General features: G+C 37.8%; 1 long non-coding RNA gene and 1 gene segment (V, D, J or C); both read left to right on the top strand.

Moving 5' to 3' along the window:
• Nucleotides 1–41,066: 41,066 nt before the first annotated feature.
• LOC102555397 (Ig kappa chain V-V region L7-like) lies at nt 41,067–41,687 on the top strand. The segment is given in 2 exon segments: nt 41,067–41,176; nt 41,383–41,687. Coding segments are annotated over 2 exon segments (354 nt in total).
• A 17,912-nt stretch (nt 41,688–59,599) lies between these two features.
• Igkcl1 (immunoglobulin kappa constant like 1) lies at nt 59,600–60,184 on the top strand. Its single transcript, XR_005503633.2, has 2 exons — nt 59,600–59,736; nt 59,862–60,184. It is a non-coding gene; the product is annotated as an immunoglobulin kappa constant like 1 (long non-coding RNA).
• Nucleotides 60,185–72,089: the final 11,905 nt, after the last annotated feature.

Genomic DNA, 72,089 nt, shown 5'->3' with positions numbered 1-72,089 from the left:
GAAGCTAATGAATCTTTGTGTAAGATCTTTTAATCTTTCCAGGATGTTACTCTGCTCATTTGGAAATGTGTTTTGAACACATGAAAGGCTTTGAAGTACCCATTCCTAAATGGGATGTCTTTAACAAATCCTGTGGTAGAGATACAAGGTATTTAGAACATGATCTAGGGACAGAGTGGTTTTAACTATAAGAGATTTCTCTTGAAAGTGCTATAAAAAGGTGGGGCCAGTCTGCTTTATTCTCATCTTTATAACCTAGGCAAATTAATGCTAATGTTTTGTCCATTTTCTTACATTCTTGTCTTTTTTTGTACTAGAAACTGGCTTATATTAAACTGTTGTTTAATAAATTAAAACTCCTAAGATTATGTATAAAGTAGGTCATTTGAATATTTTGTTATTTATTAGTTTCTTGGAGTTATTTTTCTCCTTGTCAAAGCTTGGCAGATGGGGAGAAGAAAGGATGGTTGTTATTAATTACTCCTTTTAAACAAACTTCCTTTGGCAGGGTGGTTTAAGACAATACACTCAATCTACTTACTACACTGGCATCAGTATTCATAAATGCAATCAATAAGGATAAGTTTTGAGGCCTATTGTCTATAAGCTTCTAAGTTACATAGAACCTTAGCCAACTTGGTTGTACGAAACTAGACATAATTGACCTCACATAGGATTTGAAGATTCTTCATACATATCACATTCTATAAAGCAAATTTATTGTCGGACCATCCTCTTTTCACATTTGCAACTCGAAGAAGATGACATTGAAACAGATGTCTTTTCCCATTAGTAAGAAAATAAACAGCCCTTTAATATATTCTTGTCTTAATATGTAAATCAATGTTAATAAACTCACAAACTAAACAATCAAGTTTAAGGTAGTCACTCAAACACATCCAATCTCGGCTTGTCAACAACGACGCTGAGGATACCTGGAACAAAATGGGGGACAAGAGACACAAAGAAGGACAAGACAAGAGTCTGATCAAGGCGACAATTTTACTTTTTCCAAGGCTTAATTTATACCATAACAGGGTAACAGAGGGAGGGGGGATGTGTGAAACATTTACACAGGCCAAGGACACAATACTCGTGTGGCCAGCTGATGTCAACAAAATGTTGGTTTTTCAGAGAGATTATAGGTATCACATTGGGTATCTTGATGTCAGGTGTATTTCTCAGCAAAGTCACAACTTTACATATCACCACCAGATTTTTATTAGTCTTCTGCAGCTGGCTGGGGATTTTCCATGAACCTAATCATAATTCTAACCATAATAATAACATCAATAATGGAGGGCTTCAAGGACATTGTTCCATATATCGGTTCATCTCACAGATCTACAGTTGTCATAGGCATTATGCAGCTGTGGTACTCTGTCTAGAATTCTATACTTTGAATATCAGTTGTATTTTTATAGACTTACAAAAATAAAAAAATCTTAACATAACAGAATTGAACCATGAAGAATAGCTTCACTATATTTTTTGTATGTACGTTGTGTCCTTCATAGTCACCTATAATTACCTTTGCTTGGTCTCCATTTTAGATGCTATTGTACATGAATACTTGTAGATGTCTACCACAAGTTTTAGTCTTATTTGCTGTTTTCCTATAATTTGCATTATTAAAGTCACAAAGTCATGTGATCAACAGTATAGACAACAAGACTAACAAAAGTCAATACTAGTAGGTATATCAAATCAATAGGAAAAATTTCACAAAGCTCCAGCACTTGTTGAAGAGCTACTGGTAATTTTTCTGAGAGTGAGAGAATCAACCTTTTCTAAGGATAAGTCTGTATGTTGGCTATTAAATTCCAAGTAGTGAGCCTTAAACATATATACATAAGACCAACACTAAATGGACTCATTAGTGTGTGTTACTGTATGTGTGTGTGTGCACGTGCGTGTGTGTGTGTGTCTGTGTGTGTGTAAAACAATAATAATTATGTAATTCAAAGTAAGTCACTTGAAAAAGAGTGGGGAACATGAATATGTTGGAAGTGGGGAATGCTCATAATGGTGTAAACACAGTTCTAAATTATGAAGTTCTTTTAAAAAATGAAAATGTTATTTAAAGCAGCTAGTGTATAAAAATATTGATTGAAAAATTAGAAATTTATTTAATTAGTATTTATGCAGGTTCCCCTTGAAATTATAGTCTGAATACCTAATTTAGAAATATATCTGAATTTCAAAATATGTGGAAGATAAATGCAAGATATCGATGGATGGTTGTGATTTGTTTTAGATGTTCAATAGTCAGGGCAACTATGAACCATATTGCAAGCCTTCTGCTATTGTCCATTGAGTCCTATTTATACTCACTCCCAAGTTTCCTATCTTACCATGTGAGTCTGTATTAGCAAAACTCCATGTGAGTCTTTGTGCCAGTTGACATCCCTCTGGCAATCCCTTCATGTCTGAGGAAGCAGCAAGAAGCCACACAAAGCTGCAGGAACCTCACAAGAAGTTCTTTCAAGTTTCTTTATATGGCATCGCTGCAAATGGAGCTCAGCAACACAATGTAAGATGAAACAATATATGTATGTCTTTAGTGAAAAATTCTTTATTATGTATCCTTTCACGTGTTTGTTTTTGCGAAACATCCTTTCACCTGTTTCTGATTCAATGAAATATTTCCTCATGTATCTACATTAGTGAAACATCCTTTTACCTGTGTCCACTTTAGGAAAACACTCCTTGACATGTCTGGCACAGCACACAACATCTGACACAAGTGACTTTCCAAAGAACATATGTTTCCACTTCAAACATTGGCTGAAAGTTTCCACCAATAGAATACCTCTTTGATTCATCTACTGCCAAATCACCAGCCAAAATATCACACTTTTTTGAATTATTCCAGCTTTTCTCATTAAAAGCAGTCTACTTCAAGGTTCCACTTTAGACATTGTCAGGAAATCTAGAAAGAAAGAGGATAGAAGTATAACAACTGTGTGTGAGAAACCAAACCTACCCCGTCTTGAAACAAGCATTCATTTTAAGAGAAACTTGACTGATAACTGAACCCAGGCTACACTGAAGTAACAGGATGGGCCCAATGGTTTGTCCTTGGCACATACCCCAGAGTTACTCCATAGCTATTTCCTAACAAGAGTCAACCAAAGATTAGTCTGATTGTTTCAGATGTACTTTCAGAACATTTATGATTTTTCCTGGTTTTGTTTCAGAGCACTCACCTGTAGGCTTACAATAGTAATACAAGATGCTTGCCAGGATAAATTCGCTCACCTGCTTGTTATTTCCTATAAAGCCTTGCCCTGCTGAGAACTTGGGGACTCACCCTCCCATCTGCTGTGTTAGTGAGGATAGTGTGGCCTGGGTTCAAGCTTATAAATAAAAGACACTAGTGTGATTATATCAGAGTTGGTTCCTGGGTGTTTTCTGGTGTTTATGAACAATGAACCGGCACAACAGGTATGAATTTAATTGTTTTTGTATGTTGAAAGTTCTTAGTCTAACAGAGTTACTTGGAGTCTGCATTATTTGGAGTAACAGTTTTTGAACAGTTGAATGAAAAACAGAAAAATGTCTAGCGTGGAAAACAATGTTTTACCCATTAAGGAAGTGATGAGAAAATGAAAGAGACTATTGTGCCACAAGTGCAGAAAATTAGTATCTTTAGAACTCTTCATGAGGTAGCAGAGAATCCAGACAGATGGCAATTTAGATAGGACAATTTTGCACATAGCAGGTGTTAAGTCAAACCCTGGATGTTTTCAGGAATGAGCCACTACACATTGAAATGTCCTTTCAATGGACTCTCTGCTCTTTACTTCAACCCACTTTTGTGTTCTTACTTTTAATATTTGTTTTATTTCTACTAGGTAAAGGAAGAGGATAGATATAAAACCAGTGGATTTTAGTTAGCTCCATTTTTGATGTTCATCAACATTTTCTACACTATCAGGAATATTATTATCTTCATCAAAGTCTTCTGGCATTTGTGCTTTACTAGTCAATATTTGTCATGGGGACTTTCAGCTAAATTCATAAGTCTCTTTAAGATGAAAGCACCAAGTTGACTTAATATTCCAGAAGCATTTCTGTGACTGGTTTGGCTTCTGCATGACCAGTAATTGCAAAGGTCTTGTGAGAAGGGAATCATGGAACTTGGGACTGTTAAAATAACTGTTTCATCATCATCTTAAATCATGTTCAACTATCAGGTATATTGTTCATAGCCAATTTTTTAGGACATCTCATCTCTGAGGCTTCTGTTATCAGCAGTACCTGTTCTAAGTACTACCTTCTTACTTTCTTTTTAAATATTGATTAATTTTTTAATTGGTTATTTTATTTATTTGCATTTCAAATGTTGTCCCTCTTCCTGATTTCCCCTCTGCAAACCCCTTATCTCATTTCTCATTCCCTTGATTCTATGAGAGTGCTTCCCCACCCACCCACCCACACCTACTTCACTACTCTAGCATTCCCCTACACTGTGGCATCAAGCCCAGTATCAAGGGCCTATTTTCTCATTGATGCCACATAAGGCAATTCTCTGCTACATATGCAGTTGTAGCCATGGGTTCCTCCATGTATATTCTTGGGTTGGTGATCTAGTCCCTGGGAGTTCTGGGGTCTTGTCGGTTGATATTGTTATTCTACCAATGGACTTGTAAAACCCTTTAGCTTCTTCATTTCTTCCTCTAACTCTTGCCTTAGGGTCCCTGTGCTCAGTAAAATGACTGGCTGAGAACCTTCACATATGTATTTATCAGAAGTTGGTAGACCGTCTCAGGGGAAAACTGTTCCAGGCTCTTGTCAGCAAGTACTTCATGGCATCATAACGATGATAGTGTCTAAGTTTGGTGTTTGCAGATGGATGGATCCCTAAGTGGGGTAATCTCCTTCAGTCTCTGCCCTTCCTTTAGATAGTTGCAACTCTGTGTTAATATGTTTGGGACGGTTAGGTAGCCCTATGCCTCAACCAGTGCCTGTGCCTAACCTGTGGATATGGTCTCTACTGGTTATCTCTCCCCTTCAATTGGTATTTCAGTTCATCTCATCCCTGTTGGGTTCTGGGAACCTCTTGTTTCTCTGGCATCTAGGACGTTCTAGTGACTACATCCAATTACCCACTGCCCATCATTACATAGCTCAGTTAAATTTTCTGACCTTCTCTGTACTTCCCCCTACGCTATCTATTTACCCCTATTCCTGGTCTTGACCCTATTTCCCTCCCACTCCTCTCTCCCTCACAATTCTTCCCCTCCCCATACTTCCCCTTTATAAGTAGGACTAAGCAGCCACACTTTGATCTTTCTTGTTGAGCTTCATGATCTGTGCATTGTATCTTGTGTATTCCAAGCTTTTTGCCTAATATCTACTTATCACTGAGTAAATACCATCTGTTTTACCTCACTCAGGATAATATTTTCTGCTCCTTCAATTTGCCTGCAAATTTCATTTTAATAGCTGTGTAGTACTCCATTGTGCAAATGTATGGGCACATACCCAAAAGATGCGCCAACATATAGTAAGGCCACATGCTCCATTCTATTCATAGCAGTCTTATTTATAATACCCAGAAGCTGGAAATAACCCAGGTGTCTTCAACAGAGGAATGGATACAGGGAATATGGTACCTTCTTTCTTGACAGTTGTGCATTTCCCGCCTATCCAGATCATAGCATGATGTTTGTCTAAGATTAGATGACTGATGCTGCTGTGAAATCTGCATCCACTAGGGATCTCAAACACCAGCATAAAGCAAAAGCAAGATGGCTGCTGCTTAATCTGCTTTTCTAACATCCATTTGTAATCCTGCAAATCTAAAAGTGAAGCACTCACAGCCCCACATAGATGTGAGAGGTAGAAGACTCCAGATCCCAGTCTGTTAGGCCAGTTCTTTATTTCCTACTCCACATTAGAAAAAGTATTTTGAAATGTTTTAAATTGAAAAAGATTATGCTATTTTGCATATACCCCATCAGCCCAAACTTTGGCATGGCTGTTGGCAGGTCTCTGAGTATCTTTGCCTCCAAGGTTGCAGCCATGCCCACAGAATGTGTGCAGAGGAGGGGCACCCAGTGGCCTGTCTACAAACATGACACTTGGTATTAGGAAGAAAAAAAAGGTAGAGGTCTACCTGCTTTGTGCTCTCCACAGAGTGGGAGCTGCCAAGATGTGCATGTGTGTGGTAAACAGATGGGAGATAAAGAGGTACTGAACAGTTGGAGTAATTGTGAAAAGAGGCAGAAATGGAGAACTGAGGGTGTAGAAAATTGACCTGTTATGGGTGGCCTGCCTTGCTCCTGAGGCCATGGTGGAGTCCTAGCTTATGCTGCTACTGCTGTCCATGTTAGAGTGCTTGGCCTTGCAGCTTCAGGGGTCAGTGTCAGTGTCCCAGACCTATATTAGTACTGAAGACCATGGGGACAGCCTTGATTTGGGCTGTCTTCTGAGACTGTGCAGAGCTCCCCACCCCGACCACCTCAATGACTACAGCACTCAGAAAAGCAGACCCTGAACCTCACCTGGGCAACATAAAATAGCTAGTTCTGGCCTGGATACAGGCTGCAGGGCATGAGAATATGAGTGTTGGCCCTGCCCCTTGCCAGCTGCAGCCTTGGGTGAGCTATCCAGTGCAGTGCTGGAGATATTGCAGTGGTGAGAATGCAGGGGTATTGGCAATGTGATCAACTTACCTACTACCCAGGCCCAGATTCAGGGCTTTAAGTTGGCCCACCCCAATATCTACATCATTTATGAACTAATGGAGCATGTGAAATTCTGCAGATCCAAAGCTTCAGGATCTCCATGACTTTATATGGGTTGGATCTCCAGGTGGGGAGTCTCTGGATGGCCTTTCCTTCCATCTCTCCTTCACTTTTTGTCTCTATATTTTCTCCTGTGTGTATTTTGTATCCCCTTCTAGGAAGGACTGAAGCATCCACACTTTGGTTTTCCTTCTTCTTGAGCCTACTATGATCTGTAACTTGTATCTTAGGTATTCCCCACTTTTGGGCCAATGTCTACTTATCAGTGAGTGCATACCATTTGTGTTCTTTTGTGATTGAGTTACCTTACTCAGGATATTTTCTCGTTCCATCCATTTGCCTAAGAATTTCATGAGAAAAATAAAAGCTAGAATATCTAAAAGGAAATGAATGCATTTATTGATATATATGACCTACCAAAGTTTCAAGTCACATTGTTCCAGGATATTTGATAACACTGTGATCTGTTACTTACTGGAAAATCCACTTTTCAGTTTTGGTATGGCTCAGCCCTCATTACATCCAAGAGCTTTCTGTTTATTGTAAATAGAATTAAAAAATGTGAACCAAAGACCAAGAGGCAGAGCAGGAAACAGTTGATATGAAGTGAACATAGAAATAAAACATTGGAAGTCCCACACCGGCGGATCCCGGACCGCAGCAGCTCTCTGCTCCCAAACCCCGTGGGAGAGAGACCCCACCGCCTGATCAGGTGGGCACTCCTGAGGCTGCAGAGCAGAGGAGACCACCAACACTGCCCACCCCTGCCCACATCCCTGGCCCAAGAGGCAACTGTATAAGGCCTCTGGGTTCCCGTAGGGGAGGGCCCGGGAGCGGCAGGACCCCTGCGCCTGAGACACTGCCAGAACCTGAAGGAAACAGACCGGATAAACAGTTCTCTGCACCCAAATCCCGTGGGAGGGAGAGCTGAACCTTCAGAGAGGCGGACACGCCTGGGAAACCAGAAGAGACTGCACTCTGTGCACAAACAGGTGCCAGAGGAAAACACCAAACGTCATCTGAAACCCTGGTGCACGGAGGCTCCTGGAAAGAGCGGCGCAGATCTTCCCGGTTGCTGCCACAGCGGAGAGGACTTAGGCAGTACCCCACGAGCAAACTTGAGCCTTGGAACCACAGGTAGGACCAACTTTTCCCCTGCAAGAAACCTGCCTGGTGAACTCAAGATACAGGCCCACAGGAACAGCTGAAGACCTGTAGAGAGGAAAAACTACACGCCCGAAAGCAGAACACTCTGTCCCCATAACTGGCTGAAAGAAAACAGGAAAACAGGTCTACAGCACTCCTGACACACAGGTTATAGGACAGTCTAGCCACTGTCAGAAATAGCAGAACAAAGTAACACTAGAGATAATCTGATGGCGAGAGGCAAGCACAGGAACCCAAGCAACAGAAACCAAGACTACATGGCATCATCGGAGCCCAATTCTCCCACCAAAGCAAACACGGAATATCCAAACACACCAGAAAAGCAAGACCTAGTTTCAAAATCATATTTGATCATGATGCTGGAGGACTTCAAGAAAGACATAAAGAACTCCCTTAGAGAACAAGTAGAAGCCTACAGAGAGGAATCGCAAAAATCCCTGAAAGAATTCCAGGAAAACACAATCAAACAGTTGAAGGAATTAAAAATGGAAATAGAAGCAATCAAGAAAGAACACATGGAAACAACCCTGGACATAGAAAATCAAAAGAAAAGACAAGGAGCTGTAGATACAAGCTTCACCAACAGAATTCAAGAGATGGAAGAGAGAATCTCGGGAGCAGAAGATTCCATAGAAATCATTGACTCAACTGTCAAAGATAATGTAAAGCGGAAAAAGCTACTGGTCCAAAACATACAGGACTCAATGAGAAGATCAAACCTAAGGATAATAGGTATAGAAGAGAGTGAAGACTCCCAGCTCAAAGGACCAGTAAATATCTTCAACAAAATCATAGAAGAAAACTTCCCTAACCTAAAAAAAGAGATACCCATAGACATACAAGAAGCCTACAGAACTCCAAATAGATTGGACCAGAAAAGAAACACCTCCTGTCACATAATTGTCAAAACACCAAACGCACAAAATAAAGAAAGAATATTAAAAGCAGTAAGGGAAAAAGGTCAAGTAACATATAAAGGGAGATCTATCAGAATCACACCAGACTTCTCGCCAGAAACTATGAAGGCCAGAAGATCCTGGACAGATGTCATACAGACCCTAAGAGAACACAAATGCCAGCCCAGGTTACTGTATCCTGCAAAACTCTCAATTAACATAGATGGAGAAACCAAGATATTCCATGACAAAACCAAATTTACACAATATCTTTCTACAAGTCCAGCACTACAAAGGATAATAAAGGGTAAAGCCCAACATAAGGAGGCAAGCTATACCCTAGAAGCAAGAAACTAATCATCTTGGCAACAAAACAAAGAGAATGAAAGCACACAAACATAACCTCACTTCCAAATATGAATATAACGGGAAGCAATAATCACTATTCCTTAATATCTCTCAATATCAATGGCCTCAACTCCCCAATAAAAAGACATAGATTAACAAACTGGATACGCAACGAGGACCCTGCATTCTGCTGCCTACAGGAAACACACCTCAGAGACAAAGACAGACATTACCTCAGAGTGAAAGGCTGGAAAACAACTTTCCAAGCAAATGGTCAGAAGAAGCAAGCTGGAGTAGCCATTCTAATATCAAATAAAATCAATTTTCAACTAAAAGTCATCAAAAAAGATAAGGAAGGACACTTCATATTCATCAAAGGAAAAATCCACCAAGATGAACTCTCAATCCTAAATATCTATGCCCCAAATACAAGGGCACCTACATATGTAAAAGAAACCTTACTAAAGCTCAAAACACACATTGCACCTCACACAATAATAGTGGGAGATTTCAACACCCCACTCTCATCAATGGACAGATCATGGAAACAGAAATTAAACAGAGATGTAGACAGACTAAGAGAAGTCATGAGCCAAATGGACTTAACGGATATTTATAGAACATTCTATCCTAAAGCAAAAGGATATACCTTCTTCTCAGCTCCTCATGGTACTTTCTCCAAAATTGACCATATAATTGGTCAAAAATCGGGCCTCAACAGGTACAGAAAGATAGAAATAATCCCATGCATGCTATCGGACCACCACGGCCTAAAACTGGTCTTCAATAACAGTAAGGGAAGAATGCCCACATATACTTGGAAATTGAACAATGCTCTACTCAATGATAACCTGGTCAAGGAAGCAATAAAGAAAGAAATTAAAAACTTTTTAGAATTTAATGAAAATGAAGGTACAACATACCCAAATTTATGGGACACAATGAAAGCTGTGCTAAGAGGAAAACTCATAGCGCTGAGTGCCTGCAGAAAGAAACAGGAAAGAGCATATGTCAGCAGCTTGACAGCACACCTAAAAGCTCTAGAACAAAAAGAAGCAAATACACCCAGGAGGAGTAGAAGGCAGGAAATAATCAAAGTCAGAGCTGAAATCAACCAAGTAGAAACAAAAAGGACCATAGAAAGAATCAACAGAACCAAAAGTTGGTTCTTTGAGAAAATCAACAAGATAGATAAACCCTTAGCCAGACTAACGAGAGGACACAGAGAGTACGTCCAAATTAACAAAATCAAAAATGAAAAGGGAGACATAACTACAGATTCAGAGGAAATTCAAAAAATCATCAGATCTTACTATAAAAACCTATATTCAACAAAACTTGAAAATCTTCAGGAAATGGACAATTTCCTAGACAGATACCAGGTATCGAAGTTAAATCAGGAACAGATAAACCAGTTAAACAACCCCATAACTCCTAAGGAAATAGAAGCAGTCATTAAAGGTCTCCCAACCAAAAAGAGCCCAGGTCCAGACGGGTTTAGTGCAGAATTCTATCAAACCTTCATAGAAGACCTTATACCAATATTATCCAAACTATTCCACAAAATTGAAACAGATGGAGCCCTACCGAATTCCTTCTACGAAGCCACAATTACTCTTATACCTAAACCACACAAAGACCCAACAAAGAAAGAGAACTTCAGACCAATTTCCCTTATGAATATCGACGCAAAAATACTCAATAAAATTCTGGCAAACCGAATTCAAGAGCACATCAAAACAATCATCCACCATGATCAAGTAGGCTTCATCCCAGGCATGCAGGGATGGTTTAATATAAGGAAAACCATCAACGTGATCCATCATATAAACAAACTGAAAGAACAGAACCACATGATCATTTCATTAGATGCTGAGAAAGCATTTGACAAAATTCAACACCCCTTCATGATAAAAGTCCTGGAAAGAATAGGTATTCAAGGCCCATACCTAAACATAGTAAAAGCCATATACAGAAAACCAGTTGCTAACATTAAACTAAATGGAGAGAAACTTGAAGCAATCCCACTAAAATCAGGGACTAGACAAGGCTGCCCACTCTCTCCCTACTTATTCAATATAGTTCTTGAAGTTCTAGCCAGAGCAATCAGACAACAAAAGGAGATCAAGGGGATACAGATCGGAAAAGAAGAGGTCAAAATATCACTATTTGCAGACGACATGATAGTATATTTAGGTGATCCCAAAAGTTCCACCAGAGAACTACTAAAGCTGATAAACAACTTCAGCAAAGTGGCTGGGTATAAAATTAACTCAAATAAATCAGTAGCCTTCCTCTACACAAAAGAGAAACAAGCCGAGAAAGAAATTAGGGAAACGACACCCTTCATAATAGATCAAATAATATAAAGTACCTCGGTGTGACTTTAACCAAGCAAGTAAAAGATCTGTACAATAAGAACTTCAAGACACTGAGGAAAGAAATTGAAGAAGACCTCAGAAGATGGAAAGATCTCCCATGCTCATGGATTGGCAGGATTAATATAGTAAAAATGGCCATTTTACCAAAAGCAATCTACAGATTCAATGCAATCCCCATCAAAATACCAATCCAATTCTTCAAAGAGTTAGACAGAACAATTTGCAAATTCATCTGGAATAACAAAAAACCCAGGATAGCTAAAGCTATCCTCAACAATAAGAGGACTTCAGGGGGAATCACTATCCCTGAACTCAAGCAGTATTACAGAGCAATAGTGATAAAAACTGCATGGTATTGGTACAGAGACAGACAGATAGACCAATGGAATAGAATTGAAGACCCAGAAATGAACCCACACACCTATGGTCACTTGATTTTTGACAAAGGAGCCAAAACCATCCAATGGAAAAAAGATAGCATTTTCAGCAAATGGTGCTGGTTCAACTGGAGGGCAACATGTAGAAGAATGCAGATCGATCCATGCTTATCACCCTGTACAAAGCTTAAGTCCAAGTGGATCAAGGACCTCCACATCAAACCAGACACACTCAAACTAATAGAAGAAAAACTAGGGAAGCATCTGGAACACATGGGCACTGGAAAAAATTTCCTGAACAAAACACCAATGGCTTATGCTCTAAGATCAAGAATCGACAAATGGGATCTCATAAAACTGCAAAGCTTCTGTAAGGCAAAGGACACTGTGGTTAGGACAAAACGGCAACCAACAGATTGGGAAAAGATCTTTACCAATCCTATAACAGATAGAGGCCTTATATCCAAAATATACAAAGAACTCAAGAAGTTAGACCGCAGGGAAACAAATAACCCTATTAAAAAATGGGGTTCAGAGCTAAACAAAGAATTCACAGCTGAGGAATGCCGAATGGCTGAGAAACACCTAAAGAAATGTTCAACATCTTTAGTCATAAGGGAAATGCAAATCAAAACAACCCTGAGATTTCACCTCACACCAGTGAGAATGGCTAAGATCAAAAACTCAGGTGATAGCAGATGCTGGCGAGGATGTGGAGAAAGAGGAACACTCCTCCATTGTTGGTGGGATTGCAGACTGGTAAAACCATTCTGGAAATCAGTCTGGAGGTTCCTCAGAAAATTGGACATTGAACTGCCTGAGGATCCAGCCATACCTCTCTTGGGCATATACCCAAAAGATGCCTCAACATATAAAAGAGACACGTGCTCCACTTTGTTCATCGCAGCCTTATTTATAATAGCCAGAAACTGGAAAGAACCCAGATGCCCTTCAACAGAGGAATGGATACAGAAAATGTGGTACATCTACACAATGGAATATTACTCAGCTATCAAAAACAACGAGTTTATGAAATTCGTAGGCAAATGGTTGGAACTGGAAAATATCATCCTGAGTGAGCTAACCCACTCACAGAAAGACATACATGGTATGCACTCATTGATAAGTGGCTATTAGCCCAAATGCTTGAATTACCCTAGATCCCTAGAACAAAGGAAACTCAAGACGGATGATCAAAATGTGAATGCTTCACTCCTTCTTTAAATGAGGAAAAAGAATACCCTTGGCAGGGAAGGGAGAGGCAAAGATTAAAACAGAGACTGAAGGAACACCCATTCAGAGCCTGCCCCACAGGTGGCCCATACATATACAGCCACCCAATTAGACAAGATGGATGAAGCAAAGAAGTGCAGACCGACAGGAGCCGGATGTAGATCGCTCCTGAGAGACACAGCCAGAATACAGCAAATACAGAGGCGAATGCCAGCAGCAAACCACTGAACTGAGAATAGGTCCCCCGTTGAAGGAATCAGAGAAAGAACTGGAAGAGCTTGAAGGTGCTCGAGACCCCAAACGTACAACAATGTCAAGCAACCAGAGCTTCCAGGGACTAAGCCACTACCTAAAGACTATACATGGACTGACCCTGGACTCTGTCCCCATAGGTAGCAATGAATATCCTAGTAAGAGCACCAGTGGAAGGGGAAGCCCTGGGTCCTGCTAAGACTGAACCCCAAGTGAACTAGACTATGCGGGGAGGGTGGCAATGGGGGGAGGTTTGGGAGGGGAACACCCATAAGGAAGGGGAGGGGGGAGGGGGATGTTTGTCCGGAAACCGGGAAAGGGAATAACACTTGAAATGTATATAAGAAATACTCAAGTTAATAATAAAAAAAAAAATTAAAATCTTTACTCAGCAAAAAAAAAAAAAAAAAAAAAAGGAATAAAACATTGATTTAAGAGGAAGCCACAGGATGTGGTATCCCAAACTTGTTCCTTATACATGGGATATGTTCTTCTATCTGGGCTGCCTTTTCTAGTCTCAGTAGGAGAGGAAGCACCTGGCCTCCCAGAGACCAGTAATGCCAGAGTAGGGGGATACCAAGTGTTGGGGTGTCTCCACTTCCTCAGAGAAGAAGGGGAGTGTAAGATTGGGTATGATAATGGGAGGGGTAACTGGGAGGTGGCAGTGAGCAAACTGTAAAGTGAATATATAAAAAATAAATTTAACTAAATTAAAAATAGTAAGTCAGGAGGTGGATAGAGAGACACACAAGAAGTAGAAGGGAGGAACACTCAGTTTGAGGAGTTTTTAAGATGGTATGGAGAAGGAAATTTTTCCTTTTGGGCATTTTGACCTTTGAGAACAAAGGTCACCTGGGTACATTCTCTTGCTCTCTGAGATAGCAGGTGTTTACTCCAGCATCTGGCTCCTTCATTTTTACTGCTAAATGCGAATATTTGAGATATTGTTAAAACATCAGATAAGCAATTTAAACAGATGTGAAATAAAGTGAATTATAGGAGCAGTAATCAAGTCTCACAACTTAAAAGACAGACACACAGACAGACAGATTAGATATAGAGAGCGTAGAGCCCAGGGTCAGATAGATTCTTAATGCAACACTACCAGAAATTCAAAGAAGAGTTAGTGATAATATTGCTCGAATCAATTCTGAAATAGAAGCTGAAGGAATATTACATTCTCCTTTTTTAAGGCCATAATTATCCCGCATAGTCAACCAAACAACAATCCAAAAAAATATAATTTCAGGCCAATTTCCCTTATGAATATAGATTCAAAAATTCTCAATAAAATATTTGTTAACTAAATCCAAAAACACATCAAAAAGTTCATCCACGATGATCATGTAAGCTTCATGTATAATGTAAATGTTCAACAAATGTAAATCAATAAATATAATCTACACATAAACTGACTGGTAGAGAAAAACCATATGATCATCTCATTAGATGCAGAGAAAGCCTTTGAGAAACACCAACATCCCTTTATAATAAAAGTCTTAGGCAGACTATGGATACAAGATATGTACCTCAACACAAGAATAGGAGTATATAATAAGCAGTACAAAATAATGGCCCTGCACAACCAACATCGGTAGTGCTGGCACTGGTGGGCGACATGACATTTTTGGGGTATTTTCATCTCAGTCAACACAGCATCCCACCTGCTAAGCTCCCAATCTCCATCCCATGCTGCCACACACTAGTATTTGAGTCAAGCAGCACCTGCCTTCTTACAACTCTATCATCTAGTTCCCGAGACCTGTCGCTGCCATGCCAGATCCATTCAGAGTTCATCTCTTACTGGTGACTCTCCTCATATTCCCAGAACCTGAACCTTAATGGTTATAGTCAGAACTTTAAGTATAAGCCATTAAAATCAAAATTCATTAAGCTTGGAAATTAGCAATCAGAATTATATCAGTAGATGCAAACTCCACAAAACATGTACACAGTAAACTCACAACCAATTGATAATGATATAATCTGCTCACCTAAATAAGACAAATTGTCCTATAAAGAGTCATTCCTCACGAAATATTCATAACTACTTGTGGCCATTTAAGGCCACAAGGATCTGGGTTGTCTTCTCTGCCTCAATCTTGGTTCCTTTCCTCTTCCTCCTCTCCCCCACCTTGCAAAAACTCTGTCCCTGCCTTACCTTTTGACTGCCCAATCACAGGCCTTGCCTTATCTTGTGCCTTTGTTCCCCTGCAAAAAGACAACAATCTACAAACAGCAACTTGAATGGGCATCAACTGGAGGTATTTCCACTAAAATCAGAAACAAGTAAAGGGATACCCACCATCTTCATATTTATTAGATGTAATACTTGAAGTATTAGCTATAACAATAAGACAAAGGAGATCAAAAGGATCCAAATAAAAAAGGAAGAAGTCAAACTATTGGCGTACAGCATGATTTTATTTAAGAAAAAAAAAAAAACAACAACCTAAAAACTCAATCCAGGGAAATTCTGCAGCCAATAAACACTTTCAGCAAAGTAGCAGGGTGGAAAATTAATGCACAAAATTCAGTCAATTTCCTATATATGAAGAACAAACAAACTATGAAAGAAATCAAGGATAGTCCCTATTTTTTTTTTTGGCATCCATCCTGGAAGATAGTGTCTCATGGAGTTTTAGTGGCAGTTGGTCTGTGATGCATTTTACTCTCAGCAGCGGCAGCATCAAGTTTGAAGGCACTGGAACTTATTACTGCCAAGAGCATAGTGACTTCCCCTACCCATGTGATATAAGCCATGAAACACTCTCCACAGGGAAGTAGAAGTAAGAGGCTGGGATGCCACAACTGCTTTAGTCTATCATTGGACAATCATCTTCCATCTTTTATAGGTCAACTCAGAGCCTCTCAGATGCTGATGGAAACACCTATCTGAATTGTTTCCTACAGAGGCCAGGCCAGTCTCCACAGCTCCTAATTTATTGGGTGTCTAACCAGGAATCAGGAGTCCCTGAAAGTTCAGTGGCATTGCAACAGAAACAAATTTCACACTCAAGATCAGTGGAGTGGAGGCTGAGGATTTGGGAGTTTATTGCTGCATGCAATATACTCATATTGGCAACACCTCAAGTGCCACAAATATCTGGACTTCTAGGTGTAATAGGTATCATATTGCCTCTGGATCAGCAGAAATTTATCTCAGCATAATTTATTGTTGAAGGTTTTTAACCACATAATATTTTTCATTAATCTCTTGAGCTTCATTTTGTTGCTTAATTTAATGGTATGTGTGTGTTTATTAAATTTTCGTTTAACTTTTTAAATGCTTTTATATCTATCCATATTCTCTTTTGTGTGTATAACTAGCATTAAGACCTTATTTTGAATATCTTTTTTCCCCTGCATCTTTATTAAATTGGGTATTTCTTATTTATATTTCAATGGTTATTTCCTTTCCCGGTTTCTATGCCAACATCCCCTTAGCCCCTCCCCTTCCCCTTCTATATGGGTGTTCCCCTCCCCATCCTCCCCACATTACTGCCCTACCCACAACAATCGCGTTCACTGGGGGTTCAGTCTTGGCAGGACCAAGGGCTTCCCCTTCCACTGGTGCCCTTACTAGGCCACTCATTTCTACATATGCAGTTGGAGCCCAGGGTCAGTCCATGTATAGTCTATGGGCTTAGTCCCTGGAAGCTCTGGTTGGTTGTCATTGTTCCTCATATGGGGTCTCAATCTCCTTCAAGTTTTTTCAATCCTTTCCCTGAATCCTTCAATGGGGGTCCCGTTCTCAGTTCAGTGGTTTGCTGCTGGCATTCGCCTATGTATTTGCCTTATTCTGGCTGTGTCTCTGAGGAGAGATCTATATCCGGTTCCTGTCAGTCTGCACTTCTTTGCTTCATCCACCTTTTATTATTATTATTAACTTGAGTATTTCTTATTTACATTTCGAATGTTATTCCCTTTCCCGGTTTCCAGGCCAACATTCCGTAACCCTTCCCCCTCCCCTTCTATATGGGTGTTCCCCTCCCCATCCTTCCCCAATTGCCACCCTTCCCCCAACAATCACGTTCACTGGGGGTTCAGTCTTAGCAGGACCAAGGGCTTCCCCTTCCACTGGTGCTCTTACTAGGATATTCATTGCTACCTATGAGGTCAGAGTCCAGGGTCAGTCCATGTATAGTCTTTGTGTAGTGGCTTAGTCTCTGGAAGCTCTGGTTGGTTGGGATTGTTGTTCATATGGAGTCTCGAGCCCCTTCAAGCTCTTCCATTCTTTTCTCTGACTCCTTCAACAGGGGTCCCGTTCTCAGTTCAGTGGTTTGCTGCTGGCATTCGCCTATGTATTTGCTGTATTATGGCTGTGTCTCTCAGGAGAGATTTATATCCGGTTCCTGTCGGCCTGCAGTTCTTGGCTTCATCCATCTTGTCTAATTGGGTGGCTGTATATGTATGGGCCACATGTGGGGCAGGCTCTGAATGGGTGTTCCTTCTGCCTCTGTTTTAATCTTTGCCTCCCTATTCCCTGCCAAGGGTATTCTTGTTCCCCCTTTAAAGAAGGAATGAAGCATTAGCATCTTGATCATCCTTCTTGAGTTTCATGTGTTCTGTGCATTTATGGTAATTCGAACATTTGGGCTAATATCCACTTGAATATCTTTTAAAAGAATTGTATAGATTTCATTTTCACAGGGATATATAATCAGAAAGTAGTTATGTTCATTTGGAGATTTAGTTTTACTGTTTTTTTAATGGTTTTTAAGGTTTATTATTATTATTATTTTGGAATCAAGAAGAATGTCCAGCTCGTTAAGTTTTATTGATAAATTTTATGTTTATTTTGATATTTTATTATATATGAATTTATATTTATATATCTATAAATTTATATGGATGGAAAACATACCACCATAGTTTGGAATTGGCTCTGGATCTGTATATTTTTTTTGGTTTTTTTTTTTTCTCTCTTTTTTTTTTTTTTTTTTTTCGGAGTTGGGGACCGAACCCAGGGCCTTGCGCTTGCTAGGCAAGCGCTCTACCACTGAGCTAAATCCCCAACCCCTGGATCTGTATATTTTGCAGTCTGTATAATTCTTCACTAGTTGTTATTAATTTCAACAAAGTTTGTAAATGTCTCCATTGATCTAAGCTTCAAAATTTGGAGTCTTGCCTTCCTGCAGGAAGATGGATCAAAGCAGTCTAGTTACCTACAGTTCTGTGCAATGCAGATTAAGGCAGATCATTGAGGACACAGCTGAGTAAGTTGGTCCTTCACTGTTTCTTCTGGCTGGAGGATCCAGGTTGTTCAATGTCTTCAGTTGGGAGATTATATGTGTCTATAACTCTTTGTTGAATGAGAGCACAATATATACTAGGAGCTTTCTGTGAAGAAGTGCAATAGTGAGAATTTGCAGGAGCTCCCTATGTGCTTCTGAGGCAAGATTTACCAGCTACATAGGGGGTATGTGTAGGAACAGACAAAAGCATCACTTGTACATTACAGCTACAGAAGATTCATTTGCTTCTAAGCTGTTTTCATACAGAGGCTTGAAGTAATAGACACAAGGTACTTCATATCTTTCTTTCAAGGCTGCTTGACTTCTTTCTTTACCTTAGGGTCTTTATGATGTCTCATTTTATTTCATGGATTTTCTCATATTCTCATATTTCTCTAGTTAGACAATATTTATCCTTTGACTGAGTTGTTATTGTTTAAATCACAGAATAGAAGCACCTCTCATTAGTCACTGTACCAGAGACCCCAAAAGACTTTGTAGATATTCTCATATTCTCTCTCCTAACATATTGAACATAGATGAAAAGCATGGAAAAGTCTGGAGCATAAGTAATAAATTTTTCTGACACATTTCCTCCAACAAAGTCACACCTATTTTAAATATACACCTCCTAATTGGGTCACTCCGCATAGGCCAATCATTCAATCACATCAGTCTATGGGGTCCAAACCTATTGAAATCACTACACAGACAAAATATTGAAATGTCTGAGACTATATCATTAAATAATGCCAAAATCAAAATTATCTATTTACAGATAATTTTTACCCAAACACAAAATTATATACATTTCTCACCTTTTCATGATGGGTCATGGATGAATGACTACATATTTGTATACAGAAGTCTCAACAGAAATACAGAAATTGAAATAATACCTTTCAATCTTTCTGACAACTATGAATGAAAGCTGAATATCACACACAATAAAATAAGTGAATGTTTACTAACCAAAGTTGTCTAAAGTCAGTGTAGAATGCAAAATTGGTCAAGACATAAATGGAGAAATATACTATCATACCATCTACAAATAGCAATACTTTGACTTCTTCCTTTCCAATTTGTATCCCCCATCATGTCCTTTAGTTCTCTTATTGCCCTGGATAGAACCACAAGTACCATATTGAACAGATAGAGAAAGAATAGGTTGTTTTGTCTTGTCCCTGATCTTAGTACAGATGCTTTCAGTTTCTCTCCTATTTAGTTTGACATTGAGTATTGGCTTGTTGTACATTGCTTTGATTATGCTTAGGGTTGTGCCCTGTATCCCTGATTTCTCTAATATCTTTATCATGAAGTGCTATTGGGAATTATCAAAGTATTTACCAACATCTATTGAAATAATTATGTGATTTTTTTCTTTCAATTTGTTTATATGGTGGATTACTTTGATGGATTTTCATATATTGAAATACCCATGAATCTCAAGGATAAAGCCTACTTGATCTTGGTGGATGATGTCTTTGATGTGTTCCTGGATTTTGTTTGTGAGTGTTGTATTGGCTATTTTTGCATCAGTGCTCATAGGAGAAATTGGTCTTTAGTTCTCTTTCCTTGTTGAATCTTTGTGTGGTTTTGGTTTCAATGTGACATTGGCCTCACAGAATGAGTTTGGCAATTTTCCTTCTGGTTTTGGGTTTTTTTTTTTGTGAAATAGTTTGAGGAGTACTGTAATTAGCTTTTATTTGAAACTGTCATAAAATTGTGCACTAATCCCTCCTGGCCCTGGGATTTTTAAGTATTAAGTAAAAATGAAAATAAGAATATCACATACCCAAAACATGGGGCACAATGATGGTGGTTCTAAAATGCAAGTTTATAGAACTAACTGCCTTCATAAATAAATTGAAGATCTCATATTAGCAATTTACTGACATATCTGAAAGCTCTAGGAAAAAATGAGCACTTACTCCAACAGTAAAAGGCAAGAAATAATCAAAATCAGGGCTGAAATCCATAAAATACAAAGAAACAACCAAAATGTACACAATCAATGAAATAAAGTATTGCTTTTTGAAAAAATTAGCAAGACTGAGAAATTCTTAATTAAATAAAGTAAAAGATAAGTAGTATTAGGAGCCAGATTTCTGCCCTGTGGATTCAGATGCTGATTATTGTAATCAGATATCTGTTTATAGTCTACATGTTGACAACATCAAGTATTTACTGTTAAAATGTTGTATGATATTATTTTCCATTACTTCTGATTGGTTAATACAGAGATGATCAGCCAATATCTAATTAGCAGAGAAGGAAGCAGGACTTCTAATACAAGTAAGAGGATTCTGGGTGGAAAGAGGAGAGAAGAGAGATAGCTATGAGGGGCTTGCCGTGAATACATAAGTGAAGAAGGAGGCCAAGGCAAGACCAACATGGTAGGTAATGGAATATGTGACTGTAAAGTAGGCTGGAAAGTAGAACAGACTTAGTTGGGTTAAATTAAATCAGAATCTTTCAAGTTTAGGCCCAGAAGATTTTAATAAATATACTAGGTCTTTGTGTCATTATTTCAGAGAAAGTGAGGGGGTAGAGAATTTCCATACTTTTACAGAAAATAGAAGGTCAATATTAATATAGTTAGAAATGGATATGGGGACATGATAACAGATAACAAGTGATTCCAGAGAATGATAATAACACATTTATAAAACTGGAAGATCTATATGAAATGGATAAAATTTTTGAAACATATTGTGTGCTCAAGTGTCTTGATCAGATATTAAGTTTAAAAAAGATGCATAATAGCCTGTAATGTATTAGATAGATAGATAGATAGATAGATAGACAGACAGACAGACAGATAGACAAATAATCTCCAGGCCAGATGGATTTTCAATAGAATCCGACCAGATATTCAATACTAATATTTGTTCAAATCACTCTAAAATGTAGAAACTGAGGAACATTATCTATTTCTTTTTACAAGGTCATGATTCTCTTGGTGTCTAAACTACACAACCAATAAAGAAAGAATATTTTTGAGCAACTTGTCTATAATGATACATGCAAAAATTCTCAATAAAATATATGTAAGATAAATACAAGCACATCCTTGTTCTTGTTCTTATTCTTCTTGTTCTAGTTCTTTTTCTTTTTCTTCTTGTTTTCTTGTTCTTGTTCTTTTTCTTGTTCTTATTGTTCTTTTTCTTTTTCTTCTTGTTTTCTTGTTCTTGTTCTTTTTCTTGTTCTTATTGTTCTTTTTCTTTTTCTTCTTGTTTTCTTGTTCTTGTTCTTTTTCTTGTTCTTATTGTTCTTTTTCTTTTTCTTCTTGTTTTCTTGTTCTTGTTCTTTTTCTTGTTCTTATTGTTCTTGTTCTTTTTCTTCTTGTTCTTCTTGTTCTTGTTCTTGTTCTTCTTGTTCTTGTTCTTCTCTTCTTCTTCTTGTTCTTCTTGTTCTTCTTGTTGTTCTTCTTGTTCTTCTTCTCCTTTTTCTTCTCCTTCTTCTTCTTCTTCTTTCTCCTTCTTCTTCTTCTCCTTCTTCTTCTTCTTCTTCTTCTTCTTCTTCTTTTTCTTCTTCTTCTTCTTCTTCTTCTTCTTCTTCTTCTTCTTCTTCTTCTTCTTCTTCTTCTTCTTCTTCTTCTTCTTCTTCTTCTTCTACTTCCTCTTCTCTCTTTATAAGAACCAGCACCATAGACTGTCCAAAAGGAAATTATAATAAAAGGAACATTGGTTGGGACTTTGCCATTCTTTCAGCAGTCTGATAGTGTCTCATTAGTCAAAGTATTTTGTTTTAGCATATGCACGGCTGATTTAGAAGGCCTGTTTCGGTTATTTTTTTTTCATATACAAGAAGTCTGTACAACTGTCCTTATATACATTGCTAACCAGATCACATTGCTTCCTAGGAGTGTCTGGAGATACAAGCTCAGCTGTAGTCTTGCTTTTAGTGATAACTCACCTTAGTTCACCTCAAAATGATGAGTCTTGTCCAGCTCCTGCTTCTGGGTAAGTATCATAAGATACAGGAGGAGAATGGGGATGGAGGATGAGTTCTTACTGCTCATGTGTGCTATCCATGTATAGTAAGGCAGGTTCTAGTCCCCAAGACAGAAACTGAGGCAGAGTTACATGATAATAAGAAATTTCTGATGAGACAAGTACTGTGCCACATTGAAGACTCTAGTATAGATGGGAAGGATTGCTGTATAGAGCTTTAGGTACTTCCACTTAATTGTTTTGTAGAAAAGCATTTGACATATTTTTAAAAACCACAAACCATACCAGGATCTGAGCTGAAATGAATAACAGAGTACTTCACAAAAGTAGGTTGGGAAGTTTTCTCATAATGTTGCATTGTTATAATTTTAGGAACTAGTAGTGATGCTGTGGTGACACAGACTCCACTCTCTGTAGAAACAATATTTTGTGTATTATATAGATGTATCACCTGCCATTCAGAAAAGCTGTGAATAATGGCTTAGGCAAGATATGGGAGTGGGACATCAAGGAGGAGAAAGAATTCTGTGAGAGAGTTGCAAAAGGCATCAGTTTAGGAAAGATATGAGGAAAGCGATACCTAGAACCTGAGCACAGGTAACCAGCCAAGTGATAAAATGTAAATTAAAATAAATAGGTTACCTTAAGTTGTAATTTTAATACCAGACATGTCTAGCTATATATGTGCAATATATATATATATATATATATATATATATATATATATATATATATATATTGTGTCTGAGTCTTATTTCTGGGAGCACAAGGCTAGGAGGCAGACCCAGCCATAACTTTCAGAGTTACTATTGGGCAATCAGCCTCCATCTATTGCAAGTCAAGTCAGGGTCTCTGAGATAGTAATGGAAAGCTTATTTTAACTGGTCTTTATAGTGGCTTAGACAGTCCCTACAATGTCTATTCAATCAAGTATCCAAATTAGACCGTGGAAACTCTGACAGGTTCAGGGTTCTCTTTAGTTTTCCTAAGTAGCCTTATGCCATTCCAAACTCTCTTTTATCATCCTAAGTGACTCATGACATTAGTTTGCATATTTTCTTAAAGAATCATATCCTAGTAAGAGCACCAGTGGAAGGGGAAGCCCTGGGTCCTGCTAAGACTGAACCCCCAGTGAACTAGTCTATGGGGGGAGGGCGGCAATGGTGGGAGGGTTGGGAGGGGAACACCCATAAGGAAGGGGAGGGGGGAGGGGGATGTTTGCCCGGAAACCGGGAAAGGGAATAACATTCGAAATGTATATAAGAAATACTCAAGTTAATTAAAAAAAAAAAAAAGAACATTGAAAAAAAAAAGAAATACTCAAGTTAATAAAAAAAAAAACAAAAAAGACAGTCTACTTGGGATGTAATAAGTCTCAGTAAATAGTTGCTAAGTGAATGAACAACAATCAAGGTACTGCAGAATCCAGGAGGCAAGTCCATGCAGACCAGTGAGCTCTCCTCTTCCAACCTTACCTCTCTATTGGCTTCTACATAGGTCAAGCAGCCTCCTCTAGTCCTGGCCTGAAGTTGTATTCACAGGTTAGCTACTGATAACTATGTTTCCATTCATATCCACTCATCTTGAATTTAGCTCCAAAAGATATTGTTGGTTTTGGTTTTGGTTTCTTTTTTTAACTCAGTTATAGATTCATTCTTTGGTGATAACCAATAACAAAATAAAATGACTCTACATTTTCTAAATTGCTCAATTTTGTGAGCTTCACTGCTACCTACATTGTACCATCTGTCTCAAAGGGAAACCTTTTTCTTTTATGTAAGAACCTAACAGAGAGAAGAGTTCAAAGAAAATGATGGTCACATAAAGTGAATTAATAATGATTATTTTTTTAAATTAATGATTAATTTTATCTTTAAAATAAATAGCTTGATTTCTGAATTAGAAAGGAAAATCAAATTTCCTTAAATAAACTATGAGAATTCAAAAAAAAAAAAAGAATCATATCAATTTCATTTTCCAAAGGGCATTAACCCAGAAAATAAGTAGTCTTTAATTTTCCTTGTTTTAAATGTTTCTTAATCCTGTATATTGATATTTTCAAATATGGTAGAATAGTTGACTCTATACTTTTTATTGATAGATATTTTTTATAGTGACTACTGAATTAAATGGTTACTACTGAATTTGAACTTGTCTCTGACTGTGTATAATTTTGCAGTCTGTATACTTTATCTCTAGTTGTTATCAACAGCAACAAAGTCTTCAAGTGCCTCAAGTGGCCTAAACTTTGATATTTGGGGTTTTAATCTACCTACAGGTATGTGAGGATAATCAGTTTCATTACCTATAGTTTTGTGCAAGGTAGGCTAGTGGCAAAATAATAAAGTACACAGAATTGTGTGAGTAGGCCCCTTCACTGTTTCCTCAGACTGTGGAGAATCCAGGTTCTCAGTTGGGACATGAGATTACATGAGCCTATGACTTTGTTGAATGAGAGCATAATACATACTAGGTGCCTTCTATGAAGAAAGAAGAATTTCTGTGCAGTAGTGAGAATTTGCAGCAACTAGCTACAATGGCTGTGAGGGATGATTTACTAACAATATATAGTCATGAACCATGTGTAAAAACTGATATAGGCCTCACTTGTACATACTTAGAGCTACAGAAAATTCATTTTTTGAAAGTTGTTCTCATATAGCAACTCAAAATAGGAGATACAGCATACTTCATATCCTTCCTCCAAGGCTTTTTGAAGTTTTGTGTACCTCAGTGTTTTCAGACTACCTCATTTCAGGCCATAGACTTTTCTCACAAACTCTGATTGGACATTATTTGTTCTTTACTCTAGTTGATATTGTGTAAATGAAAGCATAGAGGAACCTGTCATCATCCATTTTACCAGAGTTCGAACAACATTTATAGATGGTCTCTCTGCTAGTGTTTTATCAAATCAATCTTTCTCTTTCTATCTGTCCATTGTTCTGTTTTTGATTTGTAAAATAGTTCTTTCTCTTTAGAGATTACGGTTGAAATGTGGGTTTCTGCTTTTTAGTGAGCGTTAATAAGTAAAACGTGCAGTTGCTAAATTAATGCTTTATTAAATGAATGAGAAAAAAAGTTCATTTAGAACCTAATGAACATAGATAAAAGCCATGAAAAAGAAAAGGAGTATAAGTCATGAATTTTCCTGAATTGCAATTATAACCAACACCAGGTCATCTGCATAACAGAAAGAATATTGATAGTAGATAGAGACAGGATTTTAGCTGCAGCTCTTCGATTTTTCTGTGGACTAGCAGAAAATAGAACCTGTATATTTTGTTTAGTATGTTACAGCAAAGCAGTCACTTTAGAAAGATTACATAAAAGGCACTCATCTAGTATTTATCTGCATATGTACACTCAAAGAGAATATTTCAGACTCTACAATGAGTCAATGATTTCCAGACTATAAAAGAGGGACAACCACTTTCATATACTGATCAACCAAAAAAAAATCAGAACAATTCAACATTAATGATCACAGAATATTAATGAATATTTGCAGAATATTTTATATGCTAGTAACAGAACCATATGTGTCTTAGTAGCATAAGGAACATTCTAAAATATTATTTCATACCACAATGTATTAATAAATTATAGATACAATTGTATTTATATTTTCTGTACAAACCAAAGTAGACATTCATTGAAGAAATTCATAAGGTATGAGAATGCTTCATCCTTGAATAAACAGTTGTGTAAGAGATAATTTTTAAAAAGATATTTAAATTTTTCTTTAAAAAATTCAAAAAAATATATAATAGCAGATTATTTTCACATAGTTCTTTTTCAGAATATCATGGATGTCATATTTACAAGTAGATTCCCTAATCTTCCCTTGATTGCAGTAGGTATGAAAGACTGGATCAGTGTTTGGATAATTGTGTAACAGGGTCACATGCCTGCTGTTCATAGTTATGAGTCAGCTGTGTGGACTTAGATTTGTTTGTTTTGTTCATTGTATTCTTGTTTTTTAATATTTACATTTATTTTTACATTAAAATATTTACCTAGAGTAGAAAAGCCACTTACTGATATATATCATCACACGTTTTTAATGGTGTTCATGACATCATCACTTTATTTACTACTGTGATTCAATTCCTCAGATCTGATACTTTTAGTCTATTCTATCAACTAATTTATTCTGCTGCCTTCTCATCATTTATTTCATAGAGATTCAAAATACCATTGCAAACATGCATTTGTGTATTTTTCTACTTTATAGAATCATGGCATTAGGTAGCTGAAATGGAGGAATTGTAACAACAATGATTATACAACGGAAAAACAGTACTCAAATGGGACTGGGGCTGGACTGACCCTCAGCAGTTAAAAGCACATGTTCTTGGCTAAGAACCTGTGCTAGGAATCATCACTTCCATGGACGATTACAACCATGATAAATTCCAGCTCCAGAAGATATAATGCCTACTGCTGGCCTCGCATGGTGTTAATAGTTATATGCCGACAAAACATAAACTTTCTTGCACATAAAAATTTAAAATTTCCAGTTATGTCTGTGTGAATGAGATCTGAAGTAGTTAACTCCTAAGGTGCTATTGTAAAAGTCAAAGTACTTTTTAATTTTTGATAATCATTCTGGCATTTATCATTTTTGATATCACATAGTTTCTTTCTTAATAATGAAATGTCATACATATTTTCCATCACAGTAATTTCAGGAAAGTAAATCCCAAGATTATTTTTGATCTCTCTGAAATACACAGTAAGTTATCACCTAAGCACTGGTCCTCTCCAGAACCATTTCATTCTCCATGTCCCTTTATTGGTAGACGCTTTTCATCCGAGTGACTTAGAAAAGTTTCTCTATTCATCTGCAGTTGTGTGTGCTTTTTACACATCATGATTATGTGATTTCCTTTCATTAAATCAAATATTCGGACTTGCTATTTATCTCAAGTATAGATGGCTCAAGGAACCTTATAGGCACTACTCCATTCTCAGGAAACAAATGATTATATGACCATTTTGAATATCCACTAACAATAATTTTCTTCATAGTCTACCATGATGGTTTCTATGTTATAGTATTATCGGCTTTTGCAGATACCAGAACACGATATAAGCCTAGACAGAAACAATAACTACAAATCTGCAAATGAATTTGCTGGAAAAGTGCATTTCCTTGGTACTCAGAATGTGTATTAATCAGTTATGACAGGATATAAAGATGTGGAATTAATTACACACTTTGCTATACATACGTATACATCTGCCCGTGCAAAATAAGAAACACTCTAAAGTCTAAAACTAACATTTCTATATATAAAGAATGACTATTGCTGAGAACAACCAAACTACAAAACTTGACAAGTCTAGCACCCCAAATTTTGGTAATTCAAACATTTTTTAAATAAAATTCCACAAGTAATCAAGACCTCATGGTCTAGGAACAAAGGTCAATCTGTATTTTATGATGATTATATAGTGTTGATCTATAATCTTAATGCTTGATACTGTAAGTCTTTAATAAGGATTTTCCCAGACCTATACTCAGTCATTATTAAACATACGCTATATTTTGGTTCTAGGACCATATTGAAATGCCTCTGGCTTTAGAACGTAAACTTGTGAAATGAACTCTCCTGATTCAAATCTCTCAGAATATTATTCTTTTAGATAATGTAATACATTAATTGCTGTTCTGCACTGCATATTGAGTGCCAGCCCAACAGTCTGAACTCTTCTGGGTTTTAGGAAATGATAGATGTAATGCCTCTTTTTCATTTGTAATGAGGTAAACTAACATTTTGATATTCAGACTTCTATGTGGTCAATGTTCAGACTAATGAACATTTAAAAGTTTATATTCAAAAATCTATGGAACAATATCTTATTAAGATCTCTAATCTTAGCATTTATTTTTCATTAATTCTAATTAGCATTATAGTGCTATATGATGTGAGGGTTTATAAAATATCCAGATGATAAAATGTCAATCAACTCATGCTGCAGAGTGAGAAATGCTGATGGAAACAATGCCAAGGCAACAATGAATGAAGACTTAGGATCTGAGCTACTGTTCTTTCCAGATGTCTCTAGTTATGCAAAAACCTGAATTATATTGTACTGTTACATCCTATCTGTGTAGGATCCTGCACAGATGTATGTCAACTACAAACACTGCATCAAGTGGCCAGGAGAGGGCGCAATAATATAGGCAGAGAATGGCAAAGTGCTCTGTTCCTGACAGTCTCAGTATTTAACAACAATATGAAGCCAGCATCCTTTGCACAGATATTTGTTTTGTCTGGTGTCCTTGCCTCTTGAAATGTTCTTCCTTGTTCTGTGGTGTGTTTAACATACACTCTGGGAAATAAAATAGGAAGATGCTCTCCTTACCAAAAACCACTGGATTAATCCTCTGAATTTTAGGTAAGGTTATTGGACAAAACATAGAAGCAGATGGTGGTATGTAAATACCCACTTTTCATTTAATATATGGCGATACTGACTAATAGGGAGCTTTTGGTATTTAGATCTGAAAATTGAAAAAGACAATGTGTTTTATGTCCTCTCTATTAATATTTTATGAGTGCTTTTGGTCTCAGTGGAAAATATTTTGATGACCCAGTCTCCAGCAGACAATGCCTATGCAGAGTCCCTCAGAGCATTGGCATATTGTGATTTTGTAACAATACAACAAAACAAACACAAACAGAAAGAGTCTCCAAGTTTCCACATCAGGAATACTTCCCTGATCAACTCTGGGTCCTCTCTAGTATTAGTGGCAGAGGATCAGAAACAGACCTTAGCCATCAGCAGCCTCCAGTTTTGAAGAGGCTTCAAGTTGCTTCTGTTATCAAGTAAACAGTTCATTTTCCTCATGGATACAGATCAGAGCATAAACCACCTAATGAAGTAGAAATGTGAGGTTGGGTTTCCTCAGGTGCTCCTTTTGGTGTCTGTTGAATTTGGAGTTTTTGTTGGACTGAAGGCATATTGTAAGCCTGTAGATTATAAAAACATTTGGGGCAAGAGAATGTGGAAAGTTCTTCTTGCAGCTGAACTCTCTTTAATCTACCCTAGCAGCAGAATTACAGACTTGACAGAATTACAGCTGTCCTGTTTCGTAAACAGTCATTCTTTTGTGTAAAACAACTCAGAATGAGAGGAAGCCAGATCATGTTAAGAAAATCCTAGTAAACCACTTGAAAGGTTCTTCATTTGAAAAGATAGTCTGTAAGGAAATTTGACACTGATGTCTAAATAGTGAATGCAAAAACAAGAATGCTCCAATCCATGGAAATAGTGTATACCCGGCAGAAGAAAAAAAAATCTTAAAACAAATTCATCCAGTCTAGGGTTTCAATCGAAAAACAAATGCCTCCTAATAAGAGAATCTGAATCAAATATTATACATAAAAGACAGTTAATGTTTTTAGTAATTGAAAAATGAATAGATTATTTGCATGTCTGCCTGTGTGTGTGTGTGTGTGTGTGTGTGTGTGTGTGTGTGTGTGTGTGTGCTTGCGGACGTGCATGTGAGTATTAAGTGAAGGTTGGAGATAAGTGTCTATCTGTAGGATGTTTATAAAGAGGGTTGAATAGGGGTAAGATAAAATGAATGAAATGATCAAAGAAATAATAAAATTTATAATTTAATCTGAGAAATCTTTCTGATAATAAAAGATCCAGAATTTTATGATCAATGTTTTAAAAAAAAATGCCTTGGTTCTGTATGTGTGTTTGACTATATGTATATACGCCTGACTATAGGGTCTTTCTATGAGAGCTAATATGATTTTTGTGTGATTTTGTTGTAACTTCATTTTATATTAGAGTTTCCACATCTATTGATTTTCCTGGAAATTCCATGATTTCATTTTTACTGTACACTGGAATAAATCCATGTGTTGTATATGTGCTATGTTTCCTTCATTTAATCATGTTTCTGGACATCTATTCAGTTCCACTTTTTAATTGTCATGAATAGGTGAACAATAAGCACATATATGCATATATTTCAGTGGTAAGGTATTGAAATCTTTTAGTACATGCAGAAGAATACTGTGACTGAGTCATACAGGACTTACACTTTTAGTGAACTGAGAAATGTTAAGTTTATTCCCAAATTGACTGTATTAGGTTGGGTTGCTCACCAATATTCTGTGAAGTAGAGTTCTTCTTTCCTAAATCTCTATCAACATGTGTGATAATTTTTGATGGTAGTCATTTTAATTTATATTTTCCTGAGGAAAACGAATGATGAACATTTAAAAATGCTTACTTGCTATTAGAAACATATAATATATATTTTAAAATTCCATCTTATTTATGTTCACAAATGTGTGTCTGTGTACCTTCATGCCATGTGTGCAAAGGTGTCCACGAAGGCCTGAAAACAGTTTTGCATCCCATTTCCTGAAGCCAGAGTTTCAGGTAATTATGAATCACTTACATGTGTGCTAAGAACTCAAGAGTTTCTGGAAGAGTATCAAGTACTTTTGACTACTAAGCCTCTTCTCTAGCCTTTGCTCACAAAAAAGTGTATGAAGTTACAGATGTATGTTACGAGACATGATATATTTATGATTGGTTTTATAATTTCTTGAACTGAACTTATAATTGTAACAGTATCCTGTAGTACCACTTAGGCTCAAAGGATTATATGAGAAATATTTAGATTTTTTTTATCATAAACTAAGGAATGTGAACATTAAAAAGGACGGAAATAGGTACCTTAAATGCAAATCTTCAAATTTCTCTCCTCTTCTCCAAATCCAATACACCAGAACTTATCCTCAGTGCTGTTGTAGACCACCAGCTGAGGCATTCCCTTCTTCCATTCCTCCTTCTCCAGAGATTCACACACATCTTTTCCTATAATGACCCTATCCCATTCAACCTGATTACCCAGCCCCCACACCAGCAGGCTTTTTATGGTAACCTTCCAGCAAAGCTTGCAAGGGAGGTCAATCACATAGGCTAACTGCAGTTCTTCACTCTTCCTCCACTCCAACAGATCAAATCCCTCAGTCTTATTTCCAGTTAGGTCTGTGATTAGCTGTTTTGGCCCTTCTGTAGTGCCATATTGGATTTGGGCCTGGCTGCTTTATAACTGCATGGCCACAGTAAAAGTCATGGGATTGTTGGACATAGGCCTCTCCCATGTATTTACTGCACAGGAAGAAAAGACCAAGTAGTAAACACCCGTGTCTCCACTGCATGACCTCTGCTGAGCCCGGCTGATGCATGTGGAACCGACACACCTGGACCACACCTGGGTGGTGGTCAATTTACTTCTGCCTTTTACTTCCTCAGCCTTTATCCTTGAGATTTAGGCTGGTCTTCTGGGATTTCTCCCTAATTTATTCAGGTCTCATAGTTGGTCTTTTGTTACCGAAGTCAAGGGCCAGGTAGTCAGGAGCCAGGGTTTCCCACTGTGTTTCCCAGTTATTTTCTACCTGGAGACTTGGGTATATAAGTGGTGAATAAAGCTACAGGAGTCTCTCACTCTTCTTCCTCACTCTCACTCTTCCTTCCGCTCTTCCACTCTTTCTCTCTCTCTCTCTCTCTCTCTCTCTCTCTCTCTCTCTCTCTCTCTCTTCCTCTCTTCCTCTCCTGGCTTGACACGATAACCTGTGTGTGTGTGTTTCTTTCATCCTGTAGGCTTTCGCCCGATTCTCGGTACTGTGTCGGTGCTGGCGCCGACACCCTTCCTCACTCTTTGCCCCTATTCCAGGCCTCTAAACCGATTCTGGGGTACCACACTTTATTCCTCCCTCCATGGACAACTTTATCTGTTACCCTCCTAGCCAATCCTCATTCCTAATTTTCAGAGTCAAATACCTAAGAAGACATTTTTGATGGAAGGCCTGTGGTAACATCAATCAGGACTCAAAAGAGTTTCCCATGAGGAAACACACAGCTACCACATTCTACTTAGAACCAGAAAGAACAACTAAACTGTGAGCAAAAACATATACCCAATAAAAACAAGACCAGATATTCTCACCTAGAATTCCAATTTCGTCGATCTCAGATACCTAGACATTAGTGTAAAAATACAAGCATTAACAGCCAGTACAACATGTCTCCAATAGGTATCTGCAGCTCAACCACAGGAGGTCACTATTATGGCAACATAGCAGAATCACAAGGCAAAAACCCTAAAATAGCCTTTACCAATATGATAGTGGTCCTGAAAAAGAAAATGGATAAATGCCTTAAATAAATCTATGAATAAAAAAATGAATTGTGGTAGGAAATAAATAAAAGAATCAACAAAATACTAAGAAAAAAATTATCAAAACTGTAGAAGGAGGTGCCTACCAAGTTACAGGAAACATATGTAAAATAAAATAGATTGGGTGAGAAAAGAAATCCCACTAGGTACATAATACTCAAGCTACTAAACATATAGAACATAGAACATTAAAAGGTACAAGAGGAAAACAGACTAACATAAATGACGACCAATTAGAATTGGACCTGACATCTCAATGGAGATTCAAAATGCCAGGAGTTCCAAGAAAATCTTATTCTACAGACTTTACAATGCCACTGATATCAACACAGAATCCTTTACTCTTCAAAAAACTCAAATAAAGTAGACAGAATAATGCATCATAAAACCCAATGTATACTATATTTATCTGTATATCCAGAGGTAAAAAGAGAACTAACAGGGAAATGTTAACCTAAAGAGGATAACTATATCCAAAAAAACAGGAGAAATAAATAGTCCCTGACCAGTAAAATAAAAAGAGGGGGAAGATACACATATGCATATCATGACCACCATCGCCCCAACAACCACAACCACAAAAACACAACATGTGTAGTAAAGAAACATTCCTCACTGATAGCTCTCTATGTCAGTGGCCTTGACTTTCCACTTAAAAAACATAGACTAACATATTAGATATAGAAAACAGAATCCATATTTCTGCTTCATCCTAGAAATTTAACTTAACATCAAGGATAAACATCTCATGTTAAAATAATGGAAAAAAGGCTATTCTAAGAAAATTCACCTAAGAAGTAATCTGGTAAAGCAAATTCAATATCTGAGAAAATAGACTTCAACGATAAGTAAATTTGATACTTTTGAAATTATTCCACAAAATAGAAACTAGAGGGACCGTATCCCAATTAGTATTATGATGCCATAATCATCCTGATATCTAAGCAATGAAAAGACCAAACAAAGAAAATTACAGAACAATTTCCTTTAGGAAGAGAGATTGCAAAATCCACAGTACAAGCTTTGCAAACCGAATCCAAGAATTTATCAAAAATATCATCCACCATGATCATGTAGGCTTCAATCAAGACACTCAAAGGAGATTCAACATAGGTGAATCAATAAGTATTATCAATTTTATAAGTAATCTAAAACATGAAACGTATGATCATCCCATGAGCTACAGAAAATGCTCTTGAAAAACTCTAACACTTCCTCTTGATAAAAGATCTGCAGTGGATAGGAATACAGGAGACATTTCTCAACATAATACAGGCAGTTTACAGCAAGTCCAGAGACAAAATTGACTTAAATGGAGAGAAAATAAAAGTAATTCCCCTAAATCAGAAAAAGAAATCAAGGTTATTCACTGCTTTGCTGTCTATTTAATATTACACTTGAAGTTCTGGTTAATGAGGATAGTACTGGAAGTCTTAGAAAAAGCAATAAAAAAGTGAAGATCATGAGGATATAAGTTGGAAAGAAAGAAGTCAAAGTATCTTCATTTTCAGATGATATGATAGTATATTAACCCAAATGCTCGAATTACCCTAAAAGCACAAAACACATGAAAATCAAGAAGGATGACCAAAATGTGAATGCTTCACTACTTCTTTAAAAGGGGAACAAGAATACCCTTGGGAGGGAATAAGGAGGCAAAGTTTAGAACGGAGGCAGGAGGAACACCCATTTGGAGCCTGTCCAACATGTGACCCATACATATACACCCACCATACTAGATAAGATGGATGAAGCAAAGAAGTGCAGGCCGACAGGAACTGAATGTAGATCTCTCCTGAGAGACACAGCCAGATTACAGCAAATACATAGGCGAATGCCATCATTAAACCACTGAACTGAGAACTGAACCCCCGTTGAAGGAATCTTAGAAAGGACTGAAAGAGCTTGAAGGGGCTTGAAACCCCATATGAACAGCAATGCCAACCAACCAGAGCTTCCAGGGACTAAGCCACTACCCAAAGACTATACATGGACTGAACCTGGGCTCCAACCTCATAGGTAGCAATGAATGGCCTAGTAAGAGCACCAGACAAAGGGGAAGTCTTTGGTCCTGCCAAGACTGACCCCCCAGTGAACATGATTTTTGGGGGAGGGCGGTAATGGGGGGAGGATGGGGAGGGGAACACCCATAGAGAAGGGGGATGTTGGCCTGCTTCATCCTAGAAAGGGAATAACAATCGAAATGTAAATAAGAAATACCCAAGTTAATAAAGATGAAAAAAAATTCCAAAGTTGTATCATTGGTAAAGACCTTGAGCAATGTGGCTGGCTAAAAAATTAAGTCACAAAACCAGTAGTTTCCTTATATAAAAATGAAAAATTATACTTTTCACTATTTCTTTCTCCTCCTCTCTCCTTCCCAGGTCTCCCTCTGCTTCTACCTTCCACAATAATCCTTTTCCTTCCTGAGGGAAGGAGTGAAGCATCCACACCCTGGTCTTCTTTCCTTCTAACCTTTTATGTCCTGTGGGTTGAACCATGGGCACTGTGATCTTTTGGGCTAATATCCACTTATCAGTGAGTACATACCATGTGTGCTCTTTTGTTTCTGAGTTACCTCACTCAAAATGAAAGTTCTGTCTATATTTCTGAAAATCTTGAAAGCCATTGTTTTTAACCATTGAAAAGTACTCTATTGTGTGAATATACCACCTTTCCTGAAAACTTTCTTCCATTGAGGGACATCTGGACTGTTTCCAGCTTCTGACTATTATAAATAAGGCTACAATGAATATAGTGGAGCTTGTGTCCTAGTTGTATGTTGGAACTTTTTTGAGTATATGTCTGTGTGTGTACTAATACCATGGAGTTTTTATCACTATTGCACTGTAGTGGAACTTAAGTTTAGGGATGCTGATTTCCCCAGAAGTTCTTTTATTGTTAAAAATTGTTTTCTGTGTCCTGAATTTTATGTTTTTCCATACGCAATTGAGAGGCTATTCCCATGTCTTAGTAAATTGTGTTGGGATTTTAATGGGGATTGCATTGAATCTGTAGATTGCCTTTGTTAGGATGGCTATATTTTCTCCATCTTTATTAACTTGAGTATATCTTATTTACATTTTGATTGTTATTCCCTTTCCCGGTTTCTGGGCCAACATCCCACGAACCCCTCCCCCTCCCCTTCTCTATGTGTGTTCCCCTCCCCATCCTCCCCCCATTACCGCCCTCCCCCCAAAAATCATGTTCACTGTGGGGTCAGTCTTGGCAGGACCAAAGACTTCCCCTTTGTCTGGTGCTCTTACTAGGCCATTCATTGCTACCTATGAGGTTGGAGCCCAGGGTCAGTCCATGTATAGTCTTTGGGTAGTGGCTTAGTCCCTGGAAGCTCTGGTTGGTTGGCATTGCTGTTCATATGGGGTTTCAAGCCCCTTCAAGTTCTTTCAGTCCTTTCTAAGATTCCTTCAACGGGGGTTCCGTTCTCAATTTAGTGGTTTAATGATGGCATTCGCCTATGTATTTGCTGTATTCTGGCTGTGTCTCTCAGGAGAGATCTACATTCAGTTCCTGTCGGCCTGCACTTCTTTGCTTCATCCGTCTTATCTAGTTTGGTGGCTGTATATGTATGGGCCACCTGTGGGACAGGCTATGAAAGGATGTTCCTCCTGCCTCCGTTCTAAACTTTGCTTTCCTATTCCCGCCCAAGGGTATTCTTGTTCCCCTTTTAAAGAAGGAGCGCAGTATTCGCATTTTGGTCATCCTTGAGTTTCATGTGTTCTGTGCATCTAGGGTAATTCGAGAATTCGAGCTAATATCCTCTTATCAATGAGTGCATGTCATGTGTGTTTTTCTGTGATTGGGTTACCTCACTCAGGATGATATTTTCCAGTTCAGGATGGCCATTTTTACTATTTTAATTCTGCCAATCCATGAGCATGGGAAATCTCTCCATTTTCTGAAATCTTCTTTGATTTCTTTCTTGAAAGACTTGATGTTCTTGTCATACAGATCTTTCTCTTGTTCATTTAGTTACCTCAAGATAAAATGTTGACACATCATACCCAAAGTATTTGGACACAATGAAAGCAGTGCTAAGGGGAAAATTCACAATCACTACGTGCACTGGTAAAGAAACTGGAGAGATCTTATACTAGATCTCTGGTAGTATAACAGAACTTCTGAGAGGAAAAACACCTAGAACAAAAAGGGAAAAAACTCTCCCAAGAGGAGTAGATAGCAGGAAATACTCAAACTCGGGGCTGAAATAAACCAAATAGAAACAAAGAGAACAATAGAAAGAATCAGTAAAACCAAAAACTGGTTCTCTGAGAGGTTCAACAAGATAGATTAAACCCCTAGCCAAAATAACTAAAGGGCCCAGAGGCAGTATGCAAATTAACAAAATCAGAAATGAAAAGTGAGACAGGACGATAAATGAGGACATTCCCAAAATCATCAGATCCTACAACAAAAGCCTATACTCCACAAACAGGAAAATCTAAATGAAATTAATGGTTTTCTAGACAGATACCACATACCAAAGTTAAATCAAGAGCAGGTAAACTTTCTAAACAGGCCCATGTCCCATAAAGAAATATAATTCATTAAAAACCTCTCCCCCCAAAAAAAGGCAAGGGCCAGATGGATTTAGTTCAGAATTCTACCGGACCTTCAAAGAAGACCTGATACCAATATTCTTCAAACAAGTCCATAAAATAGAAACATAAACACTACCTAATTCATTTGATGAAGCCACAATTACTCTGATACCAAAAGCACACAATGAACCTGCCAAAAAGAGAACTTCAGATGAATCTTGGTTAGGATATCAATGCAAAAATACTCAATAAAGTTCTTACAAACCAAATCTAAGAACACATTAAAATCAACATTCACCACTATCAAGTAATCTTCATTCCAGGGATACAAGTTTGGTTTAATATATAAAAATCTACTAACATAATCTCCTATACTAACAAACTCAAAGGAAAAAAGTCACATGACCATCTCCTTATTTGAAGAAAAGTAGTTGACAAAAACAACATCCTTCATGTTAAATGTATTTGGGATATCAGGAATTCAAGCCCCATACCTAAACATAATGAAAGCAATTTACCGCAAACCAACAGTCAATAGCAAATTAAGTGGAGAGAAACTTCAAGGTATCCCATTAAAATTGTGGAGAAGACAAGGATGCCCAGTCTCCCTATATATATTCAATATAGTCCTCAAAGTGCTGGCTAGAACAATAAGACAACAAAAAGAGACCAAGGGGATACAACTAGGCAAAGAAGAATTATAAGGTATCACTATTTGTAGAAGATATAGTAGTAGTTCTACCAGAAAGGATTTCAAGCTGATAAATGACTTCAACAAAGTGGCTGGATATAACAAAATTAACTCAAATATATTAGTATACTTCCTTTATACAAATTATAAGCAGGCTAAGAAAGAAATTAGGAAAAAACCACCTTCAAAATAGGCAAAGATAATATAAGATAATGACATTTTCTATACTCATAGATTAATGTCTTACTTATCTATCATGAGGGAAGTTCTTTCTGCTGATGATGAGATGAAATATGGAGACCCACACCCTCACATTTTATAGGCAGTGAAAGACATTGGAACACTCAGCTATAATTGGGATGTCTCCATCAAATCTTCCCCAGTAGGGTTAGAGTACCCTGCAGAAAAGGGGGTAGAGAGAGTCCAAGAATGAGAAATGATAAAGGACACCAAGAAAAAAAAGTTAAGTTAACATGAGTGACATGCAAATGAACTCACATGGAATGAGTCACCATGCACAGGGCCTACCCAAGGTCTTTCACTTTAATGTCCTAGAGCTAATAGACATATACACATGCCCCATTCTTAACCCTATCTATCCAATAGATAACCACTTCCAAATAAAATTTAGTTTCCTGGGAAAGAAACTACTCTTCAGGATACCTTGGATGCATAATATCAAATGGAAAACAGAAAATGAGCACAAAAGCATTTTGGAGCATCCTTTTCTCATAATGTCACGATCAGGTTCTTCCTTTTTAATCATTTATCCATTATTTTCAAATTTGAATTTAAATTTTATTTATTCATATTTATTCTTTCCCATTTTTGCTCTGCAGAATCTTTTGCTATATATTTGCATACATACATAAACTTCATGGTTTCAATTTAGTTGTATGGTATTGTTTAGTGTATGAGGAAGTGTGTCTGTATCTTGTGTTTTCTATTTTGTTCTTTTCTGTCTTTATGTTTTGGCCCATTATATTCTGTTTGTGTTTGTCTTATCTTTTTATATTAATTTTATTTTATTCATTATCATTATATGATTATACATTATCATTAATAAGATTGTAGAGAAGCATGTCTATTTTCTAATTATAGAGAGAAAGCTGATGGAAATGGTCATGAGGAGGAGCTGGAACAAATAGAAAGATGAGACAACATGATCAATTTTCAATAAAAGAATGAAGGAAAGAAGTATACAAAGAAAGAATGGTAAAAAGTGTAATTAAGAACAAAATAGAGAAAAAAATGGAAGAAAGTAAGGAAAGAAGAAAGACAGAATTGAGGAAATATTGTCCATGATACATTCACTTATACATGTGTGTTTGTGTTTTAATAATTGCTGATGCCGCATACACCTTAATATCCTATGAATGGTGTTTCACTTTAGAGTCTTATATTATTAATAATTAATGTGTGGTAATTGCACACAACTTCTCCTTGTATTGAATGCCTGCATGAACCCAGGTACTGCATTTTCTCCAAAGACTCATACTAAATCTGCTCATCAACTATGATTTTCTAGTTTTATTGATTTTTCTTTTGGGATTAGTAGAATAATCTTAATATATTTAACCATTTCCTTTCACTTCCTCTCATCCCAATCATACTCAAACCTTTCTTCCTAAACAAACTGGCTATTTATTTCCCTGTGAAATGGGTTCTCTTATAACCGTTCCAAAGATGTCTCAATGTGACAATCCCATTATAGCTTCTTAGAATAGAGTCTAAGTCAAACAAACACATTGAAAATTTGAAGTCACAATTCCCACTTGAGGGTAGAATGTGTCAAGTTTAGATGGGGGAAGAGAATAATTTAGTCACTATAATTTTTTGCAGGACCACACATTTTTCAAAATTTTGCATAATTTGTGATTCTTACTGCCTAAAAGTCCCACTGAAAAAATGTACTACAGTTCAATTATCCATTTATCTTTTGGTGTACATTTAAATTGATTCCATTTCCTAACCATTGTGAATAGAGTTGCAAAATATATGGATGTGCTTTTATGTCTGTTGTAGGCTAGAGAGTTCTTTAGGTATATCCACAGGCATGACATAGCTGGGTAATGTATTAGTAATATCTGTAGTTGTGTGAGAAAGTTGCACACTGATTTCACAGTTGTTGCAGTCTCACCAGCACTGAATTGGAGCTCCTCCTTATTCCTGTCCTCATTGCTCAAGAGGTTTGGATGTCTCTGTTGCAGTTATTGAGGTTTTTCAAAAGCTCCAACATAGGTTTTATATAATATATAAGTTCTAGCTTGGTTATGTGGCCCAAGTAACAGGAACAGTTGTTTCTTTAAATGGAAATGATGAAAATTTCTCTCCTGATCTAGAGTGTCTTTTAAGTAGTATGGAAAACATGTACCATGGAAGTAATTTGTTTGAAGCTTCTAGAAATACCTCTGTGCCACTCTTCATCACTCTTGCCGAAAAGACATTCAAGACACATTATTTGTCTTTATTTGAAAAGTGCTAAAATATTTTGATATCTCTACCTCTGAAATTCTGCTATATGTTGGCAGACTGTAAACTTTTATAAGAATTTCATTCTGTTCTCAGGAGAAATATGTCTTGGTAGGACATCCAGATTTTTTTTTACCTCTTTGTAATGAAATCTCAATAGTGTGATACTCATTTGTTGTTATGATTCATGGAATACTCAGACAGTTTAAGATGCTTCAGTCCATATTGTAAGAAAAATTCCAAACCATGGATTAAGACCATGGTTTTGTGGTGCTCTTCCTTTCAAACTACTGAATATATCTTAGTGATTCCTGCAGATTGTACTAATTATGTAACCATGTAAATAGGAGCCAAGTTTCCTTTAAATTTCAACATCTGCTATGGTAATCAGCAAAAGGACAAATAATCTAAGAAGTCACTAGGAGCTTGTTCTGTTAACCACGTCTTTTTTATAAGTAATATGAAGTCAGTATGATTTGCATAAGTATTTCTTCCTTGTAGTGTCCCTGCCTCTTGGAGTATTATAAGAAGCTTTCTCACGGCTGTGTCATAATCCACATAAACTCAGGGAAAGCTCAACGATGGTGGTCATACCTCAGTTCTTTGTACTTTTGCTTTTCTGGATTTCAGGTATGACTGTTTGGACATAGCAGAAAAGTAGAGATCTCATTTAAATACAAAAATGTCTTGGTTTATTTGGAAGCCAGCATCACATAAGATTTTACTTTTTGTTTAAAAAAGTTGATACAATAAGAGTCCTTTATTTTTCTAAGTAGTTTAGAAGTGACTTTCATATTCAAAGTTGTGTTATACTAATATGTCTTCTATATTTCCAGCCTCAAGAGGGAACATTGTGTTGACTCAGTCTCCAGCCACCCTGTCTGTGACTCCAGGAGAGAGTGTCAGTCTCTCCTGCAGGGCCAGTCAGAGTATTAGCACAAGCATACACTGGTATCAGCAAAAATCAAATGAGTCTCCAAGGCTTCTCATCAAATATGCTTCCCAGTCCATCTCTGGAATCCCCTCCAGGTTCAGTGGCAGCGGATCCGGGACAGATTTCACTCTCAGTATCAACAGAGTAGAATCTGAAGATTTTTCAATTTATTACTGTCAACAGAGTTACAGCAGCCTATCACAGTGATGCAGACCATAGCAAAAATCACCAGGAAAGCAGAAGTATGAGACTGGGCTACTTTAGCTGTTTCTGCTGGTGTCTGAGCCTTCTTCAGAATGCTTCACAGATGCAGCGATGTGTGATGTTTACAGAAATATGTGGAATGAGGAAGCCCTAAAGTCCCACTTGTCTGTGAAATATCTTCACTCTATTTTACCACTAGACCACATAGACTATAATTGTCTTTGTCTAGTCAGACAGATTTCTTACAGTGTATTGCGACCTGAGAAAAATCTCAGTGATGAACAGAAGGAATGATTGATTATTCCATACCCTTATAATTGTTGGAAATTCAGATGAAACATTGTGTGAAACCATGTCATATACTTTACTCCTGTCCCCACAAAGACTAGAGAGCTCAGGATCAAAAAGTCATGTCTTTGGTGCAATGTTCCCTCTGCATATATTGAAGAGAAGTGAACTACTCTTCAATATAAAGTATTTTATATGTATTTATTTATATAAGTTGTCCAATTGAGTTTAGTAAAAATGCGATTTTTCTGGAAAAAAAGGTTTACAGTTACTACTTAACAGACAGAAAATGAAAGAGTTTAAAACAATAGAACTATGTTTGTCAACTGAAGATTCATAAATCTGTGGACATATTTTGCTTCAGTGTAAGTTAAATGGGTAGAAAATTAAGTTATTTTTACAAACAATGGAATAATGGAGGATATATTATCATTTTGATTCACTTTTGCCACCACAAAATTTTATGGAAATTGATGAAGTTGTAATTTTACCATTCCTCTGAAAAACATCAGTGAAATGTTTGTAATTGACAGGTCAAACTTTGAAATGGAAAATAACCATGGTGATAATTTTTGCTATGGATGCAAAGAAATCTGACACATTTCTTGATGATTTAAAAGAGACCAAAACCTTAGCAGAAAAGAATCTTCAAGCCTTAAGTAAGAGGGCCTTTGTCCAGGAATGTATACTATAGGGTAGGGTTTATCAGCAAAAAGATAATTCTAAAAAAAGTGAGTAAGAATTTAAAATGTACATGCCCTACAATATCTTGTGACCTTATTTATTCTAGCAATTTCATATCACAATTGCTTATATTCTAGGGATTGTGAATACCTTCTAGTTATGAAAATATAGATTCTTTTTAACTTATCTTTCACAAAACTTTACTATATGTTTATATTTGAAGAGGATGAATATCTTACTTATACATTTTATCTGGTATTTAAGCATATAGTTTAAGATGTATGGTTTTGTGTTTGAGTCTGATTATTAAACTCATTGATTTTACATATTTTTATATTTATTCTTCTAATCCTTCACGGTGTAAACTTAAAAAGAGATAATCTAGCACCTAAATGCTCTTCCTAATTTTGATTCATATCTTGAAATTAAAAACAACCAAAGTAACCAGAAAATTATTGGTTAAATCTTCTGACCTCAAATATCCAACATAAAAAATGAATAATATTCCATTTTGTAAATATAATGCATTTCATTTCTACACTCTGTCCACCTAGACCCTTTCTCATTTCTAGATATTATGAATAGAGCAACAGTGACCTGGATGATCAAGTGGCTCTTCATAGGTTGCAGAGTCCTTTGGGTATAAACCTGAAAGTAATATAGTTGCATCTTCAGGTAGATCCTATTCCGAGTCTTCTGACCAACCTCCCCACAGATTTCCATAGTGCTGTAAGAGTTTGTACTTCCACCAGCTATTTTTCCTTTTCCCTCATCCTCATCACTGTGAGGTATCATTTGATTTGCTGTTCTTGGTTATTCTGACATCCTGACTTGTATAAGAGTAAAGCAACAAAGAAAGGGGAAGTGGACAGAAATTTCTATCCCTAAACAAGAAACTATCTGCAAAGAACACCTGCATGTAAAGGAAAATTATTTTTCTCTAATGGAGTGTTACTGTTTATGTAAATACGAAGTACCCAATTTAATAAAGATGGGAAAAGAAAAATAAAATAAAATAAAAAGAATAGGACCATTCCCATAGATGCCAAGCAGAAATTAACTCAGTGGTATTTTTGTATGCTTTTGGCCTTGTATTGTTTTGCTTAAAAATTTGTTATATCACAAGTTTTTTGCTTGTGTTTAAATTTGGGAGTTTTATTGGTTTGTTGTTATGTTGACATATTTCTAATGACATTTTGTTTTTGTTTTTATAAACTCCTTTTTTTTGGTTGTTCTTATTCTTGAAGAAATTTCTTATTGTTGCTATTTTGTTTTTAATTTTATTCTTTTGGGTGTGCTGTTGTTGTTGTTCGCAGGATTTTTTGTTTTTCTTTCAAAAGAGAGAATAAAGGAAGGGCATGGACTTGGTATCTGGGAAGACATGGAGGATATGAGATACATTGGGGAAGAGATACTGTGACCAAAATACATTGTCTGAAAATTTTTTAAATATACATATTTAAAAAATAAATAAAAATCCAAAGTATAAACAGAGGAATTATTTCTTTACTATCATATTTCTTTTCTATAAATATTTCTTTACTGTATCTTTATATCACAATGCCCTGTTTCCCAACACAGACATGAGTAAATTTAATTGATCCTCTTAAATGTAATTAACTATTGTAGAAGTGGTAGATTAGCAGCAGTCTGGTAACTTTTTGATTAGGTACATGTCCTGCAATGTGCTGTGATGTCATTTATTGTAGCTAGTACTTCAAATGTGTCTCATGTCCTCAAATTATGCAGCTGGTGCTGAAGAATGGAAATGAAATATCTCTGATTAAAGACTATTATTTTATGTATAACTGAATCTTATTTGAATACTTATCAGTCAGAAAGTTCCCATCTCTTAGCCGCAAGAGCTAAGACAAGACAAGAGAGAGATCAGCTGGAGTACTCAGTGGTCAGCCCACAGAATGGGATCTCTATCTCCACTCTTGTGCTTTCTGGTGTACCCCTCCGGTGAGAATAAGAATGTGATTCCAAACCATAGGCACCTTAAACTAGAGCATAGTCACAAACTTTGAAGAGAATTGACACTCAACTGCAGGTCTCCAAGATCTTTACCATTTGTTGTGTTGTGGTGCGTTCCACATCTGTTCTGCCACAGGGCTCTGGGAGGCAGGTTGTGGAAAGTTTGACCATGCTTACTCCATGATTTTGCTGGGCAGTTGTTGGGCCATAGAGCAGCCCTGGGAGAAAACAAAGTCTGGGCCATAGGACAAAGCAGGGGCTGGTTCTGGGCATCAAGGCTGGTTCTCAGAGCCGAGAACAGACTGGGGACCTTCAAACTTGATCTATCTGGTGGTGATCAAGGGAGAAATGTGGGTAGGAGATGAGGAGGGTCTCTGGGTGGTCCTGTGGGAAAGTCTTTGGCTTGACAGCTGCAGGCTGAAGGCTCAGTGGTGGTGGTGGCAGCCATGGCTAGAAGGGTAGAGTAATCTATGTGAGAATAGATGGCATCTCTGTAGGCAAAGGCCTTGTATATGGCTCTCCAGGGTGTATCCAGTTGAAAAGAGACAGTTCATGGTTTTTAAGAAATTTATTGTCATGGTGGGAAATAGATGAGTAAAACTGTACACCACTTCTCAGGGTGGGCCTGAGATTAAATACCTTTTTCCAGGGAGGAGTGTCTAGGAAGGAAATTTCATTTGGCTAAGTCTCCAGGCCTTTAAGTACCTCATTATAATGGAGATTGGTCTTGAGCCTTTGTGACCTCTGGTCACATCCTCTACCTGTGGAGGGGCGTGGGGCATTGCCCTTACCTGATTGATTGCCAAAATCTATGGAGGTCTGGGGTTAGTGACAGGGCCTGGTTTCCCAGGAGTCAGGCAAGATACCTACAATTCCTTAGGGTCATTGGGGTTTCTAGCTCAACCAGGACCCAGGGTATCTTTCATGGTCCCACAACCATTGTCCTGAGAAAAAGATGTAGCTGTGAATTTTCTCAACTATGTGAAGAGCGCCTTAATTTGTTTTCAAATATCTCTATATGCTTCATAAATAGATCAAACAGTATTATCTTTTATTAGAGAATAATAATTATTTTATTATTGCAGAATTGTTACTAGTGGTAAAATGAAACACCTGTTCTAAAAGTATGTTTTGGCGGAAACGATTAATTTGTCTTATACTTCTGAATTATAGTGCATCATTAAAAGAAATAAGGACAGTAAATAGCCCTGAAGGCATAAGCAAAAGCTGTGGACTCTTGCTCAGCCTCCTTTCTTATAAAATTCCATGAACAACAGTCCATAATGGGGTAGTCTCTCTCCCATCCATAACTAATTTAAAGCTCCCCTAGGTTTGCCTATAAGCCTTGTCTTATGGATGCACTTTCTTTATTGACATTCCCTCCTCTCTGATGACTGTAGCTTGTGTCAAGTTGAAAGAAAATTATTCAGTCACCTTTATTGTTATCAATTCCTGTACTCTCTGTGTGAATTACATTCCCACCTCTCCATGTTAACACAACTATTTTAGATACTATACTACAGAAGTAATAGGCATCAGACACCTATCAGAAGGTGAGATACGGTGAACTATAAAATGTCTGTGAGTCATAATTGAAACAAATGGTTTAGGACATTGTTCAGAGGCCCATGTTCCCACTATGTTGACCTATGACACTCATTTGAAAAATTTACAGTAGCTTGCAGATACCAAATTTTTTATACTTCTAGGATATATGGTCTTCTTTGACACCCTCTTGGTCTCACATAGCAAATGACATTTTTCAATTTAGACAGATGCTGGTTTTCAGGCCATGTGTAGAAAATTAGCAGCAATTGACCTAAACCAAAATCAGTCAGGGATTACCAAATACTCCATGTCCTTGAACTCTACTCAAGGGAAGTCTCTTGGCTACAGAAAGAATATATATATATATCAATACTGAGGAAATTGAGCCTCACAAGACTAAGTCAGAGCTTTTATCCTAATATCATCTAAAGTATGATGCCCAAAGAAATGCTGTATGATAAGTACCAGTACATCTCAATTTGGGAATGTGCGCAGTATAAATTTTTGATATAAGAGTATAATTACTTTTGAAATGCAGAGATATATATCTGATCAACCATCTTTTGAGAAAACATCAAATCATTTTCTGTCCATGTACTCACTTGACACTGATCTTTCCTGGTTCTATAACAAAATATCAGAGTGTATATAGTTCATAAAGAAGAGGTTTTAAACCAAAATTTTTTATTCTGAATGTACAAAATCATGAAAGTTTGTCATCATCTTTCTGAAGTTAGAAATTTTTCATTATACTATATTTCTATAGATGGTACCAAGAGTCTGAGTAACTGTATCTGTAGAATACTTTAAAATGTTTTACATTTTTGAGCATGTGAAACTTTCAGTTTTAGACACTGAAAATAAGTTCTCCAAAATGTATTTACCTACCCACTGCTGAGCAACTTGCTACTGATAGAATTGGAGCAGGGAAGCTAATCTTTTCAACTATGTACTTACTCATAACCCTAACAGGCTCCAAATGGTAGTTCAAATTCAATGGCCCATCACACAGACTCTCAACTTGTGTGTTGAGATCATTTTGAGTGTCAAATGACCCTTTCACAGAGATTATTAACGATCATTAGAAATATCAGACATGTGTACTATAATTCATATGAATAGCAAAATTACAGTTATGAAATAGTGGTTTTAAGTAATTTGGTACTTGAGAGTCACCAGAACATGAGAACCTATATTAAAGTGTTACACCATTAGGAACTTTGAGAATCACTGGTCCAACACCTGGCTTTAGATAAACTCGATAGGGTATAAAACAAATAAAAAAGTCCCAATTCTGGGGACAGGACTTGGATGGAAGAGTGCAAGAGTATAGACATGGGAGAAGATTGGGGAAGGGAATAATCAGAATTAATTATATAAATAAACGAGATCGTCAAAGATATTGTAAACATTTTAAAGGTAAAGGCAACTAAAGGGGGAGTGTACATTAAAAAGGAAATTCCCCTTAAAATGCAAATGGGGCAAAGACAGGAGTCCCTAAGAAAGTATAGATAGTGAATTTAACTCTTATGTATGCCAAAGAAATCACATATTAAACAGGAAAATTTATTGTTTTTAGTATTGTATGTATGTTTGGTATTTGTGTCTATCTGCATGATTGTTTTGCATTATGTACCTGTGTATTTGTAGGCCCAAAGTTGATATTAGGAGCTGTCCTTCATCATTCTTATCCATTCTTCTTTGCAGCAAGTATCTCAATTAAAGACACAAGTAAGTATCATGTGTCTTTGTAGCCAAATTTGGCTGAATGTTATATCTTAGCTTTTTTGATGCTGGAATTACAGGTGTGCCAGCCCACAAAACATTGATATGACTGTTAGGAATCCAAATTCTGGTCTTCAAAATCACCATGGCAAGTCATTTATAAGCATTGAGTTTCCTCTCCACCTACAATCTAGTGACTTTAAAATTTTGAAACTACTTTCATAAATATGAATAAGTATGCAGAATATAATAAAATATTAATTTTAATTTTCAGTGATAAATATACTGAGTAAATGATTCCAATTTCCCGAGCATGAAAAAATGCTGAATAATATTTTTGTTTTTTCATGAATTATTTATTGTATCATTTAAGTTTCACACAGCCTAGTCTCGGTTTGACATATGTCTCAGCTATTTTAAGCAAGAAACCCTGAGTTCCATTTACAGTATGAGGGGAATCCATAGCACTGATCTATCATACATTTCTATGGCACTAGAATAGATTCTATAGATTCTTAAATATTTAGAACACAGGGACCATAATATTTGAAAAAATAAAAATATTTCATGTGATTCAAAATCACCTCTTTTTTTTTTTTTTTTTGAGCTGGGTACCGAACCCAGGGCCTTGCGCTTGCTAGGCAAGCGCTCTACCACTGAGCTAAATCCCCAACCCCTAAAATCACCTCAAAATTAAGTATTCATGCTTATATGTACACCAGTATGTAGGGGGAATGGGTCAGCAAACTGTGATTTGCTGCTTTCAGTGGTCCATTTGTATGCAACAGTAACTTCTGTGCCTGCTACACCCTATAACCAGCCTGACACCTGGACATAAAATATGACCGAGTGCATGATCAAAACAATCAAACAGATGGTTTGAACTACATGGTTATGTACCAGTGGAGCTTTGGTGGAGAGCATAAAGGGTTGCCCACTTCCTGCAATAAGAATCTCCTTTTGCCACTTACTTTACTCCTGGAGTCTGTGTATTTGACCCTTCAGCTTTTTACTCTGACATCATCCCCTAGGTTCTTGGTCATGGTCTCAATCAACACCAGTGTAAATACATTCAATGTATATAGAGTCGCTGTGCATCTACAGCATGGTGATGGGAATCCATTATTGGGCAATTGCTTAGAATTTTCAGGAAGTACAAGAGGAAGGCCAGCAGGCAGAAAGAAAGGAAGAATGGGAGGAGAAAGTGATAGGGTGAAAGGGCAGAATGCGCTTAGAAGAATAAATAATAATTGCATAGACAAGAAATAGGTCTTCAAGAAAATAATGATTGGATTATGTGTATTATTATGAATCTGAAGCCAGTTATTATTGTGACCAATCACTGAAGTGTGACACACTCAATGTAATTTTAATGCAAAATGTCTAGTGGTTGTCCTCGTTCAGAAAGCACTTCATTGAGCGAGTGAGATTGTAGACTTCCCTTCTTGCTCAGCTGTGATGGTTGCACTCTTGTGAGGCATGGCCACAAAGACTTCCTCCCAGGAGAGCCTCTTAAAGCCCCCAAAACTTTGTGTTAGATTTGCTTCTTGAGACTGATGTGCTTTCTCATGTTTGTGACTGCATACTCCTCATCCATGTGGCTTGGTGTGAGGGGATACTGTGAGACTCTCACTGCCTGTAGCCTGGTGTGATTACTTCCTGGGTTATAGCCCTTGCTATTGAGATAGTTTATTGCAGATCATCATGAAGATAAACTTCATGAAGTAATGCTGTTTAGGTGAATTAATGACTCTGTAGAATTCCTGATTTGACTAAAATAATTTTAGAAAGAAAATTTAAGGAGATGATTTTAGTTGTTTTACTAGAAAATTGTAACTAAACTTAGAATCAAGAGGAAAATATGAATCCTCCTCATTGAATAGTAAGTATAGGTTGTATAATTAGGTGTGCCATGAGCATTCCAAAATTGCATTAAGATGAGAAATATGTTTCGTACAGATTTTTGAAAAAAGAAAAAAGCGTTCATTCTAAGTTGGGTCCCAGGATGAAGCTGTGGAAGGGAAGTATGATACAACAGATCTGTAAGAAACTGTAGCCTGAACTTATAATGAGGTTATAGAATAACACACTACTTAGAACTTGCTATCAACATTTTTAAGTAATTCCCCTTTTATGTAACATCTTATCTATGAAGTATTTTTTACCCAGAATACTTTTTGTCTAAAAATTTATAAAAAGCTGAAAGCTTTCATAAAAATTTGATATACCACTTTTCTGCTTTATCTAGTGCTTTGTGTCTCTGTGCCAGATTCTTTTATTCTGTTTCTCTGATTCGGCATTCCTTGGCTGTGAATTCTTTGTTTACCTCTGAACCCCATTTTTTAATAGTGTTATTTGTGTCCCTGCAGTCTAACTTCTTGAATTCTTTGTATATTTTGGATATAAACCCTCTATCAGTTGGAGGATTGGTAAAGATCTTTTCCCAATTTGTTGGTTGCCGTTTTGTCCTAACAACAGTGTCCTTTGCCTTACAGAAGCTTTTTAGTTTTATGAGATCCCATTTGTCGATTCTAGATCTTAGAGCATAAGCCATTGGTGTTTTGTTCAGGAACTTTTCTCTAGTGCCCGTAAATAGTTACTTTTTTTTTTTTAAAAATTCCTCGCAGTAACTATCTCCAGGAGTTAAATTGCCAGAATCCCTCAGCTTTTGACCTCAGGGGAGCAAAAGAGAAATAACTGCTTCTGTTCCCAAAAACAGTAAGAGAAACTTTCCCCAATGCTGGGTCCAACTTCATCACCTAACCTTGTTGAGGCTGGCCCCCAGTAATCTAATATTTAACAAATAGTGCTTCTCATTCAGTTTCTATTTTCTATTCATCAATTGTCCCGCGCGCGACCTCCCGCCGGCAGGAACACGCGGACATTAGAAATCCTTACTGTGACCACTTTATTAATCTTAGAAGAGGAAAAAGCCACGCCGCGCCAACATGGGGCGCTTATAAAACCCTCATGCGGCGCACCCACACCTGATTGGTTGTTACCCATGATCTCATAAGGCACGCCCCTGAGTGGGCAAAGACCTGGCACGAAGGCACTCTTGCACATGCGCACAGTTAACTTCCAGAAAGGGGGGGCGGCTGGCGCTGCAAAGGTTGGCGCCATCTTGCAATGGCGGAGTCTATCCTGACCTACCACGTGGGGCGCAGTGGAAGACAGCGCCATCTAGTGGTGGCGAATGTTATTGCGGCCCTCTACATCTCACCCTTATAATTTATATAATTTTATAGCAGAAATGATCACCCTATCGCATGCAATGAGGAAACCTCAGCGATGTGCAAGGGCTGGCTGATCAAAGGAACACTGAGTCTCTCTCAATCCCAGTGCAATGGATCCACAGATCCATGGGGTGCAGGAGCAGAGAACTCAGATACAGAGAGTATCCCTCTCCTCCCAGTGCAATGGACCCACAGATCCATGGGGTGCAGGAGCAGGGAACTCAGATACAGAGTAAATCCTGAACAAGATAACCAAATTCCAGGTGAGGCCCTTTGTACAATGGCCACAAGTGCTTGAGTGATAACGGCCTTGTCACGTTACTGTTGAGATCTGAGTTTGTAAACCAACCAAGTATGAACACTGATCCACAGCATAGGGCTGCATCAAACAGAGCCACTCCCAATAAGTAGTGGGCACCTCATATGGTCCTCCTCAGCTGTTACCACCAAGGACCGTAGTCAAGCTGTTCTTATAATAAAATTTAGAATTCCCAATTGTTAGTAACTACTCCAGAAAGTTCACCCACTGTACTTGTCTAACAATAGATTGGGGGAGGATAACTCTAGACACTGCAGACACAATGTCTGCAGCAGTAATGGCTGCTACAATAGCAGCGAAAGTGTCAAGGTCTTTTCCAGGACAGTTCAGGATCAGTCATTCTTCTCTGGAACAACCAGCAGACAATGGAACCATTTCTGAGATCTGTATAACCAGGACAGAGTTCTCCAGTCACTGTAGCTTTACACAGGTAGCTTTCTGTGAAGCTACAGTCTGTAAAATGACAACACCAGTTACCAGTTAAGGCAGCAAGAGTCACCAGGGAAATGAAGGGACAGGGGTAACAGCTGGAGTCCAGTCTTCTCCAGGAAGCAGCAGTGTACAGAGTCTGAGCGTAGGCCACAATGGGACGGGAACACACGCAGCGGTAACACTGACTGCAGCAATGGCAAAATCTCTGTGATGACAAAGGATGAAGAGGAATCTTCTATCTTCCTCTCAGGGCAGAGGAATGACTCCAGGGACCCGAACCAGGAGAGCTGAATAACCAGGATCAGCAAGTCTCAGCAACCACCCAGGCAGCTGGCACACTCTTGTAGCATCCTGTAGAAAAAACACAAACATTCCCTCTTCCCCATATAAAATATCTGGACAGGAACATCAATAAGTGGATCTCTCTATTTCACCTAGGCAGAAGTATGCCTAGTTGTAGGGTGCCATAAACTTTGGCATCCAAAATTTTAAAATTGAAATAAAAGGAGCATTATTTAGCATACAGGGATAACTCCCCTTTTTTATTTATTAAGATATAGTAAAGATATTATTTATTAAGGTAAGCCTCGAGGATTAAGTTGAGGACACTGAGCACTTGTATTTATAAATTGACTTGTATACCAAAATATTGTCTCCAGCATAATTGTATTGGATATATAAAGAATGAGATTTTTTCACTAATTGTTCTTATGTAAGGCCTATAATCTGTCTGGTAGGTAGTTCTCCCTTGTTAAGGAGCCTAGGCAATCCAGTTTGAGTTCTTAAATGTCCTATAAAGGAACAGTATATAGTGCTCTTAACCACTAAGCCATTTCTCTAGCACCTCACAAACTTTATTTACCTAAACATAAGCATTAATTAGAAATGTCAAATCTTGTAAATATTGTCCAGATTCAGTCTTACTAGAAATCCCTGAGCTGGCAGGGTGAAGCTGGGAGTTGAAAATAAACAAATGGAGTCTTCCTCTTTTTGTGAGGGTGTGTTATCAACTCCATTACCATTTTTAAAGAGCTGGGTCTATGGTTTTGTTTAGTTGTCTGAGCCAGAGCACTGAAGGGACAGTGAGTTGTCAGACATTTATACTGAAATCACTCACTGATTTCATGTAGAAAACTTGTCTCTAATAAAGCATTAAGTAATTGAAATCAATTGTAAACCACAAGCCACACATTGGCTATCAGTATATGAATAGAAAGCTTGATTTTTTAACATTTTAAAAACAGCGGCTAAAGCATGGAATTTAATCTGTGTTGAAGCAATAGAAACTCAAGAGAATAAACAAGTGATCTAATCATATATGTAGCCTTTTCATTAGATGAACCACCTATAAATGTACTAAGCGCATTTCCTATGGGTTGTACGCACAAATATGTAGGAAGTACAAAAGCATGTAAAGAGTAAAATTATCAATTTTGTCTGAAAAATTTGTATATGTAATAGGCCAAATATCAGTATTTAGTAGTAACCAATTAACTGTTGTTTGGAATAAGATATGTTTTACCAGGTTTCTATTTAAAATATTTCCATGACTCTAGTCTACAACTCTGTACTAACACAGCTGAAGCTTTATCTCCAATGTGCATAACAAAGACCTAAGTCCTCTGGTAAGGTGAGGTACTTAGCCAATTAACATATCTTTAGAAGCTTAAAATTAGCTTTAAATATTCTTATCTGGAGTAGTGTAACAGCTACTCCCCAAATATTAAAGCTCATTTTGAGAGCAAAGTTTGTAGTAAAAAATTTCCATATACATTGAAAGATTTAAGTTCTAACTTCTTACACTGAAGAAGCAACAAAATTATATAATATAAGGCTGTTAGCCATTCTTAATGATATTACTTTATGGGCTCTCTAAAACTATAAGCAAGCTCACGAAATGAAAACTCACAATTGTTATGACGAAAACAAATTGTATAAAATCAATCCTCTAAATCTGTCTTGAAATGGCAGTTGGAGTAAGGAAACTGGCTGTAATGCTCTCACAAGTTCTAAAACCTCATCAATCCTTATAAATCCTGTAACAATCTCTACCTGTTTGATTTTTCCTTAATTAAAAATAAGTTTGAGTTAGTCAATGTAACACTGGCAATCCTAAATCACAATCTTTAAGTTCTCTTTGTAACACCAGAACACAGCCACGAGGTCACCTGAGTTCTGAGTACGTGACTAGGCAGCTGTTCTCCGGGCAGTGGAAATTAGCATTAAAATACAGATAACTTCAGGGCAAGCCACAACTTTGGAAAGCAAAACTCAACCTCCAACAAACAATCTAGTCTCCAAGGCACCCCAGGTCTATCTATTATGTTACAAAGTTTGACTGTCAATTCTTACATTTGGACGCACAATGGTGTGGTCTCCAATACCTCAACAAGGGACAATGTCCTAAATTCTTTTAGAAGCCTGGTTTTTAGGATAAGAGTTCCATAAAAACATTACCTCAATTTAGACCTGTTTCCCTAGGTTGGCTCATGTCACATGTTGTCTAGAATGACTCCATCCAGATTACCAGCTTTATGTTAACTTTCTGTTACCAATATTATACCTTTTTAACCATATCTAATAACTTGAAAGCCAATAGTCCATAACCAAGGCAAGTAGAGCATATTTATACATTTAAAACCAATGAGAAACAAAATTGAAGTGGCTACACCTATCTTTAATATTTAGACCAAACACCATTTTTACCTTTTTACCTATGATTTTAAGAGAAGCACCTTGTCACCCGTTGAGTCAAGTAATAAGTCAGGGATTTTTTTAAGAGAAACAGCTATCAACTCTTGTATGAAGAAGCTGTTGGCGCTTTTAAGATCAGCTCGTGTAGACGCTTAGCTTCTGGTCAGCTTCTCCAGCTAATCCAGTCACCTGGCTTTAGGCACAGGGCTCTAAAAACCTGATTGAAACTGTTTTTTATTCATTTGTTCCTTTTTGAAACGAGTTAAAACCAAATCAAGGTGTGCATGACCAGCAGATAAAGTTTTTACCATTTTTTTCTTTTGAACATGAAACATAAAACATTTAAACAACGAGAAACAAAAACCACAGACATACACTGACAGACATGGGGACATCCTGGTGCACCAGAGACAAACAATAGACAAAGAGGGGAAAGGCCAGATGGTGTTCACGGTGACTATCCACTCGAGTGGAGCTGATATGGTCGATGGATTGCCTCAATTCCTGGACTAGTCCACCAACGTGTTGAAACCCAATTCTGTAAGATACTGAGAGATATTATCTGAGCAGTACAACCGACATTCGCCAATGGTATGGAAGTGAAACACAGCCCTGAGTATTTTTACTCACAACCCAATTACATTAACTCTATCAGGCTGTGCACGGGCACTGAGATGTCCTTTTGTTTGATTCTCCTGAATAAATTTTCAGGCGGTCTGCCTCTATCAAATCTAATCAGTATGACTCTGTAAAGCTGTCGCGTCAGCGCCCGGACGCCGCGGCGTCCCCAGAGCCGGTGCGGGAGCTTAATTACACCTTTCATAAGCACTAAGACAAAGTTTTTCTCCCAAAATACTGTGTTCCTTTTACCTCCTCCCTTCTTACCCGGGGCGTTTTTTCCCCAATCTTTCACTTCCAAATTGGAAGGGTCTGGTGCTTGAGATCGATCAGTTCATTGCAACTTTTCACTATCCTCTGTTTCTGATGCTTTTCGCCCTTCCCCCAACACTCTCCGCTTTGCTGTTACAGCTGGGCAGTTCCCACGCGACCTCTGACACCGTTTGGCGGTAGCTAGAAACTCAAAGGTCAATAGAAACAACTCGAGGGTTGCCAGAGCAACCATAGCGGCACCTGCCGCGTCAGGCAGGGGACTGAGCTGGAGTAGATCAGGGCTAAACATTGTCTCTCAGAGTTTTTTTTTTACCTGCATTCCACAGCTTCTGGATTTCTTCCGTGAAACGGAGGCTTCCTCTTGGCACCGGAGATGTTGTAGCTTTCTGTGTCCCAGGTTTCTCGGCACCAAATGTCCTGCGCGTGACCTCCCGCCGGCAGGAACACGCGGACATTAGAAATCCTTACTGTGACCACTTTATTAATCTTAGAAGAGGAAAAAGCCACGCCGCGCCAACATGGGGCGCTTATAAAACCCTCGTGCGGCGCACCCACACCTGATTGGTTGTTACCCATGATCTCATAAGGCACGCCCCTGAGTGGGCAAAGACCTGGCACGAAGGCACTCTTGCACATGCGCACAGTTAACTTCCAGAAAGGGGGGGCTGCTGGCGCTGCAAAGGTTGGCGCCATCTTGCAATGGCGGAGTCTATCCTGACCTACCACGGGGCGCAGTGGAAGACAGCGCCATCTAGTGGTGGCGAATGTTATTGCGGCCCTCTACAATCAATGCCATTAGTTCCATACAATTCAGGAAATCAGTTATGATTTTAGTAAAGAGATAATTTGCATTATTAATGAAATAAAAACCAACATATCTCTGTAGTACTGAAAATATTGGGAGGTGTTTAAATAAATGTATTAACTGCTTTCATTATCACCATCAGTTATCTCTATCAATCCACTTCTGTCTTAGGATTTTCATTGCTGTGAAGAGACACCATGATCAAGGAAACTCTTATCAAGGCAAACAATTCATTAGCCCTGGCTTATAGTTTTAGAGTTTCAGACCATTATCATCTTTATGGCAATCTTGGCAACAGGCAGGAAGACATAGTGCTGGAGGAAGAGGTAGTTCTACATCTTGATCCAAAGGCAGCCTAGGAGTGGAGAAATGTGATTGGGTTTATGAAAGAGGAGCCCATGTAAAGGGAAAAGAAGTATCTTTGATTTGAGAAGATAGAAGACAAATAGTTTCTCTTGGGTCTCAAAGAGCATAGCATTTTAGACTGTTAATTTTTTTTCAAAGGGTCATTGATTTTTATTTTATGAGTATACATAATTGTCAATATGTATGTATGTGTACAGTGGGCATTCCTGGAATGGCTAAAAGATGTGTTCATATTCTCTGAAGCTAGAGATATGGATGGTTTTGAACTTAAAATATGAAATCAAACCCAGGGCCTCTGGAAGAATAACCAATGACCTTAACCACTAGGCCATCCTTCTAGTCCATTGCACACCTTGTTCCTCAGTGTGTATTCAGACCTATATAATGCTGAGATGATCAATTTGTATTCTTGGAAGATATTCTGACTCTAATAATAAGTGAAAACAGGAAAAAAATTTAAAAGGGAGAAAGAGAATCTCTTCTGTTCCTTCAAATGACTCCACCTCATTAATATTTTGTGTTTGACAAGCAACACAGTATACTGTACTGTAAAGTAAATAAATAAATAAATAAATAAGTAAGTAAATATGTAAATGAGTAAATAAATGAATAAAAGGGAGTAGTGTCTTTTTGGAGTGGGTGTGTCCATGTTATAGTAAGCATTTTACTGTGGAAGCAGGGCTTTGAGGTCTTAATAATACTCAAGCTACACTGAGGTAAAACACCTCAAAGTGTTGCAAGTGAAATCAAACATTTCAGGTAGTAAAAAAGGAGATAGTCTTCTCTGTTGAGTTACTCACATGTGGAACTTATATAGCCCAAAGAGACATCGTATTCAGCCAGCAGCACACCTGACCTTGGATCTAGGCAGCAATGAATTTAATCCTGCCGTTCTGTAGAGAAAAAAATCAGGCCATATAATTTCCCTGTGTGTAAGGGTCTGTGCCACACTTTGATGAAACTGTAAAATAAATTAGCATTTTGACGAACTATGTTTATTGGCATGTTTTTATTGTTTAATCAAAGCATGTATATATGGTGTCACTACACAAATTATGTTCATATTAATAGATATTATTACTGCTATATGAAAACTTGGTATGTCTATTGCGCATAAATAAATCTCTGATATATCACTGAATGGAAACTCTATGGCTGCATAATTCAGAGTCACCCTCGTCATGAATTTTTTAAATCAATCATTTTTTTTTTTTGGTTCTTTTTTTCGGAGCTGGGGACCGAAAAATCAATCATTTTTTAACCTATCCATCATCCTCTTCTTTTGGACAGCTCTCTTCTGTCCATCATCTTCAGGCCATGAATGGGTGATTTCACCCAGTAAAATTTCTATTTCCAATAGAATGCTTCTCTGCACATGTAAAACTATTTCTATTCAACCTTTGATGGAAACTGACACTAAGTCAGGACACAGCCGTAACTTCCCTTATATACCTTCTACTTTTTCTTCTTTATATGCTTTTTTCATCACATAACTTGAATATTTCTGTCCAAAACTTAAAAGGACATACATGTCCTTTTAATATTTTGAACATATATGGTTCCCATAACATATGAAAGTTTTGGATCCACTGTACATTTAAGGACATGAATAATTACTATTGAGAGTATACAGATGCACATAGAATAAAATAACTTGTTTTAAAATGGGGAAGAAGACAGGTGACATGATCTGAAGACTCACAAGAACATTGGATATAGGTATAATACCAGATGAATCTAGAAAAGTTGCTCATATGTAAACAGCAGAGAAAGCCCAAGCCATTGTGCCTGGATGGAAGGAATTATTGTGTAGCTGAGTTACCAGAAATAAGTAAAGTGAGATTGTGAGCCAAAATAGATCGGTTATTTATGTGAGATTCTGTCTTTATTTACAATCCATACCTTCCAGTATTATTCTCTTACTCTTCTGGGATCACAGTGAACAAGAAGGTCCAATGTGAGTTGTGGTGCTCAGTCCAAAGGGATACATCTGCAAAAAGTTTCCATACCCAAAGCCCAGGAAACATTGAGGGAAAGGAAATGGAAAGACTGATTTAGCCAGAGGATAAGGGAATTTTCTGTGAGGTTGTGTCTCCTAATAACAAGAGAAACTACCTATAAAGTGTTGACAATATCAGTACTCAAATTGAGTTGAGCAAGGAAGACACCAATGAATGTGACAAACAGAATGGGCCATAGCCCATGAGGTTTCACATCTACAAAAAAAATCACTATGGAGAAGAGGATAAAGCTGTCAGTAGAAGTGGTGCTCTTCCTCAGGGATGAACATACCAATGGATTATCCCGGATGAAAAGATCAGTCCTGAAATCATACACAGAAGTATATTCTGTGGCGTCTAAAAGATATATTTATGAATGTGCCTGTGTATGTGTGTGTGTGTGTGTGTGTGTTTGTATGTTTGTGTGTGTATGTGTATGTGCAATCATGCATGCTGTGTGTTTGTGTGTGTGAGAATATCAATATATGTTCATAGGAAAAATAGATAAAGAGTCCATGAATTTGAAAAAGAACGGGGAAAAGTATAGGGGAGAATGGTAGTAAGGAAAGGGAAGAGAAAAATGGCTTAACTAAAATTCAGGCTCACAAACATAGGGAAAAAAAAAAACAGAAGAAGTTGTATGGCCACAATGACATCTACACCTAACTTTGAAAGGACAACGGAACCAGTTATGTACTACCTAGAACAATACGATATCTGAAAAACCTGGACATGGAAGAAAACAGGTGGTAAATCTGAATAGAACATGATATAAATCAAAATAATGTTTCACTCCATAGACTATGTCCCTTGTTTGTTGTTACAACAGTTACACATCCTCTACACATAAACATGTACTGTTTCTTAATTGGAGAAACAAGAGAACCACAGGTCTATAATGTGTGCTGACCTGATGAATCCTGCAACTGTGTCTACCCTTTGCTGATTTGCATATATCCAAAACACTGACATGAGGACTTCTTCATAATCAGGTCACACCCCGTGTTGGAATCAGCCTCATAGAGATCACACACAGACATGGGTGTGCCTACTCATCTCCTGGGTTTGTTGCTGCTCTGGATTACACGTAAGGAAAACAGACCTGAAAATTTATTCAACTTCCTGTACTCAAAATTGCTTCCTGTACCGTAAAAATCCTCTTGCAACCGAGTTAATCATGTGTGGATTTTTTTTTCAATTTTCCATTCTTAGATGCCATATGTGATATCCGGATGACACAGTCTCCAGCTTCCCTGTCTGCATCTCTGGGAGAAACTGTCAACATCGAATGTCTAGCAAGTGAGGACATTTACAGTGATTTAGCATGGTATCAGCAGAAGCCAGGGAAATCTCCTCAGCTCCTGATCTATAATGCAAATAGCTTGCAAAATGGGGTCCCTTCACGGTTTAGTGGCAGTGGATCTGGCACACAGTATTCTCTAAAAATAAACAGCCTGCAATCTGAAGATGTCGCGACTTATTTCTGTCAACAATATAACAATTATCCTCCCACAGTGATTCACGCCATGACATAAACCATGCAGCAAAGCAGAAGTGAGACTACGGGGTGCCCCAACTGATCCTCATGATGTCTCCAGCTGCTCACCTGCTGTGAGTGTTGTTCTTTGCCAGGGACAAAGGTCAATGTAATATTTTTACACAGGAGTCAGAGAAATTGTTCTGTGTCCTAAATCCTTGTTTTTCCCCTTGTATATTATGAAAAGAATATAATGGTTTACATTACTAATTAAAAAAGGAAAATAAAAACACTAAAAATACCAGTTTATATGTAGCAGAATATTCACAATAGTGGCTTCATTTAGCAATGTTGTACACACGCAAGATGCACACAGGCATGTGAGCGCACACACACACACACACACGCACACAGAGAGAGAGAGAGAGAGAGAGAGAGAGAGAGAGAGGAGGGGATGGAAGGAGGGAGAGGAGGCAGGGAGGGAAGGGAGGGAAGGAGAAACCTTGAGTTATTTTGGAAGGAAAATTTTACCTATTTATAGGATTAATATAATGAGGAAGAAGTCTAGGAAAATAGTTTACTGATTATGAACATTGACTGTTCTTATATGGGATCTGAATTCAAGTCCCAACATTCACTTGATGTTTAGGTTTTGATAACTCCAATTCAAAGATTCTTTTAAGCTACTCTTCTTTTATTTGAATGAAGGAATTTGTGCCAGTGTTGAGGCAGGTAAGCAGACTGCATAGAGGCAAGGAAAAAAACACATTTAAATTGATTTCTTAAACCTGGACCAGATTTAGGTAGTTTGATCTCATTAACTCTATTTCCAACAAATTTATGCATAGTATAGTTTTGGAAAATGTTTCCTGATGTAAGAATTGGTATGAGTCAACAACTGTAGAGAATAGTAAAATTTTTCAAAAATCCGCAGGTGAATTAAACATACAGTCAGGACTGTGCAATATAGTATATTTGTTTCTTTCTGACTGGATAAGGAGCCAGAACAACAGCTGAGGGAAGGTTTTCAATCCAGGATGGTGATGACAAGGCAGGGGTCTAAGTCACAAGAATATGGAAAAGCAGGAGAGATACAATTTAGGGAACCTCTGATCATTTTCCAATGAAATGAAGAAAAAATTCTCCTTAGGTTTTTTTTTTTTTTTCTGCAGTTTAACTTCATACAAAAAACTGCAGGGGTAGTGGAAATAATATAAGAGTCAACAGAGAAAATAGCTTGTGATCTTCATTGCACTTCTGAGTCTGTGCTGTGGTAGATGACTCTGTCCTAAATGGGAGAGTATCAAGGAAAGCACACACTGAGCCTGAACCTGGAGTTATACAAAACACAACAGAAATCTAAGTCTCCAGAGTGAATATTTAATTTAGTAGATAAAGAAGTGTATCTCTGTTCTGTTATATGAGAGTTGCAGATGCTGGGACAGGTTGAGTTTTTTTTTTTTTTTTTTTTTTGGTTCTTTTTTTCAGAGCTGGGGACCGAACCCAGGGCCTTGCTCTTCCTAGGCAAGCGCTCTACCACTGAGCTAAATCCCCAACCCCTAGGTTGTGTTTTTGAGGTGAAGCTACTCCTCTACTGTTTACATAATCCACAATTTTCCCTTCTTTTCTTTCATTTATTTATATTTATTAAATATTTTATTATTTATTTACATATTCTTATGTATTTACATAATATTTATTACTTATTTTTAAATTTTATTTATTTATATTTTTACTCTCTAGATTTTGTTCCCCTCCCAGTCTACCCTCTGACTGTTCCCCATCACTCCCAAATTCCTCACCCAAACAAACCTCTAAACTTGCTGGGGCCTCCAGTCTCTTGACGGTTAGGTGCATCTTCTCTGAATGAACACAGACCAAAGAGTACTCTGCTGGATATGTGTTGGGGGCCTCATATCAGCTGTTGTATGCTAACTGGTTGGTGGTCCAGTGTGAGAGATCTTGGAGACCAAGGTTAATTGAGGCTGCTAGTCTTCTTACAGGGTGACCATCAACTTCTTCAATCTTTTTCCTAATTCATCCACAGAGTTGAGCACCTTCTATCTGTTAGTTGGATGCTAATATCTGTATCTGACTCTTTCAGCTGCAGGTTCAGGGGTCTTTTGGAGAGCAGTCATAATAGGTCCCTTTTGTGAGCACTCCATAGTCTCAGTAATAGTGTCAGACTTTCAGGCCTCCTTTTGAGCGGGGTTCCACATTGAGCCTGTTGCTGGACCTTTTTTCCCCATGCTCTCCTTCATTTCCATCTCTGTACTTGTTTCAGAGAGGAACAATTAGGGGTCAGAACTTTGACTGTGGGATAGCAACCACATCCTTCATTTGATGCCCTTCCTTTCTGCTAGAGATGGGCTCTAAAAGTTCCTTCTCCCCACTGTAGAAATTTTTTCTAGCCCCACCTCCAAGTTTGAGTCCTCAGATTCTCTCATCTTTCATGTCTTTGGTACTTTCTGAAGGGTCACATCAACCTCCTACCTCCAGGGGTTGCCTGTTTCCATTCTTTCTGTTGGCCCACAGGCCTTCAGGCCTTTTCTCCCTCCCAATACCAGATCATGTTCCTCTCTTCTGATATTGAATAGATATGGGAGAGTGAGTGTCCTTGTATTGTCTCCATGTTTAGTGGGATTGCTCCAAACATCTCTCCATTTCATTTGATATTGACTGTTGGTTTGTAGTAAATTGCTTTTATTATGTTTATGTATGGACCTTGAATTCCTGGTAGTCCAATACATTTGAAAAGGTGTATTATTTTGTTAAATGCTTTTTCTAAACCTAATGTTATGATCATGTGATTTTTTTTCTTTGAGTTTGTTTATATGGTGGATTAAATTAATGGATTTTTGTATACTGAAACTACCTTGCATCTGTGGGATGAAGCCTATTTGATCCTAGTGAATATTGTTTTTGACATGTTTTTGAATCAAGGACTTTATAAATTTTCCCTCAATATTATACAGGGCAACTGGGCAGTTTACACCACAGTCTGAAGACCTCCCAGGCGTTCTGTGGCATGCTGAGAAACTGACCTAAAGGACTGAAAGCCCCCCTGGAGTGTGGCTGTAAACAAGAACAGAATCTACAGTCCATGAACACCCCCTCCTATCCCTAGAGAACAGCTTCACACAGAAAAAAACTGTAAATGTTCCTCTGAAGACCCAAAGTCTGAAGCCCTCCCAGAGATCTGCTGCAGCCAGAGCAACAAATCAGCAGCTTCTCTGTCCCTCTGAGTACCCTCCAGATGGAAGAACCCACATTAGGTCTGCTACAGCCAGGGCCACAAGCCTATCAGGAAAGCTGTTGCAACTCAGAAAAAAGAAGCAGGCTCTGGAGTCAACCAGACCAGCAAACACCTGGGATAAACAGATGTAGAGAGGCAAGCCCCAGACTATAAGCAAAAGAAGCCAATATACAAGGACTTCATTAGAACCCAGTTCTCCCACTACAGCAAATTCTGGATACAACAACACACCTGAAAATCATGAAGCTGACCTAAAACCCTATCTCATGAAGATAATAGAGTCCTTTAAGGAGGATATAAATAGTTCACTGAAAGAAATACAAGAAAACACAGGTAAACAGGTAAAAGTCCTTAAAGAGGAAACAAATAAATCCTTTAAAGAAATACAGGATAACACAATCAAACAGGTGAAGGGATTAAATAAAATAGCCCAAGACCTAAAAATAGGAGTGAAAACAATAAATAAAACACAAATGGAGGTACAGTTGGAAATTGAAAACCTAGGAAAAAGTTCAGGAATTACAGTTGTAAGAATCACCAACAGAATGAAAGAGACAGAAGCAAGAATCTCAGGTGCAGATGATGACTTAGAAGTGATTGACACAACTGTTAAGGAAAATTCAAAGCATAATAAAGTCTACACCCAAAACATCCAGGAAACTCCAGACACAATGAAAAGATCAAAGCTAAGAAAACTTTAGATAAAGGAGAATGATGATTCCCAGCTCAAAGGAACTGAGAATGTCTTCAAAAAATCACAGAAGAAAATTTCTCCAACCTAAAGAAAGAGATGACCATAAATATACAGACGCCTACAGAAGACCAAGTGAATGTGACTAGAGAAAAAAACCCTCTCATTACTTAATTCTCAAAAAAGTAAATGGACAGAATAAAGAAGAACTATTAAAAGCTGCAAGGGAAAAGAGCCAAGAGACATACAAATGTAGACCTATCAGAATTACACTGGAAATCTCAATAGAGACTCTAAAAGCCAGAAGGGCCTACTCAGAGGTCATGCAGACTAAGAGAAGACAAATGCCAGCTTAGGATACTATACTCAGCAAAAATCTCCATCAACATTGATGGAGAAACCAAAATATTCCAGGAAAAAAATAAATTCATACTGTATCTATCCTCCAATCAAGCCCTACAGAGGATCTTAGAAGAAAAACTCCAATATAAGGAAGATACCTATACCAAAAAACAAAAAATATTAGGTATCTCACAACAAAGCCAAAAGGAGAAAACCACAAGCACATCAAGCTACCTACAAAAACAAATATAACAGGAACCAACAGTCATGTGTCTTTAATTTCTCAATATTTATGGACTCACTCACCTATATAAAGACGTAAGCTAATAGAATGAATATGCAAACAAGAACTAGCATTTTGCTGCATACAAAAAATATACCACAATACATAGACAGACACTATTTCAGAGTAAAAGGATGGAAAACAGTCTACAAACAAAAGGTCCCAAGAAACAAGCTGGAGTTACAATCCTAATATCCAAGAAAATAGACTTTCAACCAAAAATTAAAAAGTGTAATGAGGAAGGACACTTCATATTCATAAAAGGAACAATCCACCAAGAGAAAATCTCAATTTGGAACATCTCTGCCCCAAAGTCAAGGGCATCCACATTAATGAAAGAAACTTTATTAAAGCTCAAAACACACATAGAGCACAACACAATAATAGTGGCAGACTTCTGCAGCCCACTTTCTCCAATGGACAGGCCATTGAAACAGAAACTAAACAGAGACACAGTGAAACTATTAGATTATTAACCAAAGGTTTTTCACAAATATATACAGAACATTTCCACCTAAAACAAAAGAATACACGTTCTTTTCAGCATCTCATGGTACTTTCTCTGAAAGCAACCATATAATTGGTCACAAAACAACCCTCAACCAATATAAGAAGATTTAATTAATCCCATGCATCATATCAGATCACCATGGACTAAGGTTGGTCTTTAATAACAAAATAAATGACACATACTCATGGAAGCGGAACAATGCTCTACTCAATGATAGTTTGGTCAGGGATGAAATAAAGAAAGAAATTATAGACTTTCTGGAATTCAAAGTAAATGAGGACACATCATACCTTATGGTACTCAATGAAAGTAGTACTAAGTGGAAAATTCATAGCACTAAGTGCCTTGGCAAATATGGAGACATCTTATACTAGCAGCTTAACAACTCACCTGAGAGTTCTAGAGCAAAAAGAAGCAAACTCACCCAAGAGGAGTAGAAAAGAGGAAACAGTCAAAGTCAGGGATGAAATCAATCAAATAGAAACAAAGAGAACAAAACAAAGAATCAACAAAACCAAAATCATATTCTTTGAAAGAATCAAGAAGATAGATAAATCACTAGCCAAACTAATAAAAGGGACCAGAGGCAGTATCAATATTAAGAAAATCAGAAATGAAAAGGAAGACATAACAACAGAAATGGTGGAAATTAAAAAAAAAATCAGATCTCACTACAAAGCATATACTTAACAAAACTGGAAAATCTAGATGAAATGGATGACTTTCTCTGCATATAACACCTACCAAATTTAAATCAGAAGCAGCTAAACTTTCCAAACAGGCTGATGCCTCTTAAGGAAATGGGGAATTAGAAAATATCCTGAGTGAGGTATCTCAGAACAAAAAGGACATACATGGTATGTTCTCACTAATAAGTGGTTATTAGGCAAAAAAAAGTACAGAATACCCAAGAAATCAAAAGGGTCAGCAAGCGGAAAGGTCCAAGTGAGTGCACCTCAGTCCCATTTGGGAGGGAAAAGAAAGCAACTACAAGGGGGATGGGAGGGAGGGACAGGGGATAGAAAGGGGATGGGGATGGCCTGAAGGGAAAAATGATCTGGTATTGGGTGGAAACAAAGGACTGAAGCCCTGAGGGCATGCAGAAAGAATGGAAACAGGTAACCTCCAGAGTAAGGCTCTTAGGAAGTCCTTCTAGTGTGTACCAGAGACCTCAGAATTTAGGGATCTCAGATCTCAAAGGGGGCACCTTAATTGAAACGCCCTACAATGGGGAGAGGGAACTTATTGAACCTAACTCCAGTATAAATACAGGGCTTCAAGTGAGGGATGGGGTTGCTATCACACAGTCAAAACTCTGAACGGTAATTCTTCCTGTCTGAAAGAACTGCAGGAATGGAAATGGAGAAAAGTCTGAAGACAGCAAGGACCTGTGACAGGTCCAAAGTGGGATCCAGCTCAAGGGGAGGCCCCAAGCCCTACACCATTACTGTGGGTATGGGGTGCTGACAAAAAGGGAGCTATCATGACTCTCCTGAGAAAGATCTAATATGCAGCTGAAAGTGTTGGATGCAGATATGTGCACTTAACCAATGAATCCTGTTAACCCCTCAGGTTGAATTAGGGAAAAGCTGGAGGAAGCTGAGGAGGAGGGCAACCCTGCAGGAGGACCAGCATTCTCAGTTAACCTGGACAACCAAGATCTCTCAGACACTGGATCACAAGCCAGGCAGCATACACCAGCTGAGATGAGGCCTCCAACACATGTATAGTAGAGGCCTCTTGGGTGTGGGTTCAATCAGAGAAGATGCACCTGCAAGCAGCTGGAGGCCCCAGGAAGTTTAGAGGTCTGGTGGGTTGGGTGGGATGGGGACATTCTTGTGGAGACACTGGAGTGAAGGGAGGTATGTGATGTGGAGCTGTTGGGTCACAGGGTAGACTTAGAGGGGAATAAAATCTGAAGTTTAAAAATAAATACATTAAAAGTGTATATATTTTATAAAACAAACAAACCTACATGGCATCATATAAACAGGTGACCCACATTTGTCTGTGTTATAAACACTTGGAAATTCCTCTCCCTGGACATTGGGTCTCAGTGCCACTGTGATGTTCTCCAACAGCGAGTTACCTCAGTCCCTAAAAGAGAATACCCCATTAAATCTTAAACTAATAAATAAGTGTAAGAATTTCCCATAAAAAAACAAACAAAACACCCAAAACAAACAAACAAAACCTTAAATCCTGACTTGATGGACGGACCAAACCTTTAATTCCATCGCTTAGAAGACAAGCATGCAAATCTCTGAGTTCATAGTCTGTCTACAGAGCAAGTTCCAGGGCATCCAAGCTCAGGTAGCAAAGGGCATGGATAATAGAAACCTGGTGATAATGTAATACAACAAGGGTGCCATGTTCCAGCCGCAGCATGCAGCAGAACTCAGCAGCTTTGGCCATGTGGCCCTTTCTTTAGAGTCCGGAATAGAAGAAACTACTTGGAAAATTAAGGGTGATTAATTGGAGCTAAGAAATTAGTGGTAATTAAGAAGAGATAAGCATCACTCAGATGAATACTTCTGGGAAGTGTTTTCTGAGAGCGCAATGAACCTGTGTTCTAGAGGGAGCCAAGGTTGTAGCTTGTACTGCGGCTTTACTTGGTAATGTGTAAGAGTAACCTAGGTCATACTGGTTTTGAAGGCTTGAAGGGGTCATGAAAAGGAGTTGAGGCTTGGAACCATTAAGAGAGCCTGTGAGAGGCTAGGTGAAACCTAGATGATGTGGAAGACCCTAGAGCACTGGAGATGTCAGTACCATGGGATGATCACCAGGAACAGCTGCAGCAGTGGAATGGAACAACCTGAGCTTACAGTGCTACAGACGATGGCAGAGCTGGAAAAAGTGACCCAAGTCGTTTAGAGGATCCCAGAAGATTATGTGTGGTTCCTAGACATTAAAAATGAAGTTATAACATTGACACTGCCTTGGAGACCAAATATGTTCAAGATGCCAGAGCCCTAGTCTATCTTCTCAGTATAGCTACTAATAGGGAATGGAAACAGTCAAGGAGGAAGAAGTTTCTTATAGTCAACACAGATTAAAAAAAGGAGTTGGAAATCTGAAGACTGCATTGATATTAGATAGGAAGATTCAGACTTTGGAGTTTGCCCAGCTGGTTTCCTGTCTTCCTTTTGAGATTATATTTCAGTGATTCAAGTAATCTCAGAAGAGATCTTGAACTTTGAACTTTTAACAGTATTGAGACTATGGGTCGTTTGAAGTTTGACAAAGTGTATCTTTGCATTTGGCTATGTTCAAGTTTAGACCCCATAGACTTATGTTTGAATCAGCCTATTGGGGCCAGGGTGTAGAATCTGTTGGTTTGTATATGCTTGGCCAAGGGAATGACACTATTTTGAGGTGTGAACTTGTTGAAGTAGGTGTGGCCTTGGAGTAGTTGTGTCACTGTTGTATGGGATTTAAGACCCTCCTCTGAGCTGTCTGAAAGGAAGTATTCTTCCAGCACTCTTCAGATGAAAATGTAGAACTCTCAGCTCTTCCTTTACCATGTCTGCCTAGATGCTGCCATTTTCCTGCTTCGATTATACTGAACTGAACTTCTGAACCTGTAAGCCAGCCCCGAATAAATAGTGTTCATTATAAGATTTGCCTTGGTCATGTTGTTGGTTCACAGCAGTAAAACCCTAACTAAGACAAACGTACTCCCTCCTAAATATTGTAGTTTAAGGCTGCACGATAAGGAATACACTGAGCTTTTGTGACTTGCACTAAGAAGAGAAATAGGTTTGGGACAGATTTGTTATCAAGAAAATAATATTCATTCTAAGTCACATCCAAGGATGAGGCCATAGGTGGGCACTAAGATAAAGCAAGTTCATATGAAGCAGTTGCTTTGAACTTATACTGACCTTATAATACATGGCTTTCAACTTACTATCAACAGCCTTCTGTAACTCCCATTTTGTGTAACATTTTATATTTGAGAGAATTTTATAAAAGACTTTTGTCTACGAAGATATAAAAAAGCTGAGAAAAAAGTAAAAGTGCCTGTTGTGGCTCTGCTCTATCAATCAAATATATATATATATATATATATATATATGTATATATGTGGATGTATAAAGGTTTTATATGTGTATATATGCTTGTATATATGTATGTATAGAAGTTAGTATATGTGAATGTATGTCACTATGCATGTGCACCTGTGAAATTGATGAAACAGGTGGTAGGGACCAGGCGAATATGTGCGTGTTTGTGTGTGTGTGTGTGTGTGTGTGTGTGTGGTAAATCATGAATTCCTGTGCATGGACTTGTACTCTATTTCAAACCAAAAGTGTGATTAACTTTTGGTATGATCCAATGAAAGGAGCTGTGTAACTGTTTTGAAATTTTGAATTCTGAAATTTAGAATTTTGAAATCCTAGGGTGGCATTATCCTCAAGTAGCCATGTTCTAGCCTTGAAAGTATGCACTGACTATAGTTAGATGCACCAAAATTTTCATAGATCAAGTGACTTTTGACCTCTTTTTTCAATTTTTAATTGAGAAATTTATTTTAAATATATTATGATCACAATTTTTATTTTCCTAGTCTTCCAGATCCTTCTTACTTCTACATTCTCTCAGCTCTGAGTAATTTTCATTTGTTGTCTCTTTGAAAAACAAAGAGTCAAGTAAGAAAACAGCAACAAGAACATGTGAGAGAAATACAAATAAAATGCATACATACAGAACGCCCAAACCACAGAGGCCATAAAATACAGGTAAAAGATCAGTAAGACCAAATACCTAAAAACATTATTGGTTACCTAGAAAGAACATTAGCTGTGGAAGCATTTATTGACACTGTACTTAAACAAGTTAAATAAACCATTAATCTGTCACATGACACCATATTAGTAAGGTCTTCTAAGTTTTAATTGAAAAATATTTTTATACAATATATTCTGATCATAGGTTTTTTTCTCAAAAACTGCTTTTCATGTCCCTCTCTGCTCTGTCATCTCTCAACTCTATGTCCTGTTTTTCTCTCTCTTTCTTTTTCAAAAGCAAACAAAAAGTAAACAAAAGAATGAAAAAAGTAACAATAAACACAGACACACACACACACACACACACACACACACACACACACACACACAAAGCATAAAACACTAGAATATAAAACATAATAAACAGGCAAAAGACCAGTAAGACAAACATACCAAACAGGCATATGAGAAAAAAATCAAAATGGGAGAATTCCTATTAATGATCACATCTACTGGCAGTTGCTTTGTTCTGAGACCTTCCCTAGTAATCTATATTTGGGGACTAGAGCTTCCATTTGCCTAACACAAAGTAATATGCCTGCCCTTAATTGTCAGCACTTTATTAGTCTATTGCCACTCATGAACTTCTGTCATTGAGCAGTTCTATAGAAAACCATGTAAGAAAATAATAGATAATTGATCAACATTTTTCCAGAAATCTAAAAAAGCATTTACAAACTGTGAAACTCACTAGAAATTTCAATTAGGAATCTTCCTTTCTTGAGCAATGAGGTATTCCTATATTAAGATAATAGGACAGCTTTAAAGATTTACACATATTCATGCCATTTTTCCTTTTTTGTTTACTTTGTGACTTTATGAAGAATCTAGTTTGTTGATAATACTACTTTCAAGTTCCCTCATAACCAGTAATTTGAAGCATCTACTTTCCACAAAACTTAATTATTCTAGAATTCACTAAATTTGAAGGATTTGTATCTGACAGTGGAAACCAGAAAAGAATCTAATATCCGCAATCATCTGCACTATCAAGATAAGAAACCCTTTTAAAATCTGATGCTTATTATTTCAAAAATTGGGAAAATCATATTCTCAGGAACAAAATAATATAACTATATTTCTCATTGGGGTCAATTGTTCAAGTCTCAATTCAAACTTTCACATTTTATTGTGTATTTCCCACTAGTTGCTTCTTCCTATGGGACACCAATGGAAACACGCAATAAATAATCAGCGTTACACATGATTTGCTATAGGATTCACAAGGTTCCACATTGGGTAGAAAGATTCTCTTGTATTCTGTATTATTTTTGTACCATGTGTTTTTTATGTCTTTTTCTTTTAATATTTTTTATTACTCACAACTCAAATGTCATTCCCCTTCCCGGCCTCCAGTCCACAAGCACCCATCCCTTCCCCTCCTGCTCTCCCATATGCGTACACCCTATACATTCCCCCCTACTGCCCCACAACACTCCCCTGCACTTGGGGTCCAACCCTGACAGAACCAAGGGCCCCCTTTCCACTTGTGTCCCAACAAGGCTACTCTCCACTAAACATGCTATTTGAGTCCTGGGTCAGTCCATGTACAGTCCTTTGGCAGTGGTCTAGTCCCTGGAAGCCCCGATTGACTGGCATTGCTTTTCCTATGGGGTTGCAAGCTCCTTCAATAATTTCTCCAATTCTCCCCCAAGGGGGTCCTTCTCTCAATTCGGTGGCCTGTTGGCAGCATCGAACTCTGCATTGGACGTGTTCTGGATGTGTCTCTCAAGAGAGATCCACATGGAGTTCCATTCAGCCTGAATTTTGTAGCCTCATCAATCCCATCTAGTTTTGGTGGCTGTATGTGTGGCGCCCAACCTCAACCAGCAAGGAAGACACGACCACAGGAGTTCTTATTCGAGCAGTTTTACTCAGGAACCTTGATACAATCTTCTGACTCTCTCACGGGGGAACACCCTGTACCACACTTAAATAGCTAGCGCTGGCCAATCCTAGCAAAGCCAGGTGGGTCATGCAGATAGGCTGTCACTATGCAGAAGCTAGCAGGCCAGGCAGACATAGTCAAATAAGGACTTGTTTACTGTAAGGGGCGTTCACCATTGGGAGGGTGGAAGGCGGAAACCAGC

The sequence above is a fragment of the Rattus norvegicus genome, chromosome 4 (genome assembly GCF_036323735.1).
Source record: "Rattus norvegicus strain BN/NHsdMcwi chromosome 4, GRCr8, whole genome shotgun sequence".
NCBI classification, from domain to species: domain Eukaryota; kingdom Metazoa; phylum Chordata; class Mammalia; order Rodentia; family Muridae; genus Rattus; species Rattus norvegicus.
The sequence above is the reverse complement of the archived record's forward strand: the minus strand, read 5'-3'. Positions and strand labels throughout refer to the sequence as shown.